The 72,089-nt window shown below is 37.2% G+C and overlaps 4 protein-coding genes across 4 annotated transcripts in view; all 4 read left to right on the top strand.

Annotated features, from left to right (window-relative positions):
- Positions 1 to 14,902: 14,902 nt before the first annotated feature.
- Positions 14,903 to 19,084, top strand: LOC139713926 (uncharacterized). The gene is made up of 4 exons (XM_071625645.1): positions 14,903 to 14,924; positions 17,047 to 17,271; positions 17,897 to 17,980; positions 18,780 to 19,084. The coding sequence occupies exons 1-4, from the start codon at positions 14,903 to 14,905 to the stop codon at positions 19,082 to 19,084; spliced, it is 636 nt and encodes a 211-aa protein (XP_071481746.1).
- Positions 19,085 to 23,016: 3,932 nt separating this feature from the next.
- LOC139713920 (uncharacterized) lies at positions 23,017 to 27,573 on the top strand. Its single transcript, XM_071625641.1, has 3 exons — positions 23,017 to 23,268; positions 24,101 to 24,212; positions 25,707 to 27,573. Exon 3 carries the CDS (start codon positions 25,768 to 25,770, stop codon positions 26,839 to 26,841), a length of 1,074 nt encoding a protein of 357 aa, XP_071481742.1. The 5' UTR covers positions 23,017 to 23,268; positions 24,101 to 24,212; positions 25,707 to 25,767; the 3' UTR covers positions 26,842 to 27,573.
- Positions 27,574 to 41,893: 14,320 nt separating this feature from the next.
- LOC139713925 (uncharacterized) lies at positions 41,894 to 43,612 on the top strand. The gene has a single exon (XM_071625642.1). It carries the CDS (start codon positions 41,894 to 41,896, stop codon positions 43,610 to 43,612), a length of 1,719 nt encoding a protein of 572 aa, XP_071481743.1.
- A 27,780-nt stretch (positions 43,613 to 71,392) lies between these two features.
- Positions 71,393 to 72,089, top strand: part of LOC139713933 (uncharacterized) — a 1,876-nt gene continuing 1,179 nt past the window's right edge. Inside the window, exon 1 of the mRNA XM_071625653.1 lies at positions 71,393 to 71,486. Coding sequence (XP_071481754.1) covers positions 71,403 to 71,486 — 84 coding nt within the window. The 5' untranslated portion in view covers positions 71,393 to 71,402. The remainder of the gene's footprint in view (positions 71,487 to 72,089) is intronic.

The raw sequence follows: 72,089 nt of genomic DNA, 5'->3' as shown, positions 1-72,089 counted from the left end.
TCGATTAAAAGAGACCATTTTTGGTAGAGTTCAGAAGCATTTATCATTGGGGCGATTTGTTTCACAGTAGATTAATTTAAGGCTCCATATACACAAGTGTATACTCTAATTGATTTTCTTTGCTTCCTGTCACCATGTTTACGATAGAACAGAAGGTAATCATTGTAATTTCGTTTTTCAGAAGTAGGGAGAGCACTGTCACGACTCAACGACAGTATCGGCAGGCGTTTGACTTTACACAGATACTGCCATCAGAGGCTGAATAAAGACTACTGTGATAGTGCAATTTCTCATGAATAAATAATGAAGCATTCAAACCCTGGCCATTGTTCAGGACCATTGTCAGGGTGTTAACCACACACTCCCATACGCACCCATTGACCCCTGTTCAAAGTGAAATTTTGTACAGAGGGTTGAAAATAGAGCAAAATCTGGAACCTAACTGTGAAATTAATCATGGATTTCATGAAACTGATTAATGCTTTCATATTCAAACCACCTCCAACCAAATTGTACACTATTCAGCTATCACTCATATCAATGACAATGTTATCTGCTGTATAGTTTTTGAAATATTAAGAATCAAAAGTGTGAAATGTTTTTTGAAACACCTAGTATATATATATATATATATATATATATGTCTATGTGTGTGTTTGTGTGTGTGTGTGTGTGTGTGTGTGTGTGTGTTTGAGTGTTTTTGACAGGGTGATGACTGCGCCAAAGAGGGTGAAGGGTTAGTGTTCAATGTAATGAATATTTCCCTTTATGGGGAAGACTCTCCTGGCGGAATTTTGGAATTATGGATTTTGTGATTTTTTTTCTACCAAAGATAGATCAATGATTCCTCTTCCTCTTATTTTTTCCCAGTAGATCATATTTCATGTGGGGGGGGGGGGGGAGGGATAGAGTGTTCAATGTCAACATCTCCATTATAAACATCCATTCACTACAATTTTTTATTCTGTTATCACCGCGTACAAAAGACTGAGATCTGACAGATGAATAAATCTGTATTATTACGAACGTATTTTCCATCCGGGGAATAGGTGTTGAGGCCCTATGATAATCATCAACATGCGTACCCTAAATAATTGCGGTGGGTTTATCTCAATGCACAGGGCAGACGCAGACTACACCAGACATTACGCAAAAGCGAGCGACAACTGTAGTGTGTCAGTTAGGTGAGTGTAGTAATTGATTCGACTCGTACAGTTAAAATATTTTTGTTCCTGGCCTACCCGCTTTTATCTCTTTTACCACTTTTACCTTATCAATTACATACGCAATGATTAATTCAGTGCTACTTCGCTTCTGTTGCCTAAAGTTCATTATTGATTCACTGTTTAGTTTAGACGGAAGCACACTACATGTGGTTTCTTCATGGTGAATCCGTTATGAGTGAATGAGCTGGATTCAAGTTTTGAGATTGTCACTGTCTCACAGTGAAGATGAGTTCAATTTCTGTGATACAAGAATAACAAAAATGTCCATGAAGAAATGTTGCAATGCGCTGTTCTTCAACGAGGACTGAGAAAACCTTTATTCATCGATCATCAGATTTTCGTGGTGATGTAACTATCATAATACAAATATCCCTTGATCTAATGAAAAGGCATCCCCCCTAAAAAAAAAAGAAAGCTCAATGAGGGAAAATGGGTTACAATTGCAATCAAAATGCATCCATATCATTGTGCTAAAGCGCCAAGTAATACTGTGAAGTAAAGTAAGCAATTATTGACCATAATTTTTTCCCTTATTCTTTTTTAACTTTGGAAAGTCTAAACGCTGTGCCTATATATCACAGTTTGTTGTAATAAACTTTACTACTTTACCATCCAAAATAGTTTCATATTATGTATGTTTACATTATAAATAAATTATTCATTGCAATATAGATGTTTTATTAAACATTGTAATTCCATCATACTTTCTTTAAATGTGTCGAAATAAAATGTGATATTGGGAATAGAAATGCTATTAAAAATTGAATTAGGACTTCATGCTTTATCTTCCAGATCGTGGGGGTGACGTGAATAATTATATTACGTACATCCTGGGAACCCTTCTCGTTGTTTTTGCTGTGGTTGGCATATTGTCTATCGCTTGGTGTAGACATCAACAGAAGAGGTGATTTTTTGTCATAACGAGATTGTTAATCTAGGGTGTGAAATCATTGTATGCGACTCATTGAACAATCAAAACATATTCAGAAGTGAGTGCTTATGGAATGCACGTGAATGTTGAAGTAAGTTTGCTTTGTTTGATTTGTATTTCTCTTACATATAATTGGTGGGTGGAGATGTCGTAACGAAAATTTGAGTTTCTGGTCGCCAGACATTTTATTGTGTTTATTGTGTATTCCACACTCCCAAAATTTTCATTGATGCTTTATTCTATTTAAGTTATTGAAAAAAAAACAACCCACCTTCAAAACAAAGACAAGGAGCCGCCTATGAATACAAAGTTAAAAAAAAAAACTTAAGAAAAATACGGACGACACACAAAAAACAAGGAAAAACAAAATGACGTGAAAGTTTGGAGGCTGTTAAGCAAGTGTGAGTGGATAGACAACTGCCGTGGGTAAATTTAGGCTTTTAGTAGGGGATGAATATTTCTCCCAGGTGAAGCCCTAGTATTGAGTCAGCATTCTGCCGCTGTTTCAAAAAATATTAAAAAAACCCGCAATTTTTCCTTCTACACTAGACATTCTTTAAAAAAAAAATAGAAATCGCAATAGTTAAAGAAAAAAGATCATCGTCAGAGAGCAGAGAAAACGCCTGAGCCAGAATTACTTGTCGTACCTATTGCGTTCTACTGCTGATTTTTGGTGACATTAGGATTATAATGTAAGATTCATTAAAGATAAAACAAAAGGCAGCGAAATTTTACTTATCTCAAAACTTTGCTGTCAAAAGTTAGACTAATTTGTGCTACCTTAGATACAATGAAAGAAAAGAAAACAATTTTTTGGTATATTTTGTTTGTAATTCACTGTGCTAGATTATGTTAGAGGGACAGGAATTTTGTATCACACTTTGATTATGAAAAGCAATGAGAAAATGGATAGAAAAATAGTAATCATTTTTTTTTGGACAATAAAACAATTTGTGCTGTAATTTACAGTAACGTTCTCTCCAGCTTGACAGGATGCATTCAAAGAGTATGGTTTTCTTTCTTTATTCATTTTATGTTATACGTATAGGCGTCGACAAGCTTCTAGTCAAAAGTCGAAAGTCCACTCCAGTGAAGAGCTGTCACAGCTGGATCCGCCAAACACTTCGACTGATATTGAAGGCACAGGAGATCAGGGAGGCGCCACAGCTCATCCAGAGAACACGTATGAGAACCGTGCAGCGGTAAATTATTAACACACGAATTACGTCTTTTAGGTTACAGGTTTTATCTAAGAAGGGAGAATTTTGCTGTATGTGTATTTCTATGGGGTGCGGAGGTGAGGAGGCTTGAGAAAGAAAATATTACAGGAAAATTCCCTCAATTTTTTTTTCATTTTCCTTTAGAATGGGTATAGCGTGTAGTGACATTTGATTGGAATATATCCAATTCGTTGTCCATCTAACATCCGTAAGTGAATATGTGCTCCCTGCAGCTGAACTTACATGAGAAAATATCGAATAATATCTAGCAAAAAGAAAGATGAAAATAATTTTTAGCTTGGACTAAAAAAAATCCCCAAAAAGAAATCACATGGTTTTAGCTTTTTTTCCAATAGGCATGTGAATTCGAATAATGCGTTTCTGGTCAACTTGTTGACTAGTATTTTCTTACAATGGTACACCTTGTTATTTTGGGTCTGCGCTTGGAATCATTTCCTGAAAGCTGTAGTGGTTTTAAGCAGTATCGTACATCAAGCCACTTTTGTTTGTTATCTAAATTTTCTACCTCAAAATGTGTAAGCATACTATGGTGACTATTTAGAAGCTTTACGGACAGTAGTGCCTTTGACATAATCAAGAATAGAATATTGCAGCAGAGTGCCCCAAGTTCTACGTTTATCTGACATTACACACACAAATAAAAAAATGTAGTTGGTTTATATTTTCAAATGGTGACACACACACAATCATCGACACAGGTTGACTCAGCGCACTAGAATAGGTTTTATTCTTCAGAGTTTTTTTTTTTTTCTAAAGTTCTATTCCAACTTGTTTTGATGATGTTGGACAATGAAAGCTTCATTAGCAATGTTTCACTTTAAAGCAAAAATAATTTTCAAGAAAGGATGATAGATGTGCTTCACGGTGGTTTTGTGTGTGACTTTTCTATGATATAGGGTCGCATGTCACCAGACCGGTCTCTTGAACCTAGAATGAGCAGCAGGAGAGGTATTGCAAGTTCAGCAGAGACTAGATTACGTCCTTCTTATGACGTCATACACCAGGACAGTGAACACTTTTTTGAGTGTATAAATACTGGAGCCGATAATACGAAAGCACTTTACATGGACATGTCAGGTTCAGGGAAGAAGGGGAAGAAGAAGGTCATATTTCTTCAATCTAGGCACATCAGTGAAGAGGAAGGAGACGTTGATGAAGACGGTTACCTCCTTTCCGATGTCAGTCTGCACAGAGCTACTAGATATCAACCTCAAGCGAGTCGGGGTACGATAGAGCTTTGTGATATCAACAAAGTCTCACCCAGTGGTAACACAGTCGGCACAACATTATCTAATCAGCCCACAAGAGCTGCAGGTGACACTAGTCAGTCTGGAAACGTCGAGTCGTCAATATACCACGAAATTCCCTCAGCTTCTGACCAATCCGCGAACATTCCAGAACTGCAGTGCTGTCCTACTTACTGGAATATCGAAGGAAATGACGAATTTTGTCCTTATGGGACGACCCAGAACGATCCTTTATATGCGGGTTCTATCTATCCTAGCACGCCAAGAGTTGAGCATGAGCTGGATGAGCATGGCTATCTTGTTTTAGAAGCACATACTGATGAAAACATCAGTGGACGCTGTGAGAGCCAAAACAACTTTCCGTCCTCAAAAATAGATTTGTACGAAGGCGACATTTCCCCAAGAAGAGAAGATGACTTCAATTCTACAGTGTATGAGAGTATTCCTCGTGAACCAGAACAATAAATATGCTTTTACACTTATTTGATAAACTGTGTCTTGACGTATACGTCACAACAACAACGATTATATACGATGGATGATATTCGCCATTCTGGATGTTTGTTATTCCAAAACACACAAAATCCCCATACCCAGATGTTTGTATTCTGAAAATGAAATAGGGTTTCCTAGTCCGAACATTTGTGGAGTGACTCAGAAGGCTTGTTGGTCTAAAAAATGATATCAAATTCGGTATTTTGATGGTTCATTAATCCTAACATGTAATAAGATTCGTAAATTCAGTATGTATAAGTCCAAAGGTTTGTCGATCAGAAAACGATAAAGATTCAATAGTCCGAACATTCTCTAAATCCGAAAATCAAATAAAGTTCGTTATTCCGAAGGTTTTATATTCCGAAAATTAATTACAGTTTGTTACGCCGATGGTTTGTTGATCTGAAAATGACATAAGGTTTGTAAGTCCGAAGGTTCTTTCGTTCCGAAGATGAGAAGGTGCGCACTAACGAACCTTCCAATATTAACTTATATTTTGGCTAAATCATCTCTGAACCATGCATCATGACGGAGCTAGGGAATCCCATAGGCTCCATTAACCTAATAAAACCATGACAACGATGCAATATAATCCGGAAGTATGAGAACAAATGCCAATTTCAATAGTGCCTTAAAAATTCCACTTTCACCTTTAATAGGCTGAATTCAAGTGCAGAGCCAAAAATACAAAGGAAACCAAAAATAATATAACCCGCGATGTTCATCATAATCAATTGATGAAAATAATGAATAAAGCAGTGTTGTCATATTCAAAACCCATTCATTGAACTATTTTTGTTAGAGACAGACGTTTACTCCGTTTTGTAAAAATGTCATATAGTGTTGCGTTGTTATAAGTTGAATAGAAGAGAAAGTTCATTTGTACAGCGTTGTAGAGCGTTCTCTTGAGACGCTGCAAAGGTATATTATGTGTACACCTCAATGAAGATACCCATTTCGCACCATAACGTTTGTGTATGTACATGTACTATGATCCGGTGTGTTGGAGTATAATATTACCGAAGTACATTGATAAACGAATACATGTACAATCATCATATTTCTATGACATATTCTCCTTTAAGTAGTCTCATTTTTAAGTGAACGAGTGAACAAACATAACACGAGAAAGAAACGGACACTAATGATAGCTTTACTATTTACCTGCGAGGGACGTTTGATACATCAACCTACCGAGCTTCATATTATGCTGTAACACAATATTAATAACCATGGTAATCTCAGTGGGACGTTGTATAAAGTAATTTCAGGTATGGATTAAATATGTAATATCATCATTGATTGAAGAGCTTGCTTCCAAAAGGCGCTAAATCCAATATTTTTTTCCCAATGGATTTAACGCCTTTTGGGAGCAAGCTCTTCAATTATTATGTAGAGGGTAAAGAGTTAATCGTTTATGAATTTGAAAACAGAGGAAGCAATCTAGCATGGTGTTAGCACTAGCAGAATTCGTGTTAATAGGACATATCCGGCATCACTTTATTAATGACCAAAAAGACATCCAAAGCTAACATTTCGGGCTTGGAATAAAGATAGTAACTCTGGTCATTACTATTGATTTACATTGTAACGAGATTAATCAGCGTCCGCAATGCTACTCCTGAAGGTCTTGAAGACACTGAAAATTCAGTAGAGTTTTAAGACTGATGTTGTTGTTCACTTACAATTTGTTGAGGAAGGGAAGGAGAAAGCCCATCGTGGAATAAAAAGATTATCACGCCTTTATGGAATTTGTGGTTTCAAGCACATCACAATGACGGCAAATAATATGAGAATAGATAATTTGTAACTGAGAGGAAATGTGATTAACTATAACCCCATAGCTGTTTATTTGATGATTGTGTAATGTGTCGTATAATGATGGAAAAGTATAAACATCGTCATTGAAGAGTTCACTGCTGAGAAGGAGAGATCCTGAAAAGGGCTTGAAAGAGTTTGATCACGGCTCTGTGTTTCTCCTAAAAATGCTTTTTATGTAGACAACAACAACAACAACAACATCAACAATAACAAAGCAATCAAGTTAAAGGATACGATCACTCCAAATGCCGACTGTTGCGACACGGATTGTCGCCCCTACACGGATTGTCGCCTCCTGCTCGGGGCGACAATCCGTGACGGGCGTTGGCGGCACGGATTGTCGCCCCCTACACGGATTGTCGCCAGCCCTCGAAGCACATTTTGCTGGGTAATATCGTTCTGGACATAATCATTGAAATACTAACACATAACTTACATGGCTACATCCATGCAAACATGTCATGTAAAAAGTCATGGTGAGGTTTCAAGGAAGTGTGTATGTGCGCGTGCACATGATAATTTAGTGTCCGTTTGTGCGTGTGTGAGTGTGTGTGTGTGTGTGTGTGTGATGGAAGAATGTGTTTATGTCAGTTTTTTGCGTATGTGTTTTTTAGCTGCGCGTGGGGAGGGATACCTAGTAAGCTGTTGCTGGCATAAACGTTGATATTGATTTTATCAGCAGCTTTGAATTTGATGAGTTTGTTTGGCAGATTTGTATAATTATGAATTCGGAGTGGAGCTTGCGTGCGGGCAGATGCTGCTTTTCTGCATACGGTCCATTATGTCTTATTTATCAACATTGGGAAATCGTTTCATCAGGAAGGAATGTGGTATCGGTTCGGGTGTGCGTCGGTATGTGGGAAGGGGGTTACATTTCGTTATTGCAAAAGTTTGTTACTCTGAAGGCTCATTCGTCCGAAGGCTCATTCGTCCGAAGGCTCATTATTCCGAAGGTTCGTTATTCCGAATTTCATTTTTGGATCAACGAACCTCTAGGTATAGGGAATTGTGTGTTTCGGATATTAAAATGAAGCCTCGGAAAAAACGAAACTTCGGAATAACGGAACCTTCGTGTGTGTGTGTGTGTGTGTGTGTGTGTGTGTATGTATGTATTTGGGTTGGTGAATGTGGGTGTGGGATGATTTAGGTTTTGTTTAATCAGGGGTTGGTGGGTTGGGGATTGGATTTGAAGAAGGATAGTTATAAATGGTATGACAGATGTTGGTAGGATTTAATATTTAGGATAGATGTAGGCCCTAGATTTGTTTCGGATGGGGAGGGGAGGGGGTGGTCGGGTTTTTTATGACTGATTTCATTCTAGATTCGTGTAATGTATTTGTGGGTTTTTTGTATATGCCCTTGTAAGTAAGAAGGTGTTACATGATCCAAACCAATGTATTCAAGGAATATAGGTTTGGTAGGGCCCTACATGTCAAAACTTTCTCGTGAAGAAATTGTTAGTAGGGTTGGTCTATAATCGAGTTATTATGTTGAAGTGAGATTATTTGTGGTATAAATTGACAAATGGATTTGTTTCTGTTTCGAATTGCCATTTGTAACTTTTTTTTCATGTTACACCCAGAATGAGTCGATTTTATGAATGATTTGAATGAAATCAATGAATATCAAGGAAAAAAGTGTTGAGTTGGTTTATTTGCATTATGAGGATTTTTTTGAGTGTTTGTTGGTGTTTGTTTGTATTACGTATGTATTAGCGGTGTGTAATGGCAGTTCGTTTGTGCTAAAATCAAGTAACGATTGACAATTTTTTTACGGCGTGTGGAAATAATTCGCTCATGCATAAAGCATGCCAAACCTATTCTGGGACAAAGAATAGTGGTATGGACGTTCTAGTTTATAAGACTGATGGAGGAAAATGACTGCAGTGAAAAATGAACAAAGACAAATAACATTTGGGGAGGGTACCTCCCTCGTATGTATTTTCTCTCGGTCTCTCTCTCGCCTAGCCTGCCTCACCGCCGATATTGGTTCACACACCCATACTATTTTTAGATCAACGCTGGTGTGAATTTTTTAAACACGTGCTCATACACTCTGAAGGCGTTTGTATTGCCACAGTAGCGCCGCCATATTCCACATACACACGTAAGCATACAGGCACACGTATACACACAGACAAACAAACCACTACCACTATGACCACCACACATGCACAGTTTCTACATAATTATTGTATTAATATACTCCAAACACACACACATACACACATTTACACACACACACACACATACGCACATTTACACACACACACACACACAGACACACACACACAACAAATCATACACATCACATATGATGCAGCTCACAATACACACACACACACACACACCCGCACACCCACACACACCCACAAACACACACACACACACACACACACACACACACACATACGCATAACTTACCAGTCATACCCATCCCACCAAAGCTTAACACCGGAGGAACCACCCCGAGCCCGGGGCGACAATCTGTGACGGGGCGACAATCCGTGTCGCAACAATTTTTTTGCCAACACGGATTGTCGCCTTCGAGGTCAAAAACTGGGAACTGCACAAGCGTCACGGATTGTCGCCAGGCGACAATCCGTGTAGGGGGCGACAATCCGTGCCGCCAGCGCCCGTCACGGATTGTCGCCCCGAGCAGGAGGCGACAATCCGTGTAGGGGCGACAATCCGTGTCGCAACAGCCGACCCTTGAAGTTAAACCATCTATACCGGAGCAATTGATTTGAATTAAAGAGGGGAACAAAATCACAATTTCATTAACCTCTTTGTCGACGACTCAATTTAAATCATATGGAAGAAGTGAAATTCCGCGTTGAGAATCCAACGATGTTGATGCTGACTATAGTTGTTATATACATTGCACACGTGTGTGTTCAGTGCAATGAAAGTAGAGGAACAGGGAGCAACTTCCTTTCATCAGCTACATGTTTGAGGCAAACAGCTTTTATACATTTATTAGCGACCAAGGATATGAAAGCGAAAACAAATTTTAGAGAGGAGTGTGTTTTTTCTTTTCATGGGTATGCATCTCGCGGAAGGCCAGAAATACCAACATGCAATGTGTTGGTCGAACTTCAGTTACACTTTTACATTTATAGAGGAATAGAGTATAGAGGAATATTTGGGCAAGTTCATCCCTGACTTCGACCTAAAATCATGAGAACGAGGGTAATCATTTCTAGTCATTGCTAAGTTTTCACAGCTTGAGAAAATGTCCCTTTTGAAGTCACACCGTATGACTTATGACATCCAAAGACACACACTGCAAGTATATTAGTCTCAGTGTCATCTCCTACCTTCAGCCCTTGCATGTGGAGATTGAATGTGAAATGGTGATACTATATAGTTTATTAAATGGAAAACCAAAAATTCTTGTATGATGTATCATGAATAATGTATTATACATGAAATTCTTTCGTAGAAATATCGACGCAATTAATCTATTATGTAATAATGATTATGTAACCGACCATGACCTGCATCAACTGTCCACCTGTATACCTCGGTGAGGAAATATTTTGTCAAGTTTTGCTAATCAGTGATACAGGTGACTTTACTTTGTATAAACCTTTAGTGAAAGCAGACAAACCTCTCCTTTCCCTTTCTCCTTTCAACTATCCTATCTCTATGCAAGTCATCTCTCCCTCCTATTCTCCTTCCGATGTATATTATAATATAGATTTAAATGTTTGGAATACTTTCTCAGATCACTTCAAAAAGTGTTTATCATCATTCTACCCTCATTCCGTTAAAGCCATTGAGTTAAACCAGGACACGCTTTGAAACAGGAAAAAAAAATGTCTAGCACTCCTGTGTGTACGCTTAAGTTTATTTGATAAGAAAAAAAAAATAATTTTTTTCGGGCCACTAAGATCTTAAAATTTCCGAATTTAGTAGCAGGAAATTGAAATAACTACAACAATCCACAACGAATTTTAGTTGCCCAATCTAGCACCCAATATATACCTGTTTGGAAATTGTGTGCTGTGTATGTATGTATGTGTGTGTGTGTGTGTGTGTGTGTGTGTGTGTGTGTGTGTGTGCGTGTGTGTGAGTGAGTGGTAAACGAATCGAAAGATGATCGACAATGTAAGTACTAGCTAGTATCATTTTCCTGAAAGCCTTGGAAATCGTATATGTAGTACGCTTTCGAATGGACATCTACGCAGGCGCAGGGAGTGGCCGATTAGCTGAAGAGGTCTCATGAGGTGTACTAGAGCCCTTTTCTTCCTCCACATTGACGGAGCAGGGATACTGAATGTGTTCACATAACTCTACAGAGCAGGAAAGATCTCCTGCAAACGTCACCCGTATTTAAACTCAGACAAGCCCATGGAGGAGCCTACCACTACAGTGATTTTCCATATCGAGGGCCTGAGTATCCATATCATGTTATCATTCATTCAGCATAAGTAAAATAAGAATAGAATAACATCAAACAAGCTGGTACATTCATTCTGAATTTTTGCTATTTCATAATTCTCAAGGATGCAAAAGTTGCTTCACCCAGTTGCAGGTTCAGCTAACTCAAGATAAAATAAATCTTTGATTTTTGTTTCTCCGTTTTCAACAATAGTAAAAGAAACTGTAGCAAAACGTCTTTTTTGCGACAATTTCGGCGACCATCTTAATGGACAAGTCCACCTTCATAGGCGTGTGAATTGAGTGAATGCAGTAATATTAGAAGAGAACTTCAGTGAAAACTTGTGGGAAAATCGGGCAATCCGTTCAACAGGTATGAATTTTTGAAGTTTCTGCGCAGTCATTGCTGGATGAAAGGACTACTACAGTGTATGATGTCACATGCATAAAACGACAGAGAATTTGACACAATTTTAGTGTTTGAAAAAAAAATGCACATTTCCTCGACTTGTCATTGACATATTTTAAAGGTAATTAGGTCTTCCCGCCCAATTTCATCAGATTTGCATAATGATTAATGAAAAGTCATTCAAATTCAAGCGATTTTCACCACTGCTCTACTTTTACGGTTCATTTTGATTCTTCTCTCTTAGAGCATTCAATTTCGTTTCATGCCATTCTTATTAGATTTTATTTCCTTCATTTTAGAGACAATCTAATTCAATTGAACGAATCAAAATTGGTATTCAATTTCGCGCCAGCTGGATAGACGTTCTATTTCGTCCCAATACCAGAGTCAATTTATAGGAATACAGCTTTGCACTTTGAAATTTCAATCAACATAAGAAGTTCCCGTGCGTTTCTACCGTCCTTTATTTTTTTTTCTCTGCCATATATTGGATTGCTGTATACAATGAAATTTTTATTTCAAAGCTTCACTTTTTCAGGTTTAGTCTATTGTGTGAATAATCTTGTCTTCCACCTTCATATTATTTCCTTACAGTATCGATGTGACATTAGGAATGGGTATATCTCAAAATTTTGTCTACTTTCAAATTTACATTTTGATTCCATTCTCATCTTCCCAGTGTCCATTTTATTATCAGAAGTTGCCACAGTCGGCTCAGCTGCAGACCTGTTTCACCGAAGGGTTTCGACATTGATATAGTCGATAGTCTTGCTAGTTGTCAAAAGCGTCGCCAATAAAATTCTGTCCGTTGTCGAGATATTCATGTATACTCTTCTCTAGAGTTAAAGTCGTGTATGAATGTAGTGTAGGCCTACATAATACGTGCTTCAAAGAAGAGTTATACGAGCTTTCATAGGCACTATACAAGGCAAAAGTCCCATTTCAGGATACATTAAATTTGCATATTCAAATAGATGAGTAACAACAAAGAATATAAGAAACAATGAAAAATATTGTCCATATGTTGTAAATATTTGCCTCATTGCTTATCGTTAATTTGAATCCCTTAACCTTCTTTTAAAGAGAACGCCCCTTTTACATGTTTATTTGAGAAACTCATGAAATCGCATGCTGATGAAATTAAATTAAATAAACTAGTTACTTTCTTGGATGCTCATCTCGGTGATCATTCAAAAATTCCCTCGAACTTGAATGATCACATTTTGAAATCGAATGCAAATCTGGTGAAATTAGGCCGGAAAACCTATATTATCCCCCTGCCTTCTGAAAGAGGCAAGCCAAGTCCTTTTTTTAATGATGCGAGAAAAGTGAAAATATGTTGACATGTCTATATATTTTCTTAATATTGTTCTATACATGTGACATCACAAGCTGTAATTGTCTTCTCATCCTGCAGTGACAGGGCAGAAACTTTAAAAATTCAAAAAATTCGAAATGATTGTCCGATTTCCCCCAAACTTTCACTGATGTACTGTACTAATATTACTGCAGTCACTCAATCCACATGAAAATGGACTTGTCCTCTGTTATTCCAAAGCCCTCAGTTGTAAAAGAGCTTTATCATCCAGATTTGAATCCAGTACTCGCAAAAGAAAAAAAAAAAGGAGGGCAGGCAGGTTCAGCCTCTTGCACCAAGACTATCATACATTTAAAATGATCTAAAATGCATAGGCCAAAGAGATAGAAAGAGAGAGATAATGCTTTGTGAATTTGTGAAGGGTCGAAAGTAGCTTTCCATCCTTAAGAGTTTTGTTTACAACTTTGGTTTACATACTGGAGCATATTTCATGTTCTAAACATGCATCTATAGTACAGCACAGTCCTTCTTGGAGTCATTCAGCTTAATGGAAGCTGTTATCCAATAATAATGTAGTCCGAAAGTACCTTATTAATTTCAATAACTATCACAGAAATATGATAATAGATATATGATAGTAACATGGCAATACAAAGCTCAAACGAAAGCGTGGGCGTTATATTACTGAAACTAATGATTGGCATTCTGGAGTGGTTGTATGCTGTGGATCCTCCTGTATCGCTTCCTTGAAAGCCCGGGCAATATATGATATTATCATTACAATTTCATTCTGCTCGAACGCAGTCTTATCATGCACACTCAGACTCCCTTTTTTTCTCCAACGTCATCAATCAGCTTTGTACCCTCAACAGTAATCATTGTTCATTTCTATTCCAAGCTGCATGTAAGGATTCAAGGGAACATTACACCGACTTTCAGTCTTTCGAATAATAGCGTGCTGGTATTTCGGAACTGTCTGCAGTGGCTGTGCTACGATTCCCCTTCTTCGCGATGGAGGAAAGAGTGATATTCCTTGTATGGATTTGTGTTGATTTCATGTTTTGCAATTCTTCTATGAAGTCCTCAGCGATGGGAACGAATACATGTACGTACCTTTCAATTTTCCTTCCATCAATGACATTCTATTATCTCGCATATTTCTCTTTTTCTCAGTTCTCGGAGCATGTCCGTATTTACACGAGAATGGAATATGTTGTATCAGATATGCTTGAATCTTTATTCAACCTAAAAATTCCCACAAGTAATTGGTTCAATTAAGTTAACCTTTATCGTTTCTTTTTGCTGCGCTTGTGAAAGAAAATTGATCTATAACTTAACTACTGGGCTGTGATCTCCAGGAAGACAAAATTTAATGAATTACAAGAATTCGTTAAAAAAAGTACATGATTTGGGATTTTCAATCGTGTCACAGAACTGACATCTGCTGGATACTAGACGAATGTTTCATTTTTTCTTTCATTACTGTTCTCATAATTCATTAATTTACGTGCTCCCTATGTGGTCCTTATCATCACACAGATTTCAGTCTAAATTGTTCCGGGATTCCTGTAGAAAGGGAGATATGGTGTAACCGAACCTGCGTTGACAACCGTGATAGTTGGGTTCTGCAGGCACCCCGAGGAAGGAGAATCCTCTATACCCTCAATTCCATCAACAATGTTGTGGTGGGATTCGAAAGACTTGATGAAATAGCAAACAAGACCTCTCGGAATCTGATAGTGAAAGACAACGAGTCTTCTCCTTTTTTATCACTAACCCATCAGACGAAGCTACGGTTATGGTATATATACTACCCTGTGAAATTTACCATGACTGTGGAGTGTTACGAGGGTAAGTGTTTAATAATAACGATTTCATGAAGAAGCTGTGTTTGTTGTATTCTCTCCAACAATAATTTTCCTTCAGTTCTCCTGAACCTGACTTTTTCTTTTGAATTGCAACAAATTATGTATGATCATGTAAACCGCGCGTATACTTTGTCAAAAAGACATGTATTTCAAAGCGCACTTATAATATGACAGAACCTAGACTGTAAGGGGAAACGGCAATATATACAGGCAAAGAAGGAAACAGTTGGCACAGGTTAATGGTACCTGACTGAATATAAATATTCTGAACAAAAATTCAAGTCCCTATATCGAGGGTATTTTAATACATGAGACTGTGTCAAATCGTAGACATAATTGAAAAAAAAAATCAAATAACTATTAAAAATATATCATAATGCGTCATTTTCATCTAAAGACATGATATCAATATGATGGTTGCAGCTGATGGGCTAGAATTACGGATTCTCAATCTCTAGCCTGAGTTCGATGGCGACAGCGAGAGTGCATCTTAGCATTTTCCTGGTCGTTCGCACGGGATTTAGGCCTTGCGTTCTTGCCGTGGTTGTTTACTTTCATGCTGTTTAATTCTTCCATTGTGGCTACGCGAAATAATCCACACTCATACTTAAAATCACATTTAATGGAAAATTCTACCTACAAAGACTTACAGTCTTTGCGGAATTAACCTTATTTGCATATAAATTATGTAGTCTTTGTATTAAAATCCATATTATCTATGCAACAAAGCAGTTTAGGTGTTAAAACTACAAGTGATTGTGAAATATGCACCATGCCTATCCCTGAAATGGTACAAAATAAAATCACGACAACGAATTGTGAAGACAAAATCGATTGCAATGGAAATGCAACGTGGAGAAGAATTTATCATTTTTTCAAGACCTCGTTCGTAGCTCTGATATCCGGACCATTATTAGAAAAACAAACACACAAACAAACAAACCAAACAAATACATGTTGTTGCGACAAAGATTGTCGCCCCGTTATAAATTGTCGTCTGGCGACAATCTTTGACGCTTGTGCCGTTCTCAATTTTTGACCTCGATGGCGACAATTTATGATGGCAAAAAATTTGTTGCGACATAAATTGCCGCCCCGTCAAAGATAGTCGCTTCCGGCTCGAGGGCGATAATCGTTGTCGCAACGCATGTCCACGTTTGAGTGTCGTGGAAAAATCAATTCACAATAAAAACATAATTCCAATTGTGTCGTTATTGTGTACAAAGTACTTATTTGTTGTAATCAAGTTATATTGTTTATGCCAATTATATAAACTAAGCTATACGTAGGCCTATACTGATTGTTTGGTGGGAGTTTATTGTTTGATATCTCGATATTAACTAATAACATCAAAGATTAGAATTGAACAAGCAGTAGACTTTGTGAATTCCATGAAGAGATGACCCAACGATATTTTTCTTTCATCCGTTTCACCTGTGTGAGAGGAGAGTTAGGGCTAGTTTAGTCTCAGGGCGACGGTAATTAAGCAAAAGAAGAAGAAGAAAAAGAAGAAGAATAAAATGATTCTCCTGCTCCAGTTATATACTGTATCTTTTTTTTTTACTGGAGGGGGTGGAATGAATACCCATTTGCCACAATGATATTTTTAGTTTGTATGTAGAATAATCCACCTGGTGTACACGCTTAACTCAAATTGTACTGTTTCTTTTCTTTTATGTTCAACTACTCCTGATGTGCTTCCTTAAGTTGGTTGGAGAGGCCCAAGGTCATAGTTATTTTGATTGCTTTTTTTCCAACCCGGCTCCTTAGGGAAGCTCAACAGGGAAAGCCTGACACTTTGTTTTCTTGTGTTTTGTTTGTTTATTTTGTTTGTCTGTTATCACTTGTATTGTTTTGCAAACGCCGAATAGATAATAATGATAATAATAACAATAATAATAGTAGTAATAATAATAATGATAATAATAATAATAATCTTCAAGGGAAACTTCGGTGAATAGCTCGAACAAGAATATAAATTTTATTATTTCGATATTCCTTTGTAAAACCATCTTCACATCGAATGACCTGCAATGAACGATTGCATGATTATACATTAGCAGTAACCTCAAATGATTTTATTCTCTCTAACATCAATTTTCAAGGGATACCATTAGTGAAGCTGGTTGATGGACCCTCTTCCCTTGAAGGCCTAGTGGTTATCGAATCAGATAAACATGCCTGCTGGGATGGATTTACTCCCAAAGTTGCTGAATTGGTCTGCGGAGAGCTAGGCTTCCCAGCGGCAAAGGAGTATACAAACCAGTTTATTTTGGCCGATGGGACTACAGCAACACAAGACAAGACTCTGGTCCTCTCGTGTGGTGAAGGTAACCGCAGAACTGCCATGATTGTCATTAGGCATGCAGATTATTGTGAGCGCATAATGTACGTGTACCATTGCATGTAAAATATAGCATGCTTCGCATCACAATAAAAGGGAAAGTTGATAGTTGACAAGCATACTACTTGTAGTTGTCTGCTTCAGAAGGAGAAATCTGCAAGGTATTCAAAGATTGAAATTCGTAAGCAAAAGTTTGTGAGGTGTTGTCATTGTCATAATACGTTTTCTGTAAGTGCAACACTTTTGATATCATGATGTTATAGCATAACTGATATTAATCTATTTTTTTTACTATATTACTTTTTTTTTTTGCTTGACATATAAACGACGAGCAAAAGTACAAATTACAAGTTTGTTACAAGCTTTAATTGGTATACACGCATCAATCAAGCTTTCATTAGAATATTTAGAAACATGCAACATCTGTGATGCCCAGATATATTTTAATAAAGGATAATTTCATTCTGATTCTTTGCTACGTAGCTTATTTTCTTCTTATGCATGCAAACTTATCAAAATGACAGCGATTTTTTTAATGTTTCAAAGCTCCATGAAAAATGCAGCATTCAAAACCTAAGAATAGTTCATGAAATATTTTGTACAATATCAAGGCACAGGTTCTCTGAGTACAGTGGACTGCTTAAAGACAACAACCCAGTGTTCCTCAAACAGGATTGTTAGACTCCATTGTCGAGGTGAGAGATGCAGAAATCAGAAATCTGCGAACATGATATTATCATCCTATGTCTTTGTATGATTTTACGGCACACAGATGCATTCTTTTTCATGTTTGATAATGGATGTGTATGACGAAATGAAACTCGATACTGTGAGCAACGACAAATGCCGGTGTCAACTGAATAGGTTTTATTACCATAATTATTTCCATGTGTTAAAAGCATATAGTAATGGACTTGTAAAAAGTGTCATTTCAGTAGTTATTGAAAACTATAAGATATAGGCTGTCTACAATTTGAGGAACGAGCAACTGAAATAATTATAAATAAAATGACTGAGCTTCAACCAACCTTGAATTGTAGAGGGCAAGCTTTCGTCCTGCTCCTGAGGACTTTCTCAAGCCTTATGCAGTGGAGTGTTGTCTTGCTGCCGTTGCCTGTCTTTGTTAATCACTGGACCATAGATTGATGAAAGGGTATAGCCCGAGTCTCTGCTGAGGGCTGGATTGACCCTTCCGATCCAAAGTGCTTCCTTTATTTTTCTTTTTAACCAGTTGCTTTTCAAAGTCAATGATACGCGCCTCATCCCATTCAATGTTGTGTCCCGTCTTGTCCCGTCCCGTCCCGCATAAGGCTTGAGAAAGTCCTCAGGAGCAGGACGAAAGCTTGCCCGCACAATTCAAGGTTGGTTGAAGCTCAGTCATTTTAATTTATCATCATCCCCAGCCGATGAAAGTTTTTAGTATAACTGGAATAATTCTTTATTAAAAAAAAGCTATAGGCACGTTCAAATGATAGTTTTCTATGACTGCCATAGAGCCTGGATTTCTCGGATGCTACAACGGCAGCCAACTAATTCTTCAAGCAGCATCTCGCGCTGAACTTGGCGTTGATTCTGACGGCGAGTGCATGTCTACCTGTAGAAGACGGTCCGAAAGCAGTGGCGTTGCTGTCGTGCATCAAAGGTCGTGCATTTGTCTTCAGTCCGAAACGTATGCACAGATCATTTCTGGCGGAAACTTTTCTCACAACTGGACATGTCCATTTGCGACAGAATTTGACTCCAACCGACATCGTTCATTTAACCGTGAGTATCAGAAGCGGAGATTGCTTGACATTTAGAAAGTGAAATAAATGTAGGCAAGCATCGATGATTATGAAGACAGTATTATTTGTTAATACCTGCAGTTCTTACAATGGCCCTTTTTTTAAATTAAATCATGTGCACATTTCGAAAATGACCTTTTTTCCCCCCAGTTGGTTAGGCACTCTAGTCAATTTCGAATCATTACAATACCAGGCTTGTCCGACTTGAAAATATGGTATTTATGTTAAAAAAGAAGAAAAGAAGAAGAAGAAGACTGTATACTTGTGTAAGCTAGCAGGTCATCAATGGGAAACATCCATGAACTGATTTTTATTGAATGCCTGAACACAGAGTCTTTTAATTACTTTTGCCAAATGTCAGGCCTTAATTAACACTTGCTGTCAGATGGATGTGTTCATTGCATGTGAATTGCATGTATACTGGTCGCTACGGAGCAGGGCGCTCAAAAAAGTCAAACACTGTTTGTAAGGATTACGTGAATAATCGTTACATCACAGATGCTTAAGGCAAATGACAATTTTTCTGCTCATGGTCAAAGAAGAATTACAAAATGGTTTATATGCTTAATTACGTTCATTCCCATAACAAAACTTAGCAATGCAATGCGCAACGCTATTCAGTAGTACATTATATTTCAGACCCCCAGGTTGAACAGGGTCCCGTAAATAGTAATATGGAATCGCATTTTTCTCACTTGAATACATTGTATATTCATGTATTCAGTCATTATGATTACATTTTCATTATATTTGCCAGTGGCGACGTAGATTATAAATGTTAATACCTGCATTGAGATCTTTTCATGCTATTGCTTCAGTAGTGCTACGTATCTTGAAAAGGCGATATGTGAGTGATTATATATTCATCTTTTGTGATAGTTTTCAGATCTTCATATCATCAGGTATCTCATCCTTATCATGCAGAAGAGAAACAAAAGTGGATCTCTTCAGGTATAGTTATCTCTACATAATGATTTTGATGTAATATATCCTAATGGTATTGACTATCTCAAGCTTTCCCTCATGGCTCACTGAAATGCCTTACATCTCTCCTTTATTGAAGTCTCTGTCGGATTTTGTGATCATCCTGGGATTGTTCCCAATGGAAGTTGGAACTCTGATGTCACGAGCTTCGGGTCGAAGATAACTCTCATCTGTGACAAAGGTTACGCCGTCATCGGGAGTGCGACGCTGCAGTGTGTGATACAACCAGAATGGTCGACTTACTTCCCGGTTTGGAACGCTTCAGTCCCTTCTTGCCGAGCAGTCGAAAGTAAAGCAAAAGGCCTGTCCTATGTTAGAAATTCAATGTATCATCAATAATTATGATCTTCAGTAATCTCTGCTTTGTACTAGTGTATTACTAGATGGAGAGAGAGAGAGAGAGAGAGAATATTTTATTATGCGTCCTCGAGGGAAGGAGTTTTTGAAATGTTCTGTTTTATTTCATATGTTTGCATTTATACCATAAATGAGAGGAAGCATCATTATCTTTTAGTGTGGTTGATAACAAATATGCGTCTTTTGAGCCTTCACCGAAAAAAAAACTTGACATGACACAGTGTAGAGCGCGCCAATGGCTACTGTTTTAAGTTTCTGAATTAATACTTCCATAGCTGATGAGAGAAAAATTGAAATAATTCATTCAAATCCGTTGGTATAAGACGATGCTTAATATCCATCAAATTTCCTACTACTCGGAATATACACAATCGTTTTGTTACCAGTGGAATATAATTCATTGGGACAGTCAACCTATACTCGGTGTCTTCTTCATGAGAATATTACGTGCTCTGAAGTGCTCCCTGCACATGTTCCTCCTCTTAATTGAAAATGTACCAAAGAGATAGACACTGAATGACTTTCTTTGCTGTGCTATCACACATCTTTCTTTCAATGGGTTTGTCATTATTATATACTTTTTTGTGGATGGAAATGTTTGTTCACAGACGCAGAGTGGCAAGATGTCAATATCAGCACAATGTCTACACAAAGTAGAGAAAGCACTTCTGAGGGTCGTACTACAGCTGGCAAGTACAGTGTAACATATTATTATGAGCAAAGCCGTGAGTGCAATGACAAGATGATGGCAATATTAAATATTTGGCATACTCATAAATTGCCAGCACAAAGGCCCCTATGCGCTTGGAATAAACATCACCACCAACAAAATAGATGATAATTATGAAGTCGGCAGACATCGATGGTATCAAAATGACAATATAGCTTGAATTTCTGTTGTGTGCAAAGCCTGTAACGTCTTTTTTCATTATAACAATTAATTTGCGACGTAGAATGAGAAGACAATGGCATGAATTCAATACAGTGCATGGCCTATGTAACGTGTGTTGGTGTGTTGGTGTGTTGGTAATATATATATATATATATATATATATATATATATATATTAGGTGTTTCAAAAAACATTCCCACTTTTGATCATTAATAGTTCAACAACTATTCATCCGATAAAACTGTCATTGATATGAGTAAAAGCTGAATAGTGTACAATTTTGTTGAAGGTAATTTGAATGTGAAAGCATAAATCAGTTTCAGTAAATCTAAGATTGATTTTGAAGTAAGGTTTCAGATTTTGGTCAAATTTTAACCCTCTGTACAAAAACTGAACTTTGCACAGGAACCAATGATGTGTATGTGAGTGTGTGCTGACAATGGCCCTTAACAATGGACATGCCTGAACCACCTGTTGACTAGGCGTCAGTCTCGCGTTCCCAGGCACATGAATGCTTAATCAATAATTCATGTGGATTGCCTTGGGCGCTGCTAGTCTGAATTCATGCACGGTAAAGGGTAAAAATGTATATGCACATGGAAAAGGTAAGCACTATGTTTCCATAAGCTTGCAAACACCTCATTTCATTCCAGCTGGCAATCATTTTGAAATTTTGCTTCATATATCACTAAATTTGGGGGATAAATAAGCATAGATTATCTAAAGTTCCTCATTTTTCTACTAATTGAATAGTCTGACAAATTTTTCGCTTTTTCGATAAAAAGAGATCATTTTTGGTAGAGTTCAGAAGCATTTATCATTGGGGCGATTTGTTTCACAGTAGATTAATTTAAGGCTCCATATACACAAGTGTATACTCTAATTGATTTTCTTTGCTTCCTGTCACCATGTTTACGATAGAACAGAAGGTAATCATTGTAATTTCGTTTTTTCAGAAGTAGGGAGAGCACTGTCACGACTCAACGACAGTATCGGCAGGCGTTTGACTTTACACAGATACTGCCATCAGAGGCTGAATAAAGACTACTGTGATAGTGCAATTTCTCATGAATAAATAATGAAGCATTCAAACCCTGGCCATTGTTCAGGACCATTGTCAGGGTGTTAACCACACACTTCCATACACACCCATTGACCCCTGTGCAAAGTGAAATTTTGTACAGAGGGTTGAAAATAGAGCAAAATCTGGAACCTAACTGTGAAATTAATCATGGATTTCATGAAACTGATTAATGCTTTCATATTCAAACTACCTCCAACCAAATTGTACACTATTCAGCTATCACTCATATCAATGACAATGTTATCTGCTATATAGTTTTTGAAATATTAAGAATCAAAAGTGGGAAATGTTTTTTGAAACACCTAGTATATATATATATATATATATATATATATGTCTATGTGTGTGTTTGTGTGTGTGTGTGTTTGTGTGTGTGTGTATGTGTGTGTTTGAGTGTTTTTGACAGGGTGATGACTGCGCCAAAGAGGGTGAAGGGTTAGTGTTCAATGTAATGAATATTTCCCTTTTTTGGGGAAGACTCTCCTGGCGGAATTTTGGAATTATGGATTTTGTGATTTTTTTCTACCAAAGATAGATCAATGATTCCTCTTCCTCTCATTTTTTCCCAGTAGATCATATTTCATGTGGGGGGGGGGGGGAGGGATAGAGTGTTCAATGTCAACATCTCCATTATAAACATCCATTCACTACAATTTTTTATTCTGTTATCACCGCGTACAAAAGACTGAGATCTGACAGATGAATAAATCTGTATTATTACGAACGTATTTTCCATCCGGGGAATAGGTGTTGAGGCCCTATGATAATCATCAACATGCGTACCCTAAATAATTGCGGTGGGTTTATCTCAATGCACAGGGCAGACGCAGACTACACCAGACATTACGCAAAAGCGAGCGACAACTGTAGTGTCTCAGTTAGGTGAGTGTAGTAATTGATTCGACTCGTACAGTTAAAATATTTTTGTTCCTGGCCTACCCGCTTTTATCTCTTTTACCACTTTTACCTTATCAATTACATACGCAATGATTAATTCAGTGCTACTTCGCTTCTGTTGCCTAAAGTTCATTATTGATTCACTGTTTAGTTTAGACGGAAGCACACTACATGTGGTTTCTTCATGGTGAATCCGTTATGAGTGAATGAGCTGGATTCAAGTTTTGAGATTGTCACTGTCTCACAGTGAAGATGAGTTCAATTTCTGTGATACAAGAATAACAAAAATGTCCATGAAGAAATGTTGCAATGCGCTGTTCTTCAACGAGGACTGAGAAAACCTTTATTCATCGATCATCAGATTTTCGTGGTGATGTAACTATCATAATACAAATATCCCTTGATCTAATGAAAAGGCATCCCCCCTAAAAAAAGAAAGCTCAATGAGGGAAAATTGGTTACAAGTGCAATCAAAATGCATCCATATCATTGTGCTAAAGCGCCAAGTAATACTGTGAAGTAAAGTAAGCAATTATTGACCATAATTTTTTCCCTTATTCTTTTTTAACTTAGGAAAGTCTAAACGCTGTGCCTATATATCACAGTTTGTTATAATAGATTTTACTACTTTACCATCCAAAATTGTTTCATATTATGTATGTTTACATATATAAATCAATTATTCATTGCAATATAGATGTTTTATTAAATATTGTAATTCCATCATACTTTCTTTAAATGTATCGAAATAAAATGTGATATTGGGAATGGAAATGCTATCAAAAATTGAATTAGAACTTAATGCTGTATCTTCCAGACCATGGGGGTGACGTGAATAATTATATCACGTACATCCTGGGAACCCTTCTCGTTGTTTTTGCTGTGGTTGGCATACTGTCCATCGCTTGGTGTAGGCATCAACAGAAAAGGTGAATTTTTGTCAAAACTACTTTGTAAATATAGTGTGTGTAATCATTGTATGCGACTCATGAAACAAACAAAGCATATTCAGAAGTGAGTGTACATTGAATGCACATGAATATTGAAATAATTTTGCTGATTTGCATTCCTCTTTATACATAATTGGTGGATGGACTTGTCACGAAAACCTGAGTTTCTGGTCGCCAGACATTTTATCATATTATTATTCCATCTGTCGCCCAAAACTTTCATTAATACAGTATTTTTTTCCCAACATATTTTATGAAAACCATCCCAAATCGATGGCAAGGAGATGGCTGTGTATACACAGTAAAAAAACTAAAGAAACAATACGGACAACACATAAAAACAAGCAAAGACAAAATGATATGGAGGTGAATAGCGAGTGTGAGTGATTAGACTGAAAGTGGTGATATTTAGTCAGCCTTCTGGTCCTGTTTTTAATAAATAAAAGACATTTATCTTACAATGCTTTGCTGATCTTCGAAACATTGTAATACTTATGACGTTTAGTAATCAAATATCACACGCCTCTAAGACCTTGTAGCGCGGAGATGCATGGATTGGGAAGATGGGACTGGTTCGGGTATATTCAAAAATCCCCGTAAAAATTATGCACAGTTTTATCACTGATCACTGATCACTGATATGCAAGTACACACTCAGCCTTAAAAAAAAAAGAAGAAAAAAAAAAGAAAAACTGGAATTGTCCCGTACACATGGCTGACGAGCACTATTCGAGGTTTCGAATGTGCCTCGGTGGGCAGCAAAGTAAAGGACGCTTCAATCGGACACCCACTTTTTCCCGTGCTACCGGGCCTTTAATTATTGAAAATCCTAACCACTCGTCTGACGAGTGTGCAGGGAGAAAACCCCGAATAATATGACCATACGAAGTCTAGTTTACTACACCTTCAAACTGAAATGAACGTAATCAGAAGTAAAGTGATTTCTCACCATGATTCTATGCACATTTTAAACAATTTGTTTCGGTCTGATGTAGACTTTCTCAGATTTACCGATTCAAAACACAAGAAACCCTTCAAATAGTTTTCGTCTCTAATAATTAAAATCACACTGATATTGCATTTGGTCATAAATATATCAAATGTAGGCCATCTTAATGACGAGCAAACTTTCAGTTTAGATTAGTTACCACTTAATAGTGGTTTTCATGGAAATCTATGTAATTTCTTTGTTCAATTCATTGCAGACAGCTGGGTAAAATTTGTCTAGACCCTAAACGGTACAGCCTCTTTTCTGAACACACACTTTTGCAGAGGGTGTTCTGTCTTTCCATTATTCAAATGGGTTTGGCAAGTCTATTTGCACTAAAGTTTATATTTCATTTCAAATCTTGGATTCTGTGCTTTCACTTATACCCTTAACTAAAAATCCATATCTGGCGAATTTTTGGTGGCTTTTGCAATGCACGGTCTTATGCTTAGAATTACAAATTCAGCTTTCCCTTTGAATTACAGACGATGGAGATCCGAAACGTCACATCAGTCGAATATTCACCCAAATGGCGGACACCTTCAGATGAATCACATAGACACTTCTGTACAAGAGCCAACCACGACGGATCATGTCGTTTTGTCGGACGCTACCAATCCTAATGCTACAACAGATGGTCGCTTTTTGCCCCACATCCTGGGCAACACCGTCGGAGACAGAGGGGGCCATCTCGGGCACACTAGTCACATCTACCAGGATGCTGAAGAGATAGACGAGGGGCTTTCTACCTTTATCAGCATAAATCGTGGCTTCCCTTGTACAGTTCATGGAGAAAGTAACATAGATACCCGCGTCGGCACTTCTTTGACCTCAATGAATATTCCTTCTGATAATGAATATTGTGGCCTGCAGGAGACATCACTGGACCAACCGACGTGTGCTTATGGTGATGATAATGAATACCAGGATGTAGACCTTTGTAAGTTGGACAGGATGACGAATGCTGCAGCTAGATCCACGGGTAAAGCGTGCTTGTTTGATGACAGTTATTACAATTCACTGACGTTATTTCACGATTCATCCGAAATGCCTACAGAAAGCGAGTACGATCGCCTCAATCATGCTTTCCCTGACGACAGAGCAGCAAGTCACAACCCTGGTCTGTCACCTATTGGTCAAACTTTACAGCATAAGGTCTACCCTGACAAAAAATATAGTAAGCCCCGTTCAAGCAAGGATGCCATAACAGCCATACCTTCTGAAGACGTCTTCTACTATCAACTGAATCCGGAGCAACAAAATGACATTGATACCAACAAGCAACCGCAATGTCCTGATGCTTTTGACTCTGGAGATTATAGTCTGTTGAATCCTGATAACGACTTCGCCAATGATCTTCGTCCTAAGATGATGGAAGAGGAAAACTTCAATGACCATCACGACACCGAGATTCAGAACCCGGAGAGTTTTACGTCAACTCCCAAAACCTGTGAGGAAATGTACGCGACGGTGAACAAAACAGTAGGTAACATTTTGCCAGCAGAAATGGCAAAGTGTGAGGAGCTCTATGCACAGGTGGATAAAACACGAGGAGCTTCTAGGGTGGAGTCAGAACCCACGATGCAGGAAGATATCTATATGAACTTCACTAAAATGTAGGTAGCTATTTGGAAGAAGTCACTTTATGGGTTCTCACGGGATATATAAATACCAAAACAGCACATGTCGTCAAGTTCTGTTAAAGTCAATACTCGTAATCGTTATCTTGAAATATTTCATTATATCGCAAAAATCAATATGCAAATTGAGTGTATGAACTACATTTTATGTATAAGTGATAGACAAAATTGCCAAAGAAAACAATATGATTCAAATAGCGATGAATATTTTTTGATGTATCATTATAGTACTGATTGATTTCTTAAAGTTTGATGATGTATATAGTGTATAATTTCAACCAAGTTGCTTATTATTAAAATTTTTCCTTTTTCCTCTAAGATTTCATGGTTTTAAGGATTAAATCATGGTCATAACTGTGTTGATATCATTGTACATATAAAAAAAAAAAGATTACGGCGTATTATCAGCTCTATTAACGAAAAAACCAAACAAACAAACAATAAAAAAAAAGAAACTGAAGAGCCGCACATCATAGGTCTGTAATGATCTGGAATGAAACACAGTTTGGAAACTATTGTCACTATATAAAGCAATTTGTTACAGGGTGATGGATGACATGGACCAGATAGCAGTTGGAACGACGAAGGATAAAAGTACTCGGTGAAAATAATAAAGATTACGCTGTTGATGTAATAACCATGTACAAGGAAGAATATATATATCCATGTGTAAGAAACTTACAAGTTAGTGCACATACTTGATAATTGTCACAGTGAGATCAGAATAAATCCATAACTAGACCATGTATATCATGATTTAATAGATGACGTATTTACTTGACAGAATATCACACTTCTGTTTAATTGCTACATGTATGTGATGCTAAAACCGTAAGAATTACTAAAGTGAGACGAAGAGAATAGGGTATGATTTTCAGATTTTAAAGAATTCCATTCACTCACGGTATTGTCTACACCACTGGACTGGAGTAAAACGTTATCTCGTGTTATCGTAACAATGGACACGCTGGTATGCATAATGTTTGTTTTTCTACGTTTACATGTGTAATGCTATTAACTGATATATGTTTCGTCATAAAAGAATTGATACGTTTCTGGAGTGCTTTTCAATGATGAAAAGTTTGTGCCCCTTTTTACCATATACTATCATAAGAATGGCAAAGAAATCGTCAATTACACACAGTCCGACCTCTTCTATCCGGCCTTCCTTTGCCCGGATCTCTCTATTATCCGGATGCGATCTCTTTTGATATTTTTTTTTTTCAATCTACTAATTACGGGGAAAAGGGGGATTTCAAACTCAAACAAAATTACAAGACGAACTCACATGAATTAAATATTACACTCAATATAATGAAGATACATTTACATCTAATTTTCATCTAACATGCATTCGGACGTTAACTACCCACAAATCACCGCAAGAACATGGACAGAAAATTTTTCATTAAATTAAGACACGGTACAGGCGATCGTTCTTCGGCAGATGCGCGTATAACAAACATTGAGTCTCTCGTATCTGGCTAAACCCCTTACCCTCATTAGAACAGGTCCCTACATGTCCGGATAGAGAGGTCGGACTGTATATGCACAGTTCAAATGACAGAAATAACATAAACGTTTTCCTATTAGCATATATGTGACAGTGCATCACAAAACCAACAAAAAGTTGCCACTTCCAACTTTACGTGAGGACTCAAATAGGTGACATAAGTCAACCTAGTCAGTCTTTAATTTGGTATATTTTCTGAAAGAGTCACAACAGAGTTAATTAGTTTCTGGATTTCTTTTCGATGGTAAAAATTTTGAACCATTCATTACCCGAAACCCATCACAAGAACGGCAAAGAAATCGTAAATAACATATACGCAGTTCCAACAGAAATGACATGAAAGTTTTGCTACATTTTAGCATATGATATGAGAGTTAGCATTCTAGCAAATGAAATAGAAAAGGTAATAATGCTGCTCAAATTCCGAACGGCTTTGAATTTAGAATTTGGAACTAACGCAGGTATGACAAGTCGAAATACAGATTTTGAATGAATTGTTTCCTAAGTTTTATTTTGTGTGTCATCTAAATGACCTATTTGAAAAAGAGCTTGTTTAAATATCTGTAACAATGGTGACGGATCAAAAATATACGTGACGAATCTTTCATCATTTGATGGGTTGTCCATATTTGCTTGAGATGTAAGATAGAGGCCGGAGGTCAGTTGAATGACTTAAGAATCGCAAGTAATCTTAATGGACATTTGTAGGCGAATTTCCTATGTAAAAATAGATGCATCTACATTAACATACATTATTATTGGATATTATAGCAAACAATTAATTAAACAAGTTTTATTGCCTTTGTGCCGTGAATGTGCGTTCGTGGAGGAATATATCTCTTTTCAAGGAAAAAAAATGCGTTGTCCACAAAGCTTTTGAGCTGTCTATGAAGGAGTGGGAAGAAGAGTTAAGTTTCAATTACGCTTATTGACATGGAACAGAATGCATAAGATACCATATATGCATATGTAATTGTGATAAAAGTGCAACAAAAAAATGTACGAAGAAAAGAAGGGACGTATAGTTTATGCAAAATAAAAAAAACCCTGAAAATTGTAATCATTGTATAGCAGAGTCTGCGTTTTGTGCGCGTATGTGTTTTTATAGTGGGGCTACGTATAGGACACCATAGAGAGAAAAAAAAACTTTCGAGAAAACTAAACAACAGCAGATAACATCAAGAATTTTTAGATTTTCAAATTATAGGTGTGCTATGTTTACAAATTAAATGGATAGTATTGTATTGGTTGAGATGAGGATTAAGTTTTTAACTTTTTGCCAGATACTCAGAAACCACTTATGAAAATAATGCTACAGAGCATATAATTCTAAGAAGAATTCAAAGTTTATTTGGTGAAAATCGATTTTAAAATGGCTGAGTGATCCGAAAACAAAGTAAAACAGTGCGATCCCTTTGTTTTGGATGTCTCCGCCATTTCAAATCCAGTTTTCATCAAATAAACTCTGAATCCCCCTTAGAATTGTATGCTCATTCATATATCATAACAGATTTCTTATTATCTCACAAAAAAAATGGAAAACCTGAAGCCCCATCTCAACCACAACTATATACCATCCCTTTAAAATGTGAAATACGTATACGAATGACTGTATAGATCTGTATTAACATTACATCTGAGGGGGTTTCCAAAGATGATAGCTAAATTTGGACTTGGGCCATTCTTATATTCCAGAATAACATATTTACACACATACATACCGTGTATATATGAAGTGTTTGTTCGCAAAAACCGATAAGTCCATATTTGCCAAATGGAGATATTTGCGATTAAAGGTCAAGAAAAATAAAGAAAATAATAAGCAAATTTTTGCTTATTTTGACCATAACTTCAAAAATGTACCTTTATATGTAGTGACCAATATATCATTTAAAAGGTAGTATTTTGTACTTTATGACAGAGACCGTACTTCAACATCTTCAAAAATGGACTTATCGGTTTTTGCAAAAAAACTCTTCATATGTACATATGTGTAACCTGGCGACTATTTGTGACCGTGCACCTCAAAACGAACATACAGTCGCACACACTGATTTTGGGTGAGGACTGAAAATAAGTGAAATGGGTCAACCTAGCCGAACTTGACTTTTTCATATTTTCTGAAAGAGCGGGTCTTCTTTTACATTATCCTAAAATTTGGTATCATAAAACGGGCAGGAAAGTGTGTTTTTTTAGCAGTTTATCTTGAACATTTTTGGTAGAATAGTGTGATTAGGTGTGTCTTTAGAATCCCTTTTACATTTCTGAAAAACCTTGTCCACACTCTTCACTTTCAACTCTAGTAACTTTTGAACGGATAGTGCTACTGCTTTTAAAGTTGGCATTGATTATGGAAAGAATGTTTTAATGAGGCATGCTTACTTTCAGTTTAATCTGATAATCCTTTCATTGTTGTTACTCTGGTGGTTTACTTCCTGTTTTTTGTCCCATTCATCGCACAGCCAGCACAGTTTGGTAAAGATTAAGCGCTTGAATAGACACTGTACTTCAGAGCCTCTTTTCTCAGTTCACACTTTTCCTGAGTTTGTGCTTTCTTTCCAATATCTAGATAGGTTAGGAGAGTCCATTTGATTTGAGTTATATATCATTTTAAAGCTTAAAGTCTGCTCTTTCAGAATATGGTCTTAACTAAAAATTCATGTCTGGCGACTTTTTGTTTGTTTTGAGGTGCAGGGTCACAAAATTTTAGAGACTAGCCGCATGGTTACGATTTGCCCACTCATCCTAGTTCCCCTCCCCCAAACCTGGAACGTCTTCTAAAACCTACACAAGGAGGACGATTGCATCACTTTCCCGCAATTTTAGGTCATGTGACGACCATATGCAAATGATAAATTGAATATTTAATTTGCCTCCCTTATATTTTGTTAAAATATCTAGATGAGGTCACTCCTTGTGTAGCTTGTTTGATGTAAATTACCCCCGACCTTTTATGCAAATTTACCCTCACTTGAGGAAACCCGTTCGGCTACTCCTCGCAGTCTGTCCGAGGACTTCACCACCTTAACATCTTGTCTTTGCCTCCTGTTTTCCAGGTAAAATATCACATTTTTACATTCTCTTTCTTTGTTCACACTTGATTATTTTGATAATGACGCTTGTGCGAAATATACACCGAGCGTTAAATTTGTGAGATAGATTGTTAAAAAGATGTTTATGTTAGAAAATAATTTCACTAAATCGGAAATTATCAGTGTGTTCGCTGTTTTGTTGCCAATGTAATTCCACAGGCGAACCGATAAAGTTTACGAACATGTTGGTAGAAAGCTTGAGTTGACCTTAGTTCTCTGTCATATATTGCTAAGAATCTACGTGCATGATAACCCGAGTGGTGAAGTTACCATGTTCAGTCACTTGTTTAACTTATTTTCGACAGTGTTACCATTTATTTTGATCCGATTCATGTATAAATTCGGTATTTAGTCGTGTGAGTTTGTGCGAGATGGGGAATTATTGTGTGAGGGGTGCACCATGACGATTGGTCTAAGTGTCGGGGAATTCCGCTAGTCGCTCTCACAGTACTATTGTTGCAATTTTGTTCAGTTTAGACGACAAATGTACCTTGAAATGTAATTATTATTTGATTTGAGCCGTACTCTAAATGAGTCATATATCTCGTTCAATTTAGTGTTGTTCTGTCATTTAACTTAATAGTAAAATTGTGTATAGAAATGTGCTGTTACGGTAGTCTAGCTATAGTGAGGCTGAACAGAGAGACTACACTCCGGTCCGCGCGTCACGCGTCATTGGGTGCGGGAGACCGAAGAATGCTTTATGTTTGTTAAACTTTTTCGCAGTTTTGGATTTTTGCGAAAGATAAATGATAACTGTTTTGGCTACGCTGAAAGGAGCTGCCTCTCTGTAATAGCAAACACAATTCCGAAAGGCGACTGACACTAGTATTCCTTTTCACTCCTGGGGGTGTTTCATAAAGCTGTTCGTAAAGTTACGAACGACTTACGAGCGACTGGTGATCAGTTCTTGTGCTGAATTATGGACATTCTGATTGGTATAACACATCAGAACTGATCACCAGTCGTTCGTAAGTTGTTCGTAACTTTACGAACATCTTTATGAAACAGGGCCCTTATAGGATAATTTGGGTGTATGAGGATCGTAGTTAGTATTCTGCTTCTAAAGGGAAAGAGCAGCATTATTTTGTATTCATGTATCTATGTTTCGGTAAAATAATAGTGTCTTTTCAAGGATGATTTTAGTTCGTCTGCTCTTACGTATTATGTCTTATATTATTCGCTTAGATGATGTTAATAAACCATTAAGTTGTACAATATTGGCCGTAGTTATTACGTAGGTTAATTTCATTTACACCCCCCCCCCCCCGTCCGCTCTCTCTATTTCGTACTCTATCCTCCTCTCTTGTTTTAACCACGCGTTCCCTTGTTTGCCCTTTCTCCCCCTTTCTCTTTTCAGTCACGTGTTCCCTTGTTCGCCCTCTCTCCCTGTCTTTATCCCTTCTGTCTCTTTATGTACTAGTCTGTGCCGCACTATACCGCATGTCTTGTGTGCTTGTTTGCTATCCCTCCCCCTTTTTTTATCCTTCCCCCCTCTCTCTCTCCTTCTTATTCCGCGTCGTATTCCTCATAAGCTCTTTGCTCCCCTCTTCCTCTTGTTTCTTGTCTTCTTTCTCCTCTCCTACTGTAGGCGTAAGTTATTGAACTCTGTAAAGAACTTGTGTACAAGTTAAGCTCCAAAGTTATTTTACTTTATTCTTTGCGAGTTGGGGTTGAATTGCAGGCACCGTTTTGTGCTTCTTTCCCTGCTTTGGCCTTCCTTTCGTATTAAAGCACAAATCGTTAAATCGTTTCATGTAAACTTAATTATAGTTATATTTGTTTATATTAGGAATTTAGTTGCTTTAGGAGAAGCTAATTTCAGTTTCGCTTTGATTGTAAATTGATGTAACGTCAGGGTATGATTAATTCAATTGTTTCGCACAGATAAGCTTAGATTAAGTAGAAAAGTAATGATGATTTTGATAACCGTATTGATAAATTGAATAAAATACTCTATAGATGAATAGATTAATTAATTATTAAATGAACAATATATAATGTTATTATGATAAATAGAGAATGATTCATACGATTAATGAGTTAGATATATAGGTGATACCTAAATAAATAAATAAATAGGTAAGTAATGAAAAAACAAATAAATAAACTTACGAATTAACTATATTAATAGTGAATAAATGAAATAAAATAAGTAAATAAACATATCAATTAAAATAAAATGGATTGTAAATGATTAATGCAGTGGTTAATGATTGAATAAATGTATTAGTTTTTTAAAAGTAAATTACATATAGTTATTAATTAAGGAATTATTTAATAATGGTAATAAAGGGATATTAACTGCTTGAATGTGATTCGGGTCTATCTTTAAAGTTAATTTTTTGAGCTTGTATGTAAATGATGTCTCTGCGTGTAACGGATTGTATCGTTTCTTTTGTTGTTCTCACTTGTATATTTGTATTATGTTGGCGGTTTGATTTGTGAAATAAAGCTAGGCAGTCTGTCCGATGAGTTCATCACCGTAACATCTTGTCTTTGCCTCCTGTTTTTCAGGCTCGACTCTTCAACATCAACTCCACACGCAACTACGCAACTTAACAGTTTAATGTGACTAACCTGACACTAAGGGAGCGTTACATATGTGACCCTGTACCTCAAAACAAACAAAAAGTCGCCAGACATGAATTTTTAGTTAAGACCATATCCTGAAAGAGCAGACCTTAAGCTTTAAAATGATGTATAACTCAAATCAAATGGACTCTCCTAACCTGTCTAAATATTGGAAAGAAAGCACAAACTCAGAAAAAGTGTGAACTGAGAAAAGAGGCTCTGAAGTACAGTGTCTATTCAAGCGCTTAATCTTTACCAAACCGTGCTGGCTGTGAATGAATGGACAAAAAACAGGAAGTAAACCACCAGTGTAACAACAATGAAGGGATTATTAGATTAAACTGAAATTAAATATGCCTCATTAACACATTCTGTCTATAATTAATGCCAACTTTCAAAGCAGTAGCACTATCCTTTCAAAAGTTATTAGAGTTGAAAGTGAAGAGTGTGGACAAGGTTTTTCAGAAATGAAAAAGGGATTCTAAAGACACACCTTATCACAATATTCTACCAAAAATGTTCAAGATAAACTGCTAAAAAAACACACTTTCCTGCCCGTTTTATGATACCAAATTTTAGGATAATGTAAAAGAAGACCCGCTCTTTCAGAAAATATGAAAAAGTCAAGTTCGGCTAGGTTGACCCATTTCACTTATTTTCAGTCCTCGCGCAAAATCAGTGTGTGCGACTTTATGTTCGTTTTGAGGTGCACGGTCACATATATATAATTTTATATATATATATATATATATATATATATATATATATACATATGTGTATATATACATATGTATATATATATATATATATATATATATATATATATATATAGGCGTACCTGTGTTTTGGTGCCTTGTCTGCTACCGGCGGTTTCACGCTGTCGCGATCCTCAGGCAGACTGACAAAGTGGTGTGTTTCTGTGCTCATGTGGCGCGGTGGATCGGTTTGACGCATGGATGATTTTTCTTCTTTTCCGGTGTCTGCATTTGGATATAAGCTCTGACCTTTTATTGAGTGCGTTTTTGTTTCGGATGATGATGGCCTTCTCATCGAGGCAGAGGTTGCACAGGCCACTCCTTCTTAGAGTTAAGTTTGACTTTTTTTGGATGTCCCATGTCAGTGTGAACTTCACGCGTTTTTCTTTCAGGCTCCAGATGTATTTTAAGAGTTGGGTTTCGTTTTTGTATTTCTCATTCTTGATGGATTTAACGTGATTCCTATATCTGTCTTTGAAGGTACCCCCCCCCCCCCCCCCCGCCAGCCCGTAGTAGCACTTTTCCTCGTTGTCATGCTTGACGGTTGCCTTATACACAAGAGCCGTTTCCAAGCATCTTCCTCTCAACGGGCATTGATCTTTTTGGCGGCAGTTGCATTTGCGTTTGGGTTCGGTGTCACGTGACTTGGATTGTTTGATGACTCTTTGGTTGTGGGATTTTATGACTGCATCCATGTTTTTCATGCAGCTGTAGCTCACTTTTACCGTATTCTTATTGAATATTGGGTTCAGCTTGTGCCCTTTGGGAAAGTGTTTGTTGATGAGCTTCAGAAATCTACCCCCCTACAGAAATCAACCTCTGCCTCGATGAGAAGGCCATCATCATCCGAAACAAAAACGCACTCAATAAAAGGTCAGAGCTTATATCCAAATGCAGACACCGGAAAAGAAGAAAAATCATCCATGCGTCAAACCGATCCACCGCGCCACATGAGCACAGAAACACACAACTTTGTCAGTCTGCCTGAGGATCGCGACAGCGTGAAACCGCCGGTAGCAGACAAGGCACCAAAACACAGGTACGCCTAATATGCTCTGCTTTACAGCATTGAGCACTTTTCAATCCTCAACAAACTACATATTCCCGACGGATATATACCAAACGGATATATATATATATATATATATATATATATATATATATATATATACATTTATGATGTTAACGTGGACCTTCTACAATGTTACTCTTATTAAACTTACGGAAAAGATTTGTGCACTCTTAAATAATACATCTATTCCAGTTGCTGGACATTTTTTTTTTTTGCTATTCATTCGCCGTGTTATAAATAAATGGAAAGACAGTTCTGATTCAAATTCTTATGATTGTGGCTTGTGTGGTTGGTGTGAATGTACAGAGCGTATACTAACAAATTGTTTACGGGATCCCGTAATGCAACTGCATCAGCCTTTCAAAATATTTAAACAAACTTATTCAGTTCAGTTCAGTTCAGTTCTATCAATTTTTATCGTCCACTTAGGATATTTGCCTTGTTTGCATGCATATTATATTGTACGTAGTTAGAGAAGAAGAAGCAGATATACATACTTTTCAATATTTGATTATTATAACTGAAACAAAATGGTTTTTTTTTTTTTTTTTGGGGGGGAGGGGGTTAACAGTCAACCTATTAACGACATCAGACAACAAGCATGGTACACAGTTGGGGGGGGGGTAATCTTAGGTGCAGTATGTGCAATTTGCCTGTGAAACTGTATGCGGAAGTGTTGTGCTATCTATTTCTTGGATACTTTTGTACATGTATTATACCACGTATACCGTGGGGTTTTTTTTTTTGGCAGTTATAGATATTACCTTTGAATAGGTGGTCAGCTATGACGTTCAAACATAAAGTACAAGATGCACAAATGCTCTATTTTCGTTTGTTTGCTTTTTGTTTTTTTTCTAAAATGATTGTTGGGCTTATGAAGTATCAATCTTTGAATGGCGAGGTAGGTGTGTGCATGTGTTTGAGTGTACGTTGCTTATCGGCAAGGAAATGTTCTTGTTGACCCCTTTTTAATAGCTCTGTTTGCTTTTTCACATTTATAAACGAAATGTTTCTTATTTTCCATTGAGTAATCTAGATGTAAAAAAGGGATGATGTTTGACATTAGCCCTTAAAAGTTTTAATGTCGGACTCATGGGCCTTATTTGCCTAGTGTCGAGCTCATGGGCTGTATGACCCCTGGACTTTCTTTCAGTTTAACTCGTGGGCCATAATATGACTTGTGCGTGTCATTCTCTTGGGATGACCTCAAATTAACAACTGTATTGATACTCACTGTTTTTAAATCACACTTGCCTAACAGTTTTGGGTTTCATACAGGGGCTAAAAATGTTAAAACATGCCTTTCTTTCTTCATGATGCCTTGAGAGAAGGTCGGAAGAAGATCATCTTAACATTCTAATCACCACAGGCATCTCCAAGTTTATGCCAATCATAACACCCATCATTCATTACTCTGATGTTCAAAACTAGCATTTGGCACGATGATTACACTTTTAAATCACACGCAGTGAAGAGCGTAGATATCAGGCATGCAGATTGTTGAAGGGCATGAGCCATTATTGCCCCATAAAGCAGAAAAAATTGCAGAAACAAAAGTAATTAAATTAATCATAATATGTCTATCGAGGGACGGCGTTTCTGTTGTAATACAAAGAAAACATCTGATTGACATTTTCAAGTGGTTACTGCATTTCTCAACGCTCCACTTCCTTGAAAGCCTTGGAAAACGAAGAGACATCACAATTCAACTTCGAAAGGTAAACGCAGGGAGTGGCCGTGTGCAGCTGCGCAGCCTCACATGATCAAATCTGATTCTCTTTTTCGACTGTTATCAGCAGGCACAAATCACAAGGATTGGAAACTCCCCAATTCTACATTTTACAATAAAGGAAAGGGATAATAGAACAAAAAATATAGCGTAAACCTTCATCATGCAGTAAATTAGCCTGCCCTGCCTTGAGCATTAATATTCTGTGCTGAGTTGGAACTGGTCAGAGAATTACCAAAGTCAGATATCGTTTTTCCATATGTGACCCTGCACCTCAAAACAAACAAAAAGTCGCCAGTCTTGAATTTTTAGTTAAGACCATATTCTGAAAGAACATACTTTAAGCTTTAAAATGATGTATAGCTCAAATCAAATGGACTCTCCTAACCTATCTAAATATTGGAAAGAAAGGACAAACTCAGGAAAAGTGTGAACTGAGAAAAGAGGCTCTGAAGTACAGTGTCTATTCAAGCGCTTAATCTTTACCAAACCGTGCTGGCTGTGCGATGAATGGGACAAAAAACAGGAAGTAAACCACCAGAGTGACAACAATGAAGGGATTATTAGATTAATCTGAAATTAAGCATGCCTCATTAACACATTCTGTTCTTAATTGATGCCAACTTTCAAAGCAGTAGCACCATCCTTTCAAAAGTTATTAGAGTTGAAAGTGAAGAGTGTGGAAAAGGTTTTTCAGAAATGCTCAGAAATGAAAAAGGGATTCTAAAGACACACCTAATCACACTATTCTACCAAAAATGTTCGAGATAAACTGCTAAAAAACACACTTTCCTGCCCGTTTTATGATACCAAATTTTAGCATAATGTAATAGAAGACCCGCTCTTTCAGAAAATATGAAAAAGTCAAGTTCGGCTAGGTTGACCCATTTCACTTATTTTCAGTCCTCACGCAAAATCAGTGTGTGCGACTTTATGTTCGTTTTGAGGTGCACGGTCACATATAGCTTTTTTTTTTCGCAATGGAAGGAAGAACGCAATCCGGTTCGTTGTGGTTTGCCTGTTTCATCTTTTGCTGTCCTTTCGTGAATTCTTCAGCGCCAGACTTACAAACGACAGGTGTGTATAAACCTCACATTTTATTCAAAAATATAAACTACTAAAAGCACTATAATTTTGATTGAGATACACTAAGTCTAAAATCATTTTTGCCCTCTAAACAGATGAAACAACCACTAGAAATAGAGCGTGGGGTAAATTGTTTTTAAAGTTTTCTGCTGAATATCCTTTTTCCTATAAATATTTTCATAGTGCTTTTCTCTCTCTTTGACAAAATAAAATATAACAAGATGTGTTTGTCACCCTGTTGTTGTTTTTTTTTTAAATCTCCAGCACACTTAACTTTAAACTGTTCGGGAAGGCCACTGGAACGCGAGATATGGTGTGACAGAAGCTGCGTTAAAAATAGAAATGGTTGGGTTCTACGGGCACCTCTTGGACAACGAATACTATTGTCTCTACTCTGGAGTCCATTAACAACAGAGTGACGGTTTTCAACATTATCGATGAAATATCAAACACGAAGACTTCTTTCCTAATTCTCGGTCAAAACCAGCCTTCCTCCACTTTATCTTTAACCCATCGAGTGAAGGTATGGATACAGTATATATACCTACCCAGTAAAATTCAAGATCAACGTGACTTGTTACGGGGGTAAGTAGTTATAGTGTTATGTGCATAAGTATATGAATGTGAATATCAATGTAATCTGCATGTGATTTTCATTACTATCGGAAATTACTTTCACATTTCTCTTATTCTTTTCTTGGAACATGATCTTTCTGTGTGTGTGTGTGTGTGTGTGTGTGCGAGTATGTGATGATATGTGTGATAGTATATATCTGACCATTAAAGTCAAGCGTGATATATTTGGTAATAGCAAGGTCAAGTGAAAACGTAGTTGTGACAGGGTGCAATCGGCTGTAATTGAATGTAAAACTAGCAAGCAACTCCTGGAAAACCTTTTTTTTTATCAGTGTTTCATCTGTCTCTTAACGAATGACATTTAACTTTCACTCATCTAAGACTTGCTAAAAAAACTATGACATAGAAATAGTTCAAAAATATAGACCTATTAGTTATCAAAACACTGTAACTTATGTCGGCAGCAACTGAAGGGATTCCACGATGAGAAGAACAGATTACTCGATATGTTATACGCAATGGCCCGAATTCACGAAGGTGGTACAAATGAAACCATGGTTTAAACCATGGACAAAAACCATGGAGCGCCAAGTGTCGCATGGAATGTTTCATTACGCAATCAGTCATTTCGTCGATGAAATTATTATTTTGTAACGAAATGACAACATTTTGTAACTAAATGAACATTTCGTCCACGAAATGATAATTTCGTTAACGAAACGGTCATTTTGCCGACGAAATGATTAATTTCGTAACGAAATATTTCGTACGACACTTGGCGCTCCATGGTTTTTGTCCATGGTTTAAACCATGGTTTCATTTGTACCGCCTTCGTGAATTCGGGCCAATGAGTCAGGTGCATCGCTACGTCTGTGCATACATCAACTATGGATAGCCATCCCGTAGCTTCCAGGTTATGGCTGAAATAAAACAGGGCCAAAACCGAACAGGTCGATAAATATAATAATGCCTTGTCGTTTTTGCCACTTATCCACATAATACGATAGTATATTTCCACCAGAGAGTCTTGAAGGCGTATTTGGAATGATTATGTGTATTGGCTGTGTTAAGAAGGACGGAAATCTTCGGGTTCGCAGTGTTCTATGCACGCAAGACATTTTATCACAATTACCCGGTCCTTTGAAGGGATTTGATACCGTCATAGCAGTGGCTATTTCCCTCTGTAAAGCTCTTCCTTCGTGACTTAATGCGTTTATAGTGTTTGTACCTACTTCAGTGAAAACTATTGGAGAGAGAATAATGTTTATCATGAATTCCTTGCAATATAAATATTATCAATTATTAATCCACAATAGCAGCCAATGTTCACGACTTTGAAAACGTGCGTTTCAATGTTTTACCAAGGTGGTTGGAGTTCCACCTGGCTGCGGGTCTTAGCAGCCTACAGGTCTTAGTTTCCTACAGAGGTACAAGAGCAGTTCACGTGAATAATGTCATGCTTATGCCTTTCGTGTAAGAGGTTTGAAAGCACTATCTTTCTGAGCAATCTTAAGTAAAAATCATTTAGAAGTCTAGAATAATTTCGGGGATATATTGCTTATCATTCATTAACTGAAATGAGATTTTGCCTTTTAATCACTTGTTAATGCGTCAACGCATGCGTTAACGCGTCATACAAAAGTAAATGCAGAAATGAATAAATAAATGCGCAAAGGTATAAATCAGAGCTGTCTGTTGTGAAAGAGCGTGAAAGTGCAACCTCCTGGAAAACCAATTTCATCACTTTTCTGCATATTCCGACAAATAAAACTGATATGGCATAGTCTCCAAGTATAGTTCTTTATCAGTATGTCAAGTAATTGCCCGGAAATACCCAGTCGAGTGATTTTCATTTTCATTTCATCAATCTTTGCGGAATTTCTGTTCGCGTATTCCCTTCTCTTTACTCATCTTTCATACAAAGGGATGACGAAAAGTAATTACGATCATTAAAACTTATATCTTCCATAGAGAGATGGTGGTTGAGGTAAATCCAGCTTGGAATATACTTCAACATTTGTTGCTGCTTTTTTTTCTGGTACGCCTAGGGAATTAAACTGTTGTGACTCCATTTCTTGATGCTTTTACAAAATTCAAGTCGCGTAGGGGTGCATGAGATTTTGTATTCAGGTATTCACTTGCCAACTTGCAGAGTGAATGCAGTAAAAATAAAGTGTGACCTATAAAAACACAGTCTGTGAATGAATTAAATGTGTATTATAGTTTTGTTGACAGATTACGTATAAGCATTATCTAAAGACCTAGCGAAAAATTTTCTCTAAAGAATTTCTTTGTATTGATACTCTATCAAGATAAATATGCATTCTGTGTACCGGAAGTAGGTTCTCAGCTATTACAGTGCGTAAAATTTAATATTCATTGTTGTGTTCTTTCATTTTCCGATTAGCATTATCAGGTTACACCCACAGCTCCCCGGGATAAAGTTCAGCGGTCTTCATTATATCCAAGAAAAAATTGACACGGACGACTCTTTTAACCTGGCCCTCCAGGTTGGGGGTTGGGCACAGGGTTAACAACCCTGTCCTGTAAAAAGAAATCTGTTACGGAAAGAGCAACAAAAGTCAAAGCAAAAACCAGGCGCAATTTGCCTCCTGGTGTACCAAATGGTACCTGGATGATTGGCGGTGGTCAAAGCCGAAAGGAAGCCACCGACAGGAATGTGGAGGTCATGAACGCCAAATGTAGAACGCGAGTAGGATTCTGGAATGTAAGAACTATGTATGAAACGGGGAAATTAAATCAAATCATTGCAGAAATGCGAAGATACAATATACAAATTCTAGGTATAAGTGAAGGCAGGTGGACAGGATCAGGAAGTCTACAAACCAGCACAGGAGAGACTGTACTTTACTCTGGAAGAGATGATGGACATCACTCAGAGGGAGTCGCCATCATTCTCGAAAAGGGAGTTACGGAAAGTCTTCTTGAGTGGAAGCCTGTGAATAGCAGGATGATGAAGATTAGGCTCAGGGGGAAACAAATTAACACAACTATTATCCAGTGTTATGCCCCGACTAACGACAACGTCGAGGAGACGAAAGATGCCTTCCATGAGCAACTGCAACATGAGCTTGACAGTGCTCCTGGACATGATATGAAGATTGTGATGGGGGACCTGAATGCCAAGGTTGGAGACAACAACTCAGGCTATGACAGGGCTATGGGGAGGTATGGATGTGGGGTGATGAATGAAAATGGAGAACGCCTTGTGGAATTCTGCTCTCTCAACAATCTAGTAATTGGAGGAACACTCTTCCAGCACAAAGACATTCACAAGCTGACGTGGTACTCGCCAAATGGCAGGGATAGAAACCAAATTGATCACATCATGATTAATGGTATGTGGAGACGATCGCTTCAAGATGTTAGAGTCATGAGAGGGGCGGATGCTGCTAGTGACCACCATCTAGTATTAGCAGTGTTTCAAGTGAAGCTTCGGAAAACAGGAGTTAGCAAAGTAAAGCAACCAAGATATGACATTGATAAACTTAAGGACCTCAGAATTAGAGGCACATTTGTGTTAGAACTTAGGAACAGATTTCAGGTCCTAGCAGATCTTGAAGACACACAGGAGGAACAAGATAAGACCAATAAAGAGTGGGAAAGGGTCAAAACAGCCTACCACAAAGCAAGTGGAACATGTCTTGGAACTACAAAGAGAGAGAGAAAGGAGTGGATGACTGAAGGCACGTGGCAAACTATAGAGAAGCGTAGAGAAGTGAAAAGACAATGCATGGCTGCAAAATCAGACAGGTTAAAAGAAAGATCTAGAGTGAGATACACAGAAATGAACAGATTAGTTAAAAGAAAGTCAAGAGCTGATAAACGAGCCTTTATTGACAATTTAGCTAGTCAGGCAGAAGAGGCTGCAAAGGCTGGTGAACAAGGGAAAGTATATAAGCTGACCAGAATGATTAGCGGCAAGTACAGTAAATCCTCGGAATTACCGATAGAGGACAAGGATGGAAAGCTTCTTACTACTGAAGCAGAGCAGGATGCCAGATGGGCCGAACACTTTGAAGAAGTCCTCAACAGGCCAACACCAATTACTGAAGCTGATATACAAGAAGCAGTTTGTGATCTAGATATCGACATAAATCCACCAACTCGGGCTGAGATCATTCAGGCAATCAAGTCCTTAAAGAATGGAAAGGCACCAGGATTAGACAACCTCAATGCTGAGTTATTTAAGACAGACCCAGAATTGGCTGCTGACATACTGCATCCACTTTTCATTGACATATGGGAAGGAAAGAAAGTCCCGGACGATTGGTCACAAGGGATCATCATCAAACTCCCTAAGAAAGGCTCAGTCCGGAAATGTAGCAACTAGCAGGGAATAACACTTTTGTCTGTTCAGAGTAAAATACTAGCAAAAGTCATCATTCAGAGGCTGACAAGGGCTGTTGATGAGCAACTGAGACCAGAGCAAGCAGGTTTTCGAATAGGAAGAGGGTGGGTTGACCAGATTTTTGTCTTGCGCAACATAATTGAGCAATGCACAGAATGGCAAAGGCAGCTGTACATTAACTTTGTTGACTTCGAAAAAGCTTTTGACAGTTTACACCGAGACAGCTTATGGAAAATTCTACGAAACTACGGCATTCCTCAACAAGTAGTGGATATCATCAAGAGCTTTTACAGCAATTTCACTTGCAAGGTTGGAAGTAGCAACTACAGTTTCCAGGTGAAGACTGGGGTGAGACAAGGGTGTGTTATGTCTGCACTACTCTTCAACCTAGCCATTGATTGGATAATTAGGCAGACTACTGCAGATCAGAAATGAGGCATTAGGTGGACACTCCTTTCAACACTTGAGGACCTAGACTTTGCGGACGATCTGGCTCTAGTATCTCATACTCACCAACACATGCAGGAGAAGACATCCCGCCTAACTGACTTTGCACAAGAAATTGGTTTGAAGATCAATCACAGGAAAACAGAAGTAATGACACTCAATGTACAAAACCCTCGAAGTATACAGGCTGATGGAGAAGATCTTCCAACAACAGATGAATTCACTTATCTTGGAAGTACAGTAACACATGATGGAGGTGCAGGAGTAGACATTAAAAGCCGCATGAATAAAGCAAGGGCTGTATTCTCTATGCTGAATCCCATTTGGAAATGTCAGCAGTTCAGCACCAAAACCAAGTTAATGATTTATCAAAGCTGTGTTCTCTCAACTCTCCTGTATGGATCAGAATGCTGGAGGATGACGAAGAGCGACATTCAAAAATTGTCAGTTTTTCACAACAAATCACTGAGGAAAATTTATCGTATATTTTGGCCAAATACAATAACAAATGAAGAGCTTTATGATAAATGCCAGATGGAATGCATAGACACAATCATCCAAAGAAGGCGCTGGAGATGGATTGGTCATGTGCTCAGGAAAGAACATGACAACATTACCAAGACAGCACTCCACTGGACTCCAGAAGGGCGGAGGAAGAGGGGGAGACCCAAAAACACATGGAGAAGAACTGTGGAGAGAGAGATGAGGGACCTGAACCACACCTGGGGGACACTACAGCGCCTGGCCATGGACAGGATCAAGTGGCGGACTTTTGTTGCTGCCCTACGTGCCCATGGCATAACGGGCAGTAAGTAAGTACTCTTTTAATGAATTGATATGAATAAAACATTTGGCAAAGTAAGCATGGTAGGGAGAAAACATTTCCCCCTTTCATTCAATGACTTCCTGTAACAATAATCATCATTCTCCGTTTTATGTGTTCATTCAATACAATCTGTTACCCATAACATAATGGAATTGAGCACTCCATTGAATGATACACTGGTAAACACAAGCAATGGAGCATGAAACCAATGTTCATTAATTTTCAAGGAATACCGTCGGTGAAGCTGATTGACGGACCCTCTCACTTGGACGGCCTACTAGTCACCGGATCAGACAGCTATGTCTGCTTTGATGGATTTAACCACGCAGCTGCAAAACTGGTCTGCAGAGAGCTCGGCTTTCCAGCGGCAAAGGCGTTCTCTGCTCAGATTTTGACCAGTGAGCATACAGCAGCAGGGAGGAGGATTGAACGACTATCGTGTTCGAACGGTGACTACAGAATATGACCATGAGATTGTTTTCTAGTAACTTTCTCGTCTTTCTCTGGTTACTATGAACATCATTGCGATTTGTTCCCATTACATGGGTCATTTCTTGCTGGCAAGAGATGACTGTTAGTAACATCTTGAGCTCTTGAAACTGCTTGACAAATCGTCCTGCACATCAAAGCTGATAGCAGTAACTACTGGATGAATCGGTGTCTAGTGGTAGCCACGATGCTCACGTCGCGACGCGTCGATGTAGGACAATTTGTCAATCATAGTTGCACTGAAAATGACCGGACTCAAGAATTTCATTAATTTGAATAAATACTAGTACGCAGTTGCCGCTTCCTAGTAACTGTGGACGGAAGCTTGGTGATCTATAGTGGATAAGACGCCCGGTCTCGGTGATCAGGAGGTCGTAGGTTCTAATCCTGCCCTAGTATGATATGCCTCTTATGATTACTGCTACTAAAAACTGATTAATTCCGTGCTTATTTACGTCGAATCTAATACTATCTAATAGCTCAATTGTTCTCGATACTATCGCTCAGGTTCTCTACGTCTGGATGAATGCTTATTGACAACCATAGAGTGTTCTTCGAATAGATTTGTGAGGCTCACATGCCGAGGTAAGACATACCGTACACAGAATCGCTGAATTATAATTATGTATACACTCTTGGTTCACGAACACACTTTTGACTCATATTTGGGGGAAAAAACAAATCGAAAAGATCGAAGAAAAATCACAAAATACGGGACGGTGGGGATGGGTGGGTGGGTTGGTGTCGTGATAGGTTTTGTGTTATTATGATACTACACAATTGATCATGTAATCATGAAAACACGTATACGTTCTTATCATTAACTTGCTTCATGTATTTATGGTTACTAACAGAATTTGATTATTTTTTTTTTTCACATCGTGAGAGAAAAAGAAATACACCCTTATCATTGTGCCAACAGTTACAAAATCCCCTTTTTATGATTTCCCGTTCCTATAATTGATTGAGCTCTTTATGTCCATTTACTGTTTGTTTTCTATCTCTATTTTGATTATGTATAAAGACCATTAACACCTGCATGAAAAAAATATAGTATAATTTCATATAAGCCATGCACACCAGCAGGTTTTCATCATATTCTGTAACTGCGTAGAACCCGGATTTCTTGGATGCTATAAGGATAACGATCAAGAATTTCAGGCCGTTCCTAACTTTGGATTTGGCGTTCGTTCAGACGAAGAGTGTATATCTACCTGTCTGGCAAACCCCGTAAATAATAGCGTTGCCGTTATGTATCAAAAGGGATGCATATGTTTCCAGTCTGAAGTGTATACAACGGTCCTATCTGGAGGAAGCTTTTCCCACAATTGGACATGTCCTCTCAGGACACAGCTTGAATCCGACCAATTTTATTCATTCAACCGTGAGTATCAGCAGTAAATTTTTCTTGACAGAGAATGAAATAAATGTGGGTAAACATCAGTGTTATTTGGTTAGAATAGTTGAAGGCATAATTTACCATTTGCAGATGAAACAAAAACTCAGCATTAGTGCTTTAGAATAGTTCTAAATTGTGAGTTAGGGATAGAAACAACCAGTGTAAAGAATTGAATCGATAAACTCGATATTAAAGTATTGTTAGATATACCAAATGTGAAGAATAGTTCTAAGAAAGATGTTTCCAGACTAAACCGTCTACAGTTACGATTTATTGAGAAAAATAAAAAATATCTCCTTTTATCTTAGGCTTTATCACAAAAATTTCATTATATTTTGATAGGACGTTTTGTGGTACAACAGATCTACACATATGATTTTACTGTCATATATTGAAAATTCTTTAAATCACTCTTCCCAAAGGTAAACAGGACCTTTTTAATCTGTAATGACAACATTATTTCTAAATGTTCATAACGCATAAAAAATGATCTTCACCACTTTATTTTCTGTGACAAATGTAGGCCTGTTTGCTACTTCTTTAAAACCATTATTAAAGCACAAATTTGTGCCCATTGATGGAATAAAATGTAGTTTATTGCACATAATTGATTTTAACATGAAAAACAAGTTATTCCAAATCTCCTGGTAGATAATGAACAAGTTTTATGACAATGCTATTTTACAAGTGCTCACTGTTCAATTGATTACAACTGATTATATTGTCACCATCTTTGTCGATAGCATCACACTTTAAGATTAAAGAAACTACAAGGATCATCATTTTATATGTATATATACATATATATATATATATATATATGACTAACAAGTTGATATGTTGTAGGAAAAACATATATTGTAATAAATTTCCCTTAATTATAGTTATGATTGAATATTGTTATATATTGCTATAGTTATAATTGATTATGACACGTCAATCCCTGTCTTCTTTGTTTATTGAAAGTCTCCGTTGGGTTTTGTGATTATCCGGGGATTGTGCCTAATGGTCTTTGGGACTCGAATATCACACGCTTCGGGTCCAAGATGACTCTCACCTGTGGAAAAGAGCTCGTTGTAAACGGGAGTGCGACAATGCAGTGTGCGGGACGCGAATAAGACAAACGGTGTGAAGCGAAAATACATCCTACAGTATATCATGATCTTGACTAAACTCTGATTACCAGTGCAGTATTTCAAAGCGATCTGCCATCAAATAGTACAAACCAATGACAGATGGTTATAACAACATTGAATAAGTTTTTCCACAACTGATAGAACATCGAATGCGTTTGTATCATTCAATACTTATCAGCTTAAAATCCTACAACTTGGAATGTAATGAGTAATTCATTTGGAGAGATCAGTCTTTTCTTAGTCCTTTATGTTCAAGAGAGTGATACGTTATTGAAAATATATATATTTTCCCTTGTTAATAAGCACATTCATGAACAAAAAGAGGTGGAATGTGTCTTAACATTAACAAGTGATTCATGACAGACTACTGCAACACTTTCATCACTATGTTTGAAGTAAGACAACGTTGCATATTCATGAAGTTTTTGAGTGACCTTTATGCAACGCTATGGCACAATTGCTTTTTTTATGTGGTCGTCGCTATTTTTGTGTGTGGGTCTTTTGTTCACAGACGATGAGTGGGAAGATGTCAACATCAGCACAGAGCCCACACAAAATAGACAAAACACATCTAAAGGTAAGCACCAATGTTTGTAATTATACAGCGCATCATATCCCCATGAACAAAATTCTTGTGTAATAACAAATGTCCTGAAGATTATGATTATGATGATAATAGTAGATAATAATAGCATGTTCATGAAGCATAATCTCGACCAGCCTCTAAGCGCGTTTGAAAATCCGTGACAACAGCAAAAATGACGTCAAAGATAATGTCAATCAATATCTAAAGTAATCAAAAAAGTGTTCAAATTCAGTTGTCGTCAATGTAGTATTATTTCATTTGACTGTAACGGTTTATTTAAGACATGTTAGAAAACGAAGACAATCTCATGAATTCAATAAAATGACTCCTCCTTTGTGAGCACTCATACGCTACAAACAGTTACTGTTGTGCTTTGATCACAATGTAAATAAGTCTGATCTGTCAGTTACAAGAACTGTTCTGTAAGATATATGCACGTACGTATTTGCCGATCTGGAAAGTGTGAAAACTGTAATGTTGCGCAGAAAAATGCTGTCTGTACTGTACAGTTAATATTGCCTGTGTTTTGCTTGGAATGCACAGGGCATATACAGACAACTCAAGTTCTGACGTCATTTGGAGAAACAACTGTAACGTCTTCGTCACGTGAGTATAGCAAGTGCATTTTTGTTTTCACTACATTTTCCCCTCCTCACTGGCAATAATTACTTCAGAACTATTTTGCTGCTATTGATCTACATTTCAGCATAACCTTTTTGTCAACATATCTTTATGGCAAAAACAATCCACATGTGCCTGTTAATTCGACATCATTGATTTCTATCTTAATTGAAATTCAAGGGATGAAAGTGCTGCTGCTTTATGATAACCAAAATCAAATAAAGAAATGCCTGATAATAGAATAGCATTGGAATATTGCAGGTTTTCCTGGTTCTTTTATTTTTAACTGCAAGTTTGTGAGCTGACTTCATAAATGTACGAATAATGAACATATTACCGGAATAAAGTCTCAGACTGTAAAGCAAAGAAATTAATACTGTAAGAAACGATGTATATTCAAAAGTGAGAATGTCCAATGTCTATGAAGAAAGAGCAAGTTGTAATGTGCTTTTCTTCAATAGGGACTGAAGAAAACGTATTGACGTCTGGCGACTTTATTAGGCCTTATTAATGTTGTTACTGTCATAGAACACATTTGCGTTGGTGCAATAAAATTGCATTTTCTTGCAAAAGCTCCATTATGTGTGCCTACATATGCAAAGTAAATAGTTATAAAACATTTAAAATTATCCCCTTATTCTTTTACAGTTTTGGTCAAAGTCTGAATGCTCTGCCTAGATCAGGAAATTAGGGACTGTTGAGATAAACATTACTACTACAACAATCACTTAAGAATTTTAGTCTGCTTACGAATTTGTGTAATAATTTCGCATTTATATCTATGTGTGTGAGCATCAATGAATACAGTCAAGTACATTTCAAACTGTGCTCGAATAATATGATTTTTTAAAGTCTCTCTTCTCATGCTATATCAACAGTCACTTGCCAACATCAAAACAATTCATTTCTTTAATGTTAGTATACTGCGATAATTTAGCAAAGTGAGAAAACTTGCCAAGTTATGGTACAGTACTATTTCTCTTCATAATGGTCTGATCTGATTATAGAAGCTTCATTTCTGACTATAGTCTCCATAAAAGAAAAACTGCGAGAGCATATTGTTCCTCTATTGACTGTCAAGGTAATGGCGGCATATTTACTAAATCATTTATCTTCCAGATGCCGAACGCTATGAGATGAACTTTGTTACTTTCATCCTGGGAACCTTTCTCGGTGTTGTTTTCTCCGTGTTTGTCATACTGTGTATGACCTGGTGCATTTATCAACGGAAAAGGTGAAACTTTGTTAAAACTACCATTAAATTCTACGGACAACATCTATTTTAATCATATTAGTAACACCGCAATATGCAAAATACATCCAGTCCACAGTGAGGTGACTTCTGATCGATGTCTTTAATAGCTAATAGCATTCCAGCGGTGACTGATAGACGATGTCATTGACAGTGTCTTGCTTTATGATGATTTCCATATCCAAGTACAGTAAACCTCGGATAAGTCGACGTCGAGTGAGTCGAAAATCACTTAACTCGAAGTAAAATAAAAAGTCCCGATTTTTCTCTATGAATTTTCTCTAAGAAATATTTGGATAAGCCGAAGTACGAGAGTCGAATTTCGGCTGTGTCGAAGTAAAACATTCAGTCCCTTTTGTACAAAATACACGTAGTTTACATCACTTGAGCCGAAGAAGATTTGTCTGGCATTCTCATTACATTTAGAGGAGAACAAACAAATCGGCATGTCGCAGAACCCCGTCCCTGGCCTGCTGCAGGTAAGCATGCACACTCACCGTACCGCTCTACACGCATGTCGAATACATACACATGTATACATGTATACACATAGCACATCGATCCATATACTTTATCCATACACACAGCACATCCATACTTTATCCATGTCAAACCAGAACTCCTTGGTCAACCAATCGCTGCTTTCATATTTTAGTGACAGGTCAAGTGGGCGGAGCTTGTTTGTGCGTGCCCGGCTGGCTGTATAGTTTTGTTCAATGGAGGTGGGATGGGCCTGGGAGAGAGTTTGTCTCAGGGTAGGTTGACAGAGATGGCTACCTATGTTGCACCATAGACATAGCACATGCACATTGCCACATTACCGCAGACATTCTCAGAACTACGTTTAACTACTAGTATTGATACAAATTCCATGTTCAATTTAGAACAAAATAAGAATATTATCTTCAAGAACAGACAAATTTGAATGCAAACACACACACGCACGCACACACACACACACACATGCATGCAAATGTACAATAATACAGGTACATAACTGTGAGTCGAAAAAAAATCGACTCTCGCGAGAGTCGAATTTCACTTAAGTCGATGCATTTTTGTCAGTCCCGAGAACTTCGACTCATGCGAGGTTTACTGTAGTCTTAATTGAAATGGTTGAGATATCCAAAAACAAGGGGAAACAAAGAGATCCTAATAAAAGACGTGGCCTGTCGCCTTTTGTTATTATCACTTTTTTGGATATCTCAGCCATTTGACAACCAATTTTCATCGAATAAACATCGAATCCTTCTTAAAATTACATGCTCTTTCATATTTCATAAGAGGTTTCTCATTATCTTACTTAGAAATGTTCCAAAACATGAATCCCCACCGCAACCAGTACTGTACAGTCCCTTTAAGATAAATTATCACAACATATATGACACGTATTCGCATACAGCTATTTGCATTGCAAATCATATTCAGAAATATTTGTATATTGAAAGTATACATGGACGTCTAAGTAGGTCTATAATCATTTACATTCGTGTGGGTGTATATTTTTAGAGTGTAACTTGTCATCACAGAAACCCCATTTTATAGTCGCCCGACATTTTATGACGCTGTTATTCCAGCGATTGTCATGCTATCTGCTAAACATAATGCACGAAAACTACTCCCAAAACAGCAAAGGAGACCATTAAGACACATTTTCGGAGAAAATGGCTTGGAATCGAAGGCTTGAGCTTTTGAAGAGAGTTTGAGTGGTTAGACAACCGCAATTGGTAATGTTAGGCTTGATATACTGCAGAAATGTCTTTGCCACTATCGGTAAGTTCAAGTACGGGGAATGTCTTTTATCATTAAAACATAATTACAAACACAAAATGTGATTCCGTGCGAAATTTTCACCTTGCATTACGTTGCCCCTTTCAACTATAAATTTGTTGTAAACTTTCAATTCTTGAGCAGCATGATTTCTTTTTTATTGCGTATTCGGACAGTAGGCCTACCTCTGACTGGTGTGAAAGCAACAATTTCCCCCTCCCCTCCCCCCCCCCCAAAAAAAAAGAAAAAAGAAAAGAAAATACAGCATACTACAAGACCGTCAGATTTGCAAAGTAGGTATTAAATCAAAAGAAAGCGGTCACTGTACGGAGTAAGGACCAGAACTGAATAGAAAGAAGCAAAGAACCCACATACCCCCTTTTTTGTCTACCAGCTTTATGATTTCAGATTTTATTAGACCAATGTAATCGCAGATGAAGTACGCTACTACAAGAACATTCTGTCATTTTCAAATATACTTTCTCCATTAAATGACAGGCGTGGGTCATCACAAACTTCGCTTCAGCCGACTGTTCATCCAAATGGCGGACAGATTCCGATGAATCCCATCGACACTTCTGTACAAGAGCCAATCACGACGAATCATCTTGTTTTGTCGGACTCTACCAATGCCGAAACTAGTGGAGATGGTCCCTCTTTCTCCAGTATTCTAGGCAACATCGCAGGAAATAGTACGGCTCATCCAGAAAACTCTAGTCACATCTACCAGGATGCTGTGGAGATAGACGAGGGACTTTCTACCTTTATTAGCATAAATCGTGGCTTCTCGGGTACAGTTCCTGAATAAAGTAACATAAATACCGCCGTCGGCACTTCTTCGACCTCAATGAACATTCCTTTTGATAATGAATATTGTGGCCTACAGGAGACATCACTACATCAACCAGCAAGTGGTTATGATGATAATGAATACCAGGATGTAGACCTTTGTAAGTTAGACAGAATGACGAGTGGTGCACTTAGATCCATTAGCAAATTGTGTCCGTTTGATGACAGTTATTACAATTCACTGACAGAATTTCACAAGCCGTGCGAATTATCTACAGAAAGTGAGTACGATCACATTAATCATGCTTTCCCTGGCGAAAGAGCAGGTCCAAGTCACATCCCCGGTACGTCATCTATTCATGCAACTAAGATCTACCCTGACAGAGAATACAATAGGTCTTGTTCCAACGAGGATTCCGTAACAGCCACGCCTTCCGAAGACGTTTTCTACTATAAACTGAATCCGGAGCAACAGAGTGACATTGATACCAACAAGGAACCCCAATGGCCAAATGCTTTCGACTCTGGAGATTATAGCCTGTTGAACCCTGAAAAAGACTTCGCCTGATCTTCGTCCTAGATGATGGAAGAGGACAACTTCAATGATTGTCACGGCACCGAGATTCAAAACCCGGAGAGTTTTACGTCAAGACCCCAAAACCGAGAGGACATGTACGCGACGGTGAACAAAACAGTTATAGGTGACATCTCGGGGGCAAAAACGCAACCATGTGAGCAGCTCTATGCACAGGTGGATAGAACACGAAAATCATGTACGGCGGAGTCAGAACCCACGATGCAGGAAGAAATCTACATGAACTTCACTAATATGTAGATGACTGTTTGGAAGAGGACACTCCATGGGCTCTCACGGGATGTATAAATAGCAAGACAGCACATATTTCATCAAGTTCTGTGAAAGTCAATACTTGTAATTGTTAACTTGAAACCATGTGAGGAGCTCTATACACAGATGGACAAAACAATAGGAGCTTGCAGGCTTAAGTCAGAACCAACACTGCAGGAAGAAATGTATCTATGTGAATGTCACCAACACGTAGACGGCTATTTGAAAGAGGACACTGTACGGGTTGTTCTCATAGGATGCATGCCAACACGTACAACACATTATCTTGTGTTGTACGTGTTTTTTAAGTTTGTGTTTGTGTTGGGAATTTTGAAATCTCTCATTGCTTTAGGGAGGATCAATGTGTATAACAAATCCATTGTCACATAAATATTATGTAAATGAAGTAGGAAATCTAAAGAAATACAATCAAACATGGATAGAATTATACGCTTAGCAAAAAAAAAAATAAAGTGGATACTTTTTCAAGTTCATAATTTTCATGGAATATTTTATACGATGTATTGATTGGCTATCAAACTGATAGGTCAATAAAGGGGATGACTAGTAACTGATCAGTGGGAATCAGGGGAAATACTGGGGGATGATTGTTCCAATTCTTGTGGGATTCATTTAAGAGTACATTGTATATCTATTGTTGTGTGAAAAATATTTGCTTCAGAGCGGTCTCATATTCAAGTAATGTGCAGTTTAATCCCCCGTCAGTGAACAGGCATGCTAACCTGGAAACACTAAACTGCACATTACTTGAATATGAGACCATTCTGAAGCAAACAATTTCACACAACATGCATGTTGGCATATTTTTGTTTTCGTTGTTGAGTGCGTATTTGTGTGTGTGTGTGTGTGTGTGTGTGTGCCTGTATTATGGGCGTATATAATGCACGTGTGTCGACATAATATAGTGCCAAAATCTCAAAGTTTCCACTCCATTTTTGTGAAAGCTTAACATCAGAAATAGAATTGACAGTGATTGTTTGTCAGTTAACCATTCAAGTTACCGTGTACTGAATGATTTGCAAGGATATTTGCAATACTTGTCATTGGCTGCTTTGATATAAGGCCAACGAGACAACATATGATTTTTTTTTGGAGCAGATAAACATTAAATCAGTGAATGATATTCATTTTTGTCCATCATGCAAACTTTAAAAAAAAAACAATATTGAGATGAACGCTGCTATCATATGACATTTGCAGAAGAGCACTTCGTAAGCTTGAGCGCTGAAGTATGGATTCTACAGCAGTTATAACAGTGACTACTGTTTATCTTCGTTTGCAGTGCTACTATGACGTACTTCTACATTTCCTGCAATAAGTAATATTATAATTCCAAATACTCCTACCCACATGGAGCGGAGTGCATATAATACCCAACCATACACTGGAATTGAATAAAAGCGTGACAAGAAATTTGTATGAAAAAAAACATGGACATACAGTTCATGAAGTGCATGCGGAATAAAATAAGAATCATCTTTATGAAAATCATGTTTTGATTATAATTTTATGGTAATTATGCGTCTTGTGAGTGTACACGCGTTTCAATATATACATACATATATACATGATATAGATGTATATATGTATATAATTATATACATATACTGTATGTATATATATATATATATATATATATATACTTGTGTGTAATAATACAGAGTAATAATTGTGTATAATCCCTCTGTTAATTCAAATAACTATGGATCAATCTTTAGGGAGATAAAAGGGACCCACCACATCAGGGGAGATAATTTATGTCTCCTTTAGATTTTTTTCCAGTTCAAAAAATTCCATTCAATCACACGCTTTAGTACAGACATTGTTGATCTACACAATGTATCCCTAAAGCTGGATCCAGAGTTACATCATGTATGTATGTTTATGTGTTTATATATATATATATATATATATATATATATATATATATATATATATATATATATATGCAAGAAAAGTTGTGGCAACATTTAAACTTCCATATTACGAAATTATATGAATATATATACATATATATATATACATACATATATATATATATATATATATATATATATATATATAATGTATGGTGTCATCGTAAGAAATAACGCCTACAATGCTACTTTCTAAATGAGCCTCAAACATTCCTTTCAAAAGCAAGGAAAGACTCAACGTCATAACATTGAGATAAATCTTACGCAATATGTGGCGCTCCGCAGCGCAAAACAACCGTGTTATTTTATTCATGCATGATGTACCAAAAACATGACTGCAGAAGACCACAATAAAAAGATGAAAGTGGCCTAAACAGTAGCTTTGTTCAGGCGAGGGCAGTTTTGGTCGGAGTAACATCGGAGGAAGGGTCGGAGGAAGCTTGTCGGAGTAACTTCGGAGGAAAGGTCGGAGTAGTGCCCGTCTGAACAAAGTCGTGGTAACTTTCACCGGTCGGAGGAACTTACCACGACCTCTTCCTCCGACCAAGATACTCCTGAGTTTTCTCAGGAGTATCTCGCTACCACGACTAGCCTGTCGGAGTAAATTGCCCGAGCGGACAAGCCCTCGGAGTATCTATGAACTTATATACCTTACGACCTACAGTTGTAGGTAAAACTTCCGGGGTCAAATCGCAATGTTGACATGTTGCGAGTACATGTGGGCGTGTAGTACAATAATTCTAACCTAGCCAATCGCGACGAAGAAGGTAGCGCTCAGAAGTTTCAATCAACAAGAGAAGACAATTGCCGTCGGTAAAAAGCAATCGTATAGTCGACATGCGCGGCGATACCACTTCCGGAAGTTACACCGACCCTCCACGGTGATCCCCGCGAAGGCGGAGGTAATTATTGATCGGAGTTTCTTCCCACGACCGTCGTGTGGACACAGGGTCGTGGTAAGATAAGTATCAATTTTTATTTTAATTGCTGCGCCATACAATTTTACTCCAACTAGAAATAGGTCTGAACATGGCTAGAAAGTAAATGAATTCCTGGCTTTTGATCAAGTTAGGAGGGAGCAGCTGGTGGTTGCAGTACTTCGTTACAAAAGCTGTGTTCAGACGAGGGCAGTTTTGGTCGGAGTAACATCGAAGGAAGGGTCGGAGGAAGCTTGATCGGAGTAACTTCGGAGGAAAGGTCGGAGTAGTGCCAGTCTGAACAAGGTCGTGGTAACTTCCTCCGCTCGGAGGAACTTACAACGACCTCTTCCTCCGAACGAGATACCCATGAGTTTTCTCAGGAGTATCTCGCTACCACGACTAGCCGGTCGGAGTAAATTGCCCGTGTGGACAAGCCCACGGACTATCTATGAATTAAGATACCCTACGACCTAGGTAAAACTTCCGGGTCAAATTGCAATGTTGACATTTTGCGAGCACACGTGCGCGTGCAGTACAATTCTAACCTAGCCGATCGCGACGAAAAGCTATGGAATATTATAGCGCTCAGAAATTCTCATCGACAGATATGGAGAAGACAAATGCCGCTGGTAAAACACAATCGTATGGTCGACGTGCGCGGCGCTACCACTTCCGGAAGTTACACCGACCCTCCGCGTTGATCCCGCGAAGGCCGTGGTAAATTGGTCGGAGTTTCTTCCCACGACCGTCGTGTGGACACATGGTCGTGGTAAGATAAGTATTGATTTGAATTTTAATTGCCGCGCCATAAAATTTTACTCCGACTAGAAATACGTCTGAACATGGCTAATGCTGTAGGAAAATAAACATCCATAAATTGTAATAAATTACAGAAATGGTTTTGATTCAGGAGTCATTGCATCATGAATAGAGATATTTCTTTATGATGGTGACACTTTTTGTTGTCCCTTCTTATAAGGCATGATGCGCAAACATGATGAGATAGAAACAAACCTTGAATACTCGGCATCACACGACTTTACATTTATCTAAACATATTAATGTGTAGATCATATGTGACCGTGCACCTCAAAACGAACATAAAGTCGCACACACTGATTTTGCGTGAGGACTGAAAATAAGTGAAATGGGTCAACCTAGATGAACTTGACTTTTTCATATTTTCTGAAAGAGCGGGTCTTCTTTTACATTGTGCTAAAATTTGGTATCTTAAAACGGGTAGGAAAGTGTGTTTTTTAGCAGTTTATGTCGAACATTTTTGGTAGAATAGTGTGATCAGGTGTGTCTTTAGAATCCCTTTTTCATTTCTGAAAAACCTTGTCCACACTTTTCACTTTCAACTCTAATAACTTTTGAAAGGATAGTGCTACTGCTTTGAAAGTTGGCATTAATTATGGACAGAGTATGTCAATGAGGCATGCTTAATTTCAGTTTAATCTGATAATTCCTTCTTTGTTGTTACTCCGGTGGTTTACTACCTGTTTTTTGTCCCATTCATCGCACAGCCAGCATGGTTTGGTAAAGATTAAGCGCTTGAATAGACACTGTACTTCAGAGCCTCTTTTCTCAGTTCACACTTTTCCCGAGTTTGTGCTACCTTTCCAATATCTAGATAGGTTAGGAGAGTCCATTTGATTTGAGTTGTATATCATTTTAAAGCTTAAAGTCTGCTATTTCAGAATAATTATGGTCTTAACTAAAAATTCATGTCTGGCGACTTTTTGTTTGTTTTGAGGTGCAGGGTCACATATACATCAGTTTCATTTGTCAAAAGTGATGGGAAGGATGATAAAAATTAGTAAAGGTACAGCTAGTTTAAAAAAATCTCACGACATTACAGCTCAGATTTACACTTTTGCATACTTTTCGGGACATGAATTACTTTTTTCTCTTGCATATGCTTCATCATTAAGTGACATTTTAATTCATTTGATTGACACGTAGGAAATAAATATAGACATGGCCGACATTATATTAGCGTTAAAACTTACTACAGCTTATTCAGGAAGAAGGCGACATCGAACCGCGATCATCAAAAACAGTCATAGAACACAATAGAAAACTGATAGCAGTTTGAATAATTACACTCAGTTGAAACTCTATTTCTTGGAATTCCTTGGTAACACACTGGTTAATTGGCAGTTCTTCAATGTCTTCTTCACTCATTTCTGCTTTAACTAATTGAGATTTTACAATTTTTCAATTTTATAATCCTACAACTTCCACCCCCCCCCCCCCCCCCAAAAAAAAAACAACAACAAGACAGCACTAACACTCACTGTGTTAAGCATGGACCAACCACCCACATCTTGGACTATGAACAAGAATGTCTTTCTTTGGTCTCATCGTCACCATCCCACCTGATAATGTCCATGTTAATAAGTGCATTCAGATGTTTGGACAATAACGATTCTGTGATCGTGCATCGTCATTGTCTAAAGAACCGTTTCCTTCATTTTGGGCTATATTTGGCTGAGAAACTTTTTCAGACTCAACTACCTTTGAACAAAGATCACGGATGACGAGCAACAACCCTAAAAATGATAAATTTTGAGCCATAATTTGGTAATTCCTTAAGCGGAGACTTGTAGACATGTAACGTAGCGTTATGCTACATTAAGATATACATGCCGTCTACCGTTACTGTCCATGTTCACTCTGAACTAATGTGTGAAAAATGTGCAAAATTAGATTGCAAATCACAATCAACCTGCCAAAAATTGCTTTCTCTTGGACAGTACTTGCATTTTGCAAATTAAATTGCTTGAGCGATGATTTCTCAATTCAAACTACAACTGCCTGACTGCACATGTATTTTCTTGATTTGAGAGGGTTTGTTATCTCATGTGCAGCTATTTTTAGATTTCTCAAAGCGCCGTCTTAATCTCATCCAGAATGGATGTCGATGGTATATGGTGAGATGGAAGCAGAAAGCCTATTTAAATGTTATTGCAACACTTTTGACAGAAAAAAAGGTGTATGAATTAATAACCAAGCTAAGACCGTCCATGTGTAGTAGTTCCATGATACAAGCAATCACAATGGGTGATATTACAGTGGTGACGCCATACGGCATTGCGAAATCCGACTACGATCTTATTTGTCTTCTTTTAAGGCTTGTTCAATGCCAGTTTTAGATGCTAGATTTCTGGATTCGAGATCATATGTAAGTTCTTGGAAAACTCCTTGTCTTTTTTTTTTACATGTCGACCCGTACAACAAAAAATGGTTAAAAAATTATGCTGTTGTCGTTTTTACCTTGTTTTGATCAGTGGATATCTTTCACGTCTATGATGGAGTTTTACAACTAACATCACGACCATACTTTCTTTAATATGCCTTGTGTCTCTTCTTCGAATACGAATGATAGTAATTAGACAAAGTAACAAAAATGTCTGTAAGTTATATCGAAGTTATCAATGAAAGTAGGTAACTTTCATGGTACACGAGAGAGTGAAATTCTGGTGCAAGTTTTTTGTGTGTAACATGTATGTTTGAATGCGTATGTGCTTTTTTATATTTACCCTAACTCCTTTGGGGACCATGCAGTGTCATTGTGGCCCTACTAGTGAGTAGGGGCCTATGCCTAGGTCTATTAAAGCTGCTGTTCCCTTACTGAATCGTATTAAATTTTGAAAAATAGTTAACATGACCCTAACGAACTGTCTACCGGGATTATCCAGAAACTTGACCCATACCTATTTTATCAGTGTAAATAAATCGTTATAAATCGTCTTCGACTTTAAAACATATTGATATTGAGACGTTTTTATGACAGAAATCTCAGATTAATTCATGGGCTTTTGTTTGTGGAATCAGAGGATCCTGTTGAGTGGTTTTTAAGATTCGTTTTATGCTCAAACAGATGGTACTGCTTTCTGCATTTAAAATGGAATAAAATATTGTTTTAATAGCTACAATTACCTCAATCAAACTTGCTAAAAGCCTAGAATTACACAACCTAGAGGGGTGAAAATGTTGTTTGCATGATACCTTAGAGGAAAGTCCGAACAAGATCTTAGTATTTAAGCTCTAAACCCCCCAAGCGGCTCTACTGCACTAATCATACCGTTGTACATTTGCTGTTTGAAACTAATATATGGCATAATGATTTGAGTCACACGCAATAAAGAGTGCATATCTGTTACCCCTGCACATCATTAAAAGGCATAGGCCATTATCGCTCTTAACTAGAAAAAAATACTTAAACAAAAGAAACTAAACTGGTCACATCTGTTGAGAGACGGCGTTTCTTTTGTGACAACCACATACAATAAATAAAATCTGATTGACACTTTCAAGTAGTTACTGCATTTTCAAACTCACCACTTCCTCAAAGCCTTAATGGGAAATTGGGGAAACATTAATATCAACGTTGCTACGTAAGGTCAGGGAGTGGCCTGAGTAGCTTTGCAGTCTCATCACGAGCAATATGATTCCTTTTCTCAAATGTCAACAACAGGCACAAGATCACCAGCAGTGGAAATTGCGCAATTCTTCATTTAACAGCAGATGAAGGGAATAATAATATAGAACATCATACATAGCGTTTATGCCTTCATTGGAAGCAAATTGGACAGTCTGGTCTATATCACTGGTTTTCTGCGTATAGCAGGGACCTGTATCTCGATTTTGTGTTGTTTTGTCTATCGTAATGAATAGAAGAATGCGCTCTTTTTCATGGTGGTTTGCTTGTTTCATCCTTTGCAATCCTTTAGTAACTTCTTCAGTGGTAGACTTGCAAACAACAGGTAGGTACCTGCGTTGTTATAGATTTCTTTTCGAATGTTTTTTTTTCTTTATAAAAGTACTAGAATTGCAAGCCTCAGTGAGACGTGATACATCTACAATTATTTTTGTGTCATAAATTCTAAGCAGATGAAAGAAATGGAAGAAACAAGACCAAAGGTATTTCTTTATGTCTTCTTAAATGTGTTTAGGTGAAAGGAGGTGCTGGATTTCATGAGATAAGTCTTATTATTTTCTGACCTTTTTACAAACAGGATATCATGTAATTTCAGTGTTCTTGTCATCTTGTTTTCATCTCCGTGCAGAGTATCCTCTAAGCTGTTCGGGAGAGCCACTGGAACGCGAGATATGGTGTGACAGATTTTGCGTTGGAAACGGGAAAAGTTGGGTTCTTCAGGCACCCCCCCTGGAAGGCGAATTCTCTCCACCCTCGAGTCAATAAATAACAGAGTGGTAGGATTTCACATTATGGATGAACTATCAAACACAACTTCTCTTTCTCTAATTCTGAGCCAAACTCAGTCATCCTCCACTTTATCTCTTGCCCATCGAGTGAAGCTACGGATATGGTATATATACTTACCCAGTAAAATTCAAGATCAACGTGACTTGTTACGACGGTGAGTACTTATGGTGACGCTTGTAGGAATGTCAATACAAACATTCACGTGCATGCCACTGATAATTACCTCCACCAGTCATATTCTTGTTTTTCATCTTTTTCACATTGTATCACTGACGGTAAGTAAAATGTGTTAACTTCAGTATTAGAAGGGTAGGCCTACGAGTAAACGTAATTGTGACGGACTTTCATTTTCACTGGATTTAATGGTAGAAAACAACAGCGGTAAAATATATTTTCCTTGTTTGGGGAACATTTTAATTATATTTTGTCTCTTAACGCATAACTTCTAACTTTTAACTTATTAAAGATGTGCAATCGCAAGTCTCTATTTCATAGAAACAGTCCGAAAATACAGACACAAAGAAAATGATTGCACTTTGTGCCACTTGTCCTAACAATACATCTTAGGACGATAATCGAATTTTTCCTTTCCGTATTCAGAGAAAGGAGACCTCCAGATGATGTTTTGACGTTTGCATTTGAACAACCGTGAATTGGTTATACTGGGTACAGAGTTTCAAAAGATGTAGTAAATGGGATGAAGAATAAAAATGTTTTCGAACAGTATAATTCATCATAATTAACAAGAATGCTGACATAGCACAGTCACTGAAAAATGCATTGTATATAGGGCGCTAAAGGGAGCAGAACAAATGAAGAAAGCATACATGCATTAAACACAGTTGAACTTGTTTAAGAGGATTTGCAGTCCAGTTATCTTAAAATATCGTTAAATCTTACGAGTGCAACAGTAAAAACGTCATCAAAATCTTTTAGAAATCAGGGAATTTATGAAATTGTAAAGTTTCGCTAATATTCTTTATCTGCAGAACAGTTCTCGTACAGTTTATATGAATATGCAAATGAGTGACTTGATGATGTCATCACCTCACAATAACAAATTCTAGCGTACAATATGACGGAAATTTGATGTTTCTGTTATTCAGGTATAAAGTTTGGTGTTATTCCTGGTTGAATAACTTCAGAATAATGATTAGTTATATATATCGGGATTCGAAACTCAAGGGTAATTGCGTTTAATGAATAAAAATACTGGAAATTTGAAATTGTTATATATAAACATTAGGAAAGTTGTGACGGGATGACATCATTAATTTACTATTTGCATATTCATACTGACTGTTTGAGAACTGTGTCCTGAACAATTAGCAAATCTTCAAAATGTCATAACTTCCTTATTTTCATCTGACTTGAATAAATTTTCACTATTGTGCTCAAAAGTTTTACTCCATCTTTTGAGACAAACTCTTAACTGCACTAGAATTACCCTTATATTCAATTAAGCAAATTGATATTGTAATAGAATTAGAGTATTGGATTATTTTGCCTAAAGATAATAAATTTCACAAATCTGTATGTGACACTATCTATTTGTGTACTACCTCATGTGGAACTATGTAAATTCTCTGCAGTGCCCTTTCAAGAGAGTAGAATTCATGAATGAATAGATTGGTACGTTGTCCTGAGGTATGTGCTGAAATGTCGAGAATCGTCCGATTCGTAGCCCCTAAGAATACAGGTCGCCTATATCCTCAGTACTAGGAAGGGTTGCAAGGGTGTCCCTGCTGTGGTGCTTCTGTTTGTTCTCCCTTGTTGGCTACATGAACTCAATCCAATTGTGATTTAAATGATGCAATCTGATTAAAGAGCAGTAACAACAACAACAACAACAACAATGATAACAAAAAGCTACAGACTTTATAATAATATGTGCATCGTATATTGTGAACATTGTATATCACTGTAGCTACTTCAACGAAAACTACAGACACCAAAAAGTATAATTGTTTTGCCATGTACGGTAGCCAGCAATCTATATTCATGAAAGATAACAGCCTATATCCATGACGTCGGACGATGTATATTTCAATGTGTTCACAATTCAATATCAATCGTCTTGTGGAGTTAAAGAATGTATAGATTGAGATTACTGATAAAACGCATCCAATGAAAGAACTTTTTATTGCACCTTTGGGGGTAGATAACGTAGACATTAAATCTACCAAATGACGAGTTGAATGTTGAAGAACTTTCGCTGTGTAAGTATTCTTGCACGAAAAAAAGATGGGCATTTAATGTGTAAAACTCTTCATGTGATAAAGCAAATCTATTGAGTTTTTATTTCTCATAGATATTTGGCTAAAAGTTCATGTACTACAGTGTATATACCATATGAACCTGTTATCAGTTTGTTGGGTCAATAAATGGAAACTTACCAATGAGTGAACACCTTTTGTTTTTTCTTCGAAGGCACAAAAGTGAAAATTGCAAAAAAGGTACAAGTTGTCATTCATGCGTAAGTATTCCTCCATGTTATTACAAGAACAAAAACATATTTAACACAGTAAAAACAGATGAATTTGGTTGGAAAAAAAATTCCATAAACTCTATAATTTTCCTTGAAGCCCAAAAGGTCAATAAATGTAAACAATTACGGAGTAAATGATGAATCTTCTGTCAAATCCAAATTCAATTAATTTTGAGTTCGTGAATTTGTCTCATGAATGCTCAAATTACTGAATAAAAGAATCAAATAAAGATATTCTGTTCATGTAACCATGTTTGGGGCCTTACTCCCTTTTTCATTTGAGGTTTGAATCGACAAAAATTCTCATTATTTCCCTTTTTTTTTGTTTCACACTCTAATTTTGTTTGAGGTTATGAAGAGATAAAGGAACAAAAAATTACTTTTATTATTTCAGTCATTTCTCTCATTGAGTTAACCGGTTTTTTATTATTGGCAACATGAAAGGCATTCGCAAATGGAAAACAACATGTCATTTTTTGCAATTTTTACTTTTGTACCTTTGAGGACAAAAACGAATGTGTTCTCTCATGCATAACGTTTCCATTTATCTTAACCCAATAGGTTATAGCCAATTATATGACGTTTCTAATGGTATATAATACATTGATTTCCATCCAACTCTTCTTTCAAAAATATGACCTTCAAAAACTGTTTGTGTTTTGAGTTCGTGAATTTGTCTCATGAATGCTCAAATTACTGAATAAAAGAATCAAATAAAGATATTCTGTTCATGTAACCATCTTTGTGGCCTTACTCCCTTTTTCATTTGACGTTTGAATCGACAAAAATTCTCATTATTTCCTTTTTTTTTGTTTCACACTCTAATTTTGTTTGACGTTATGAAGAGATAAAGGAACAAAAAATTACTTTTATTATTTCAGTCATTTCTCTCATTGAGTTAACCGGTTTTTTATCATTGGCAACTTGAAAGGCATTCGCAAATGGAAAACAACATGTCATTTTTTTGCAATTTTTACTTTTGTACATTTGAGGACAAAAACGAATGTGTTCTCTCATGCATAACGTTTCCATTTATCTTGACTCAATCGGTTATAGCCAGTTATATTACCTTTCTAATAGTATATAATACATTGATTTCCATCCAACTCTTCTTTGAAGAATATGACCTTCAAAAACTGTTTGCGTTCTTTTTTGCTGAGTGTATTATTCAATAAAATTTCAATTCAATTCATTTATTTTCATTTTTCTTCTTTTTTCCTTTTCAACAAAAACATAACACAAGATAGATCAGGTTTGACATCATAAACAAAGTACATTTGTAATGGTATCAATAAACATAGGAGCGCATACTGGCAAAAAAAAAATAATACAAAGTCATGCTTCAGTTGAAAAAAAAGGAAGAAAGAATAGAGAGGTCCACTAAAAAGCAAAGCTTGTAGATTGTGAACCACTCATATAACCTATGAATTACTTATTTACAAACACTTGTGACGAATATAATATACGACAGGACGGGACAAAACAGAAGAAACACATTCATTATTAAACATTTCGCAAGATAGGGAGATGTTTTTTTACTTTTCTTAAATGACTCTTTGTAGCCAACTGGCATAATCATCACAACCCGTTTTACCTGTAAAAAAGCACAAAACTATGTTCATTAAGTAAGAATGGTAGCATTACTGATTTGAGTACTGGAATGAACATATGCAAAGCATAGAACCACTCTTCATTAATTGTCAAGGGATATCGTCGGTGAAGCTGGTTGACGGACCCTCTCACCTGGACGGCCTACTAGTCATTGCATCAGACGATTATGTCTGCCTTGATGGATTTAACAACGCGGCATTGTGGCATAGTGGATAAGACTCTTGACTTTCGATCGGATGTCACGAGTTCGAAGCACATGAAGTGCATATGTCCTTTGTGATGTTTTTTTTTTTTAATCCATTATGACATTCATGACATTCAACGTCAATTCAATTCATTCGTTTACTGTCCATATCGGAATACGTGGTTCGTTTATATGCTTTCTGCGAAAATATACAATACATTACTTAAATAACATGTCCCTCTCGACCGAGGTGTATGAATGGGAACCTGGCAACGCTTGGTGGCTATAGGTGAATAATAATGACAGGACGACCCTCTGGTAGCGCAGTGACAACACTGAATAAAGAAGATCATAAAATTATTATTAGAATTTCTTGCTGCGAGCGCTACGGCTACGGCTCGCATAGCTAAACATATTTTCCCCCCTTTTTTGTCATCGAATTCATAGGTTCTGTTCGTTTAGATGAATGCTCAGTGACAACCACCGAGTGCTCTTCAAACAGATCTGTTAGGATCACGTGCCGAGGTAAGGCATGTGCGGAATCCCTTTATATGTTAGTGTATGATATATAATTATGTATATGTCTATGCATGTGTGTGTATGTGTGCGTGCGTGTCCGTGCATCACAAAACCAACAAAAAGTCGCACAACCTGATTTTCGGTGAGGACTTATAATTTTTTTTTTAAACACTTTTTTTCGGTTTGATTGCAAACACATTTTCACTTCCAAATTTAAGAACTTTTGGAGGATGGTGATCTTGCTTTGGAAGTGATCGGTCATGAATAGGATAAACTAAGAAATGTGCAAATTGTCTCTTTTGTTTAATAATCTCTTCGTTGTGGTTGTCACAGAGTTTTATACCCTGTTCTCTGTTCAATTCATTGCAGAGAGCACAGTTGGGTGAAATTACACACTTGAGTAGACCCTAAACTTTTAAGCCTTTTTTTTTCAGCACACACTTTTCTAGAGTGTGTACTTTCTTTCCATTATTTAATTGAGTATCGAAAGTCCATTAGTATTGCATTATGGTATCTAAAGCTTAGAGCCTTTTCTTTAAGAGTCTACTCTAATTACAACACGTGGTTATAATCTCTCTCTCTCTCTCTCTCTCTCTCTCTCTATATATATATATATATATATATATATATACATCTATATATATGTGTGACCCTGCACCACATAACAAACAAAAAGTCGCCAGACATGGATTTTTAGTGAAGGGGAGATTCTGAAAGAGCAGACTCTAAGCTTTAAAATGATGTATAACTCAATTCAAATGGATTCTCCTAACCTATACAAATACTGGAAAGAAAGCACACACTCTGGAAAGTGCGAACTGAGAAAAGAGGCTCAGGGTCTATTCAAGTGCGTAATCTTTACTAAGCCGTGCTACCTGTGCGATGAATAGGACAAAAACATGATGTTAACCACTGTAGCACCAACAATTAAGGGATTATTAGATTAAGTTGAAATTAAAGATGGTCTATTATCACATTCTGACCATGATAAATGTCAACTTTCAGAGCAGTAGCATTATCCTTTCAAAAGTGATTAGAGTTGAAAGTGAAAAGGGTTCAAAGGATTTTCAAGAAATGGAAGGGGCCTCCAAGAAAAACCTGATTATAATACCCTATCAAAAAAGGGGTTGTAGAAAAATTGCTGGAAACCCACTTTCCCATTCAATTCATGATCCCAAAGTAAAGAATAATGTAGAAGAAGAATAGCTCTTTCAGAAAATATGGAAAACTCAAAATTGACTCTGTTCACCCATTTCACCTTTCTTAAGTCCTCACGTAAAATCAAGGGGTGCGACTTTTTGTTTGTTTTGTGATGCACGGTCATATATATAATATAAATATATATATATATATATATATATATATATATATATATATACAGGGCTCGACACTAACGGCGGCCCGGCGGCCCGGGGCCACCAAAGATGAAAGTCGGGCCACCAAATTTCAAAAAAGGGCAAATTTGGTGGCCCGCCTCGGGCCACCAAAATTTTTTGAAAAGTATGTGAATAAATTCGTAACTTTTTGCGCCGGAAATTAGCAGTTAAATTTGTTCAAAGGATGGACGAAAAGGACTGATTGAATGCCTGAGAGTGAGTGTTGCAAGTTTGTTGAAGTTTATTTATGAGTAGATATGTCCAACTTCTAATTCCTACTATCATAAATCTTAAATATTTGACTCATTAAAAAAAAGAATTTGTAATGTTTTTTATTGGGTTTTTTCGGGACACCAAATTTTTTTCTCGGGCCACCAAAAATATGAAATTTAGGATTTTGGTGGCCCCATCGGGCCACCAAACAAAAAAGTTAGTGTCGAGCCATGATATATATATATATATATATATATATATATATATACATATACATCATATACATAAATATAATCTTGCATTACAAATGATGTTGCCCAAAATAAAACTGAATTCAGTTTTAAAGTTATGAAAAAGAAACAAACATGACGGTATATATCCCTTAACAACAAGATAAATTGCATTTATATTGAAACTTAACTAGGTCATAAAACATTTCGAAGAAAATTTTCATATAACTTAGGCGACGTAAAATGTATATCGCCAAACCTTTTGTAAATTGATCCATTTTTCACACATGTAATGAATTGCATACTGCGAGAAGGTATGATTTTCTACTAATGCCTTAAGGTTTCTATAATTGTTTAAAAATTGTTATATCCATTGACGGTATGTTTTATTTATTTGTGGTCATTATCACCTGCTTGAAAAATATTACTTATAGTGTGATGTATGAAACACACTAGCAGGTTCCAATCTTCATATTTTGTAACTGCATAGAACCTGGATTTCTCGGATGCTACAGTGGTAACCAACAAGCCATTCAGGCGGTATCTAGTTTTGGATTTGGCGCTCATTCAGACGAAGAGTGCATATCAACTTGTCGGACACAACGCGAAATCAATGGTGTTGCTGTTATACATCAAAGGAAATGTATATGTTTCACGTCAGAAGATTATATAAATGTCGTTTCTGCCGGAAGTTTTTCTCCCAATTGGACATGTCCACTCATGGAAGATCTTGGCTCTGACCGGCATTATTCATTCAACCGTGAGTACGAGAAGTAGACCTTCCTTGAAAGGAGGTAAACGTTAGGAAAAGAAGAGCATACAATCCATGTTTACTATGATATTTTGATTTTTCTCTTATCATTGTTGATGTGTCTAATCATCGTAGTGTGTGTCTATGTATGATATATATATATATATATATATATATATATCTATGTATATATATATATATGTGTGTGTACACAATTATATATATATATATATATATATATATATATATATATATAAACATGTTGAGATTTCTCGTGTTGGCTCCATGGAGAAAATAATGAAGAAACGAACTGGTAATGTATTTTTGGGCAAATAAAGCATGACTTATTTTTTCTTCAAGACTCCAGAAGTTTTGTAATTCTGTAGTAATGATTGCAATAGTAGTCAAAACCATCCACCATGGTGACGGGATGCTTGTATTCAGCTTGAAACGAAGGATAATAGGAGAATACATCCAATTCCAATCCCAACTTACGTGTGTGTACTATCCTTTATATTCTATCATCACACAAGCATACCAGTAGGCGAAAGAGTAAATGGATTGTAAAATGTTGTGCATGTGGCTCATGAAAGATACTTATACTCCTGGCTTCTTTCACAGTGTCCGTCGGGTTTTGTACTCATCCCGGTCACGTGCCTAATGGTCATTGGGACTCCAACATCACGATCTTTGGGTCTGAGATATCTCTTACCTGTGGCAAAAGTCTCAACGTCACTGGCAGCCCGACACTCCAGTGTATGGGACAACCTGGATGGTCGACTTACTTCCCCATTTGGAACGCTTCAATCCCCTCTTGCCAGGCAGTCGAAAATGCATCAAGCGGTTTGTTGTAAACATACACGTAGCAACATGTGATGATCATTTGTGAAAAATTACGAATTAAATGAATGACAAACTTTGTTTTTGCTATGGAATTAGTGAACTTTGCCATGAATTCGTTAAAATATTATATGTTGAATTAAACTCGCGATTTATGCAAGGTGTATGGGCATATATAACATAATTTATCGATGGGGAAAAAAATTTACACTCTCTCAACCCGCATCGCACGCCTATTTGTTATATCTCGACAACTTAGCTTTCAGGACTTCTTTTCCCTTTTTTCACCGGTTTAATGGTCATATCACTTAAGTGATGATTAACCCTACTGACAATTGACTGACATTTATCAGCCGTTAGGCCTATAGGTTGAAATCGTCGAAACATAAATGTGTATACAGTGGTGATGTAGATTATGGTCTACGAATCCAATTTTTATGACATGAATTATTTCCTTGTAATGATATGTACAATGTCCCGTTTGTGTGTACTTATTTACAGACAATGAATGGGAAAATGATGAAATCGGTATATCATGACCCCGTCATAAACATACATCATTTTAGCAGCATAAGTAGGGTCTACTGCGCTGTAATACGATTGCATGTACCTACGAGCTCGGAAACCATGCACGCATGGCTGTTTCTTTGTGGATGTCCGTAAGGTTATAGTTGTAATGATGGTGGCAAAATATAAGAACAGCATCCTCCTGTATACTTATGGTTCAGCTAATATTCGAAAACAGTAATCTTGTACGTTTTAGAACATCGCGTAGGACTTTGTTGTTAGCGTGGTATACCTTCATTTCTTGATCAGCATGCAGGTACATAACTTCCAAAATGTCGAGAGCGTTCAAAATATACACAACTGTGACCCTGGTTTTTTCCTTTCTATCTGCTGCCTTCTCTTTGAACAGGTGAGATACAGTCCACTGAAAAATGTACCACAACACAGGAGACAACTTTCATGTCATCCTCACGTGAGTTGCATATCCTTAACAATTTAAAGCTTGAGTAAGTTTTGTGAAGTAAATGTAATATGGTGATTGTGTGATTGTGAAAATTTTACTAATATTTACTAGTGATTCGGAAGAATCTGTGTCCGTCACTTCAGTGCATTGTTTTTTTTTTTATAAACACATATATCAGTGCTGAGATGAATACGTCTCATATCATGTTTGTAACTTACTTAAGGCCGTTCTCGTCAAATTTGAAGAGATTTGGAGAATATCTCATTCATTTTGCAGATATAAATGAATCCAGCTGGAAGCAACTGACAATGCGAGAAACAGTGATTACAGTCGCAATGGTTGTGGGATTTCTTCTTCTCGCACTAATTGGTCTTGCTACCATTGGAAAGTTTGTCAAGAGACGTGCTGGGGGTGCGAATGTAAGTAGTACTTTCCAATGAACTTTTCAATTGATCCTTTTTGTAACTTTATCTACCAGCACGGATGAAGTTGTTTCCAACTGAGGAAGCAAAGTAGATGCTTTAAAATCATGGTGGCATGTTTGGAACCGAGCTGTCTGTGTCTCATTAATCGACGCTGCGTAAAGATAATTTGATCATTCATATGACATAGGATAAATAAAGCAGAGAGCAAATTAATTGTAAATCTAATCTTTTTAGCAATAGGCAGCTACTGCTCTATGGCTGTCACAATAACATGTACCATTCACAAGTACCTAACAACCAACAAGGAATTTAGACGAACTTTCCTGTTTGTGCTTTTAGTGCATTTCCGTCGTAACATTTAACAAGACTATTTCACATAGTTTACTGTGTTAATATACCAATGGGTACAGTACAGATTATTTCGAAGATCGAAATCGAAAGAAAATATATAAATATTTATTATCGTGTATATTTTTATCGGGACAATCTTTTTCTGATACTAGGGCAAGGGACAAGAAAGTATGCCCTCATATTATGTGTGTTCCTTTAGGCTTGATCTCCTCTCCTTTTGAATATATGATAGATGGCAAAGACTTT

This window comes from Diadema antillarum, unplaced genomic scaffold (genome assembly GCF_040938485.1).
Source record: "Diadema antillarum isolate AM-2024a unplaced genomic scaffold, OU_Dant_1.0 seq00002098_RagTag, whole genome shotgun sequence".
In the NCBI taxonomy this organism is placed as follows: Eukaryota; Metazoa; Echinodermata; class Echinoidea; order Diadematoida; family Diadematidae; genus Diadema; species Diadema antillarum.
This window is presented reverse-complemented; position numbering and strand designations above follow the sequence as displayed.

Excerpts from the sequence above, each read along its gene's own strand:
- LOC139713926 (XM_071625645.1), top strand. The coding sequence starts at position 14,903 with ATGACTGTGGAGTGTTACGAGG. Across the intron at positions 14,925-17,046 it reads GACTGTGGAGTGTTACGAGG|GGATACCATTAGTGAAGCTG; the intron begins GTAAGTGTTTAA and ends TCAATTTTCAAG. Across the intron at positions 17,272-17,896 it reads GGTCCTCTCGTGTGGTGAAG|GCACAGGTTCTCTGAGTACA; the intron begins GTAACCGCAGAA and ends TACAATATCAAG.
- LOC139713920 (XM_071625641.1), top strand. The coding sequence starts at position 25,768 with ATGAATCACATAGACACTTCTGTACAAGAGCCAACCACGACGGATCAT.
- LOC139713925 (XM_071625642.1), top strand. The coding sequence starts at position 41,894 with ATGATTGGCGGTGGTCAAAGCCGAAAGGAAGCCACCGACAGGAATGTG.